The sequence below is a fragment of the Miscanthus floridulus genome, chromosome 4 (genome assembly GCF_019320115.1).
Source record: "Miscanthus floridulus cultivar M001 chromosome 4, ASM1932011v1, whole genome shotgun sequence".
Taxonomy (NCBI): domain Eukaryota; kingdom Viridiplantae; phylum Streptophyta; class Magnoliopsida; order Poales; family Poaceae; genus Miscanthus; species Miscanthus floridulus.
Genome location: NC_089583.1, coordinates 47,355,866 through 47,427,954, shown reverse-complemented (window position 1 = coordinate 47,427,954; position 72,089 = coordinate 47,355,866). Strand labels below are relative to the sequence as shown.

The following is a 72,089-nucleotide window of genomic DNA, read 5'->3' as shown; positions in this document are numbered from 1 at the left end:
TAATGCCAATTAGCGCGTGAACCTCCAAGTGAGTGAATCGCCACAACGAGGACTAGCTTGCCGGCAAGCAAGTGAACCTCGGTAAGAAATCATTGTGTCATCATTTGATTCCGAGATGATTGGTCTTCATTTGTATTCATTCTTCTGATTGATTGGTCCACTCCTCGACTCGACGGTATAACCATCTTGCTCACTCTCTTTACATTACCACAAACTAGTTATCAAGCTCTTTAGTGTAGCTAGTTATGAGAGCGTGTTAGTTTAGTTAGTGTGGCTCTTTAGTTAGCTTTTGACAGTACACTAACTTAGTGTAGTGACATAGTTATTGTGTGGATAGAAACTACATAAACTAGAATTGTGATAGGTGGCTTATATTTTTAGTAGGCTAGCGCAACACTCGCTTCACCTCATAATTGTCTAACCGGTTTGTTAAGTGTTGTTGTAGAATTTTTTAATAAGCTATTCACCCCCCCTCTAGCCATTAGGACCTTTCAGCGGCCACACCACAAACACGGTTGGTGTGATCTCGCAAGATTACAAGCCCCTCCGATGTACAACAATGGTGCGCGCAAGCACCGAGTGGTAAAAGGTGTGCAAACCTCACTAAACACTAGGCCTAAACCTAGAGCAAGCACATAAGCAGTGGTCTAATTAACCTAAGCACTTCGCAAAGCACCTACGCTAATCACCTAATGAATCACTAAGCACTATGCAAGTGGAGATCACTAAAATGGTGTATTAACACCCTTGGTATGTTTCCTTAGCTCCACCATTCTCAAATGGCCGGTTAGGGGTCTATTTATAAGCCCCATTGAGAAAGTAGCCGTTGGGGACAAAACCCACCTTTCTGCTACTGATCGGATGATGCTGTTGTCCTAACCGGACATGTCCAGTCGTTGAAAGCTCTAGTTTGGTTTTAGTTAATTGATGAAACCCTAAGTGCTAACCTAGTTTATCAAAGTGATTATGAGATAGGTAGCACTACTCCAAGTGGTGAAGTGAATGAAGATCATGACATGATGATGGTGTTGCCATGGTGATGGTCAAGTGCTTGGACTTGGAAAAGATGTAAAAGAGAAAAATGAAAGGCTCAAGACAAAGGTATATGTGGTAGGAGCTTTTTTGTTTTAGTGATCAAGACACTTAGAGAGTGTGATCACATTTAGGTTTGATAGCCATACTATCAAGAGGGGTGAAACTCGTATCAAAATACGGTTATCAAAGTGCCACAAGATGCTCTAACTCATTGCATATGCATTTAGGATCTAGTGAAGTGCTAACACCCTTGAAAATGTTTGTGAAAATATGCTAACACATGTGCACAAGGTGATACACTTGGTGGTTGGCATATTTGAGCAAGGGTGAAGAAGATAGAGTTGAAAAGGAGTTAGTCACGCTGGTCATAGAGTGACTGGACACATTCGGTATAGCGACCGGACGCATCCAGTCAAAGTAATGTGGCTCAGTACTGAATTATAGAGAGCGACTGGACATGTCCGGTGTGAATCAACGAGTGTCGGTGTTCAACGTAATAGTTGATCAGACGCTGGGAGCGTCTGGTCCAAAGTGACTGGACATGTCCGGTTGGCCCAGAGCGGCTCTAGGAGCTCTCTGGACTCGATTGGACGCTGCGTCTCCTACGTCCGGTCTAGAGTGACTGGACACGTCCGGTCGGCCCTAGGGGCCCTCTGGACTCGACCAGACGTTGTGGCTCCACGCTCGGTCGTTTCTAATAGTGCATCCGATCATAGGTGAGTGTGTTAGCAGCAATGGCTACTTCATTTTGTATTGGACACATGGCGGTCAGGTAGCGACTGAACACGTCTGGTATACACGACCGGTGCGTTCGGTGCACACGACCTACGTGTCTGGTCGATGTGCAGTCAGCCCAATAATTGAGCCAATGACTATTGTTTGGGGGTGTCTATAAATATTGTTTGGCCAGCTCAAGCTCACCCTCTTGCCCATTTGCATTGACATAGAAACCTTATGAGCTTAGCCAAAGCCCTCCTACTCATCTACATCATTGATTCAACATCTTTGTGAGATTGGGAGTGAATACAAGTGCATTGCTTGAGTGTTTGCATCTAGAGGCACTTGGTGTTCATGTTTCGCTGTGGGATTCGCTTGTTACTCTTGGTGGATGCCACCACCTAGACGTCTTGGAGCAGCGAGGATCATGAGCGGATGTTGGTGATTGTCTCCGGCTCTGATCATGGTTATTGTGAGGGGTTCTTGACCTTCCCCCGGTGGAGAACCAAAAGATACTCTAGTAAATTGCTCGTGGCTTGTGTGATCCTCATCTTATGTTGGTTGTGCAGCACCCTATTGAGGGTTTGGCGTGTGATGCTAATTAGCACGTGAACCTCCAAGTGAGTGAATCGCCACAACGAGGACTAGCTTGCCGGCAAGTAAGTGAACCTCGGTAAAAAATTATTGTGTCATCATTTGATTCCGAGGTGATTGGTCTTCTTTGGTGTTCATTCTTGTGATTGATTGGTTCATTCCTAGACACAGCGGTATAACCATCTTACTCTCTCTTTACATTACTGCAAACTAGTTCTCAAGCTTTTTAGTGTAGCTAGTTGTGAGAGCTTGTTAGTTTGGTTAGTGTAGCTCTTTAGTTAGCCATTGAGAGCACACTAACTTAGTGTAGTGACATAGCCTTTGTGTGGATAGAGACCATAGAAACTAGAATTGTGGTTGGTGGCTTGCAATTTTAGTAGGCTAGGGCAACACTTGCTTCGCCTCATAGTTGTCTAACCGGTTTGTTAAGTGTTGTTGTAGAAAATTTTAATAGGCTATTCACCCTCCCTCTAGCCATTAGGACATTTCAAGTGATTTTGGAGCCGAGGTCACCGTGATTTGAAGCTTAACATCCTTCGGTGTAAAAATAGCTCAAATCAACAACACCAAGAAACCACCCCAATTTGATGGCTCAAACTATCCCTATTGGAAGGCTAAGATGACAACTTATATCAAGTCAATCAATAGGAAGGTTTGGAAGATGGTAGAGACCAAGATTGAGATTGATGATGAAGAGGCTCCCACCGCCGCCGAAGAAATGCTACTCCAAAATAATAACATCACTCTTAGTGCCATACATGATGAGAGAACATTTTAGCAAATCAAGAATATTAAGAGAGCTCATGAGGCATGGAAGAAGTTGGAGGAATCATTTGAGGGCACTCAAGCCATGAAGGGTGCAAAGGCATACATTCTCAAAGAGAAGTTTGCAAGCTTCAAGATGAAGGAGGATGAGAGTGTGTCGGAGATGTTTCATAGGCATCAAGTGCTTGTCAATGATCTCAAAGCACTTGGAGAAGAGGTGAAGGACAAGGACTTCTCTCACAAGTTTTTGAGATGTTTACCTTCAAGATTTGGCACATTGGACACTATTCTAGTGAGGAGTGGTTTGGACACCATGACACCAAACTAAGTGTTGGGAGATATAATGACCGATGATACATATAAAGATGATAATGAGAAGGAGGAAAAGAAGGAGAAGAAAGATGAGAAGAAGGATGACAAGAAGAAGAGTGTGGCATTAAAGGCCACTTCATCCAAGGGCAAGGCAAAGCAAGAAACATCAAGTGAAGATGATACTTCATGGGATGATGATGATGATGAAAAGATGGCTCTCTTTGTCAAGAGATTTGGCAAGTTCATGGTGAAGAAAGGCTACCGTACTAGGAGAAAGAAATCTTCTTCCAAGAATAAGGAAGAGTCAAGAAGGTGCTTCAATTGTAGAAGCAAAGATCATCTTATTGCTCAATGCCCATACAATAGTGACAAAGATGATGACAAGAAGAACAAGAAGGACAAGAAGGAAAAGAAAGAGAAGGACAAGATGACCTTCAAGAAGAAGAAGGGTGGTTCATATGTGGTCACTTAGGATAGTGGTGCTTCCTCAAGCGATGATGATGATAGTGATGATGACAAGACCACCAAGAAGAAGGCACTTGAAAGCATTGCTATCAATGAGAAGCCTTCTCTCTTCGACACTCCATCATGCTTCATGGCTAAGGCCACTAAGGTACAAATTTGTGATGATGGAAGTGATGAGGAACATGATAATGAAAATGAAAATGAAAGTGATAGTGATGATGATGAACCAACTAAGGATGAACTATTTAACATGCTAGAAGATGCTAAAGAACACTTTGATATTAAGAGAAGGGAATGCAAAAGCTTGCATAAGGAACTAAAAGCCCTTAAGCAAGCCTTTGATGAGCTCAATGCATCTCATGAGAGGCTAGAGGAAGCCCATGAGAAGCTTGGTAAGGCTTACAAGAAGCTTGAAAAAGCTCATTCCTCTTTGCTTGATGAGCAAAATAAGAAGAAGCATGTTGAGACAAGTAATGTAGGCTTAACTTGTGATTTAATTGATGAATCATTATCTATGCCTATCATTGTTGCTCCTTGTTTACACCAAAATTTGGAGAAGAATATGAGAAACTCAAGGCTTCTAGAATTGTGTCGATCAAGGACTCAATTGCATGAAGGGTCAATATCAGCTGATGCACTGGAATCGACTCTCTTTGAATGATGTCAACAAATAATGATGATGGGCTACAGTTGGTGTCAGGAGATACAGATCAGACTCTACAAAAAGAGAAAGATTAGGGTCCAAGTTATCTTAAGTTAGGAATGCTTTCTTTTGTACCAAAGATTGTAATGAGTCATACTCGAGTAGAATTCATGTTTAGGCTCCAGGTATAAAATATTAGACCTCGGCTATTGTAAAGGACACAATCAATCAAATACACGTTACTTACTTTTTTGGCTCTGGCCACCCCTTAGGAGTAGGAGTAGAGTAGATCTCGATGAGTTCTTCAGTGAGCAGGGCTGCATCGGTCCAGCCGACCTCTGGCTTGTCTATAAGTACCATCATGGCTTATACTTCTGTTCATACGGCTGTATCGATCTGGTCAATCTCCACTGCGACTCTGGTATAAGCTAGTTATTGACTCTTGTCTAGTTCAAGTACGGCTACATCGATCCGGTCAACCTTCACTGCTCGAACTAGATTAAGGTCAAGTTGTCGGCTCTATCTAAGGGTGGTGTCCTTCGGATAGATTTATTAAGTTACCGATCTTGCTGATGTTTTCATTGTTATTAGTTTACAGCAACATCAATTCGCTCGGTCAAGATCGAATTAGATCGGCATCATATCCTTTAGATCCGTTGTTCGTTTGTTACAACACGATATTACCTACCTTGAACGACGATTTATGTTTCATTGGTTGTTTTACTTCGATCTTGATCGTGCATAGTACGCGGTTAAGGCATGCATAATCTTGAAGAGGTCTGCTGGCTAGTTGAATCTAGTTTATGGTTCACCATTATGGCTGTAACGATCCGGTCGATCCCCACTGATGGCACTGTAGATTGGAGGATGCTAGTTAGTAGATCTGTTCCTAATTAGGTGTGACCTTAGCTATTTGCTTGTGTGTTAATGCCTATGACATGTTTACATGATTCTGTTAAGCATGAGTAGATCTGTGTGCTTTAAGGGTTTGATTTGTTGTCTTTTTCATGGCTGCATCGATCCGGTCAAACCCCACTGTTAGGGATAATGGGTTGAGTTTGAGGAGTCCATAGGTTTGTTCGTGTGAAATAGTCGATTGTTCACACACCGTAGTCCTTTTCACCTGAATCGGCTAAGCCTTCATGTATAGCATGTCTTTCGAAAAGCCTATCGAAGTATGGATGTGTTTGCGGATTTTTCGGTTTTAGTTTGTTACTATCATCATAGCTGCTATCGATCTAGTCGAACCTCACTGTTGGTGGTAACAAGTTAGATTTAGAGCGTTTGTAGATCTGTTCGTTTCAGATAGTCGATTCATTCGTATGCTATATCTTTTCCTGATTAGATTCATCATCTTAATGGTTTACACTAGCAATATCTGTCTAGCTGATGATCTCATTTACATATACGTGTACTGTACTTGTCAATATGAAATTAATCACTACTCATAAGCATTACAGTCCGTAACAACCGATTTCTGTGCGGATCGGCTATTTAGTCGCTCTTACCATATGGCTGCTCCCGAAGCGGCACACTTGGAACTGTCTGGGCATAGACTGGCATATTCCACCTTAAATTACTGATAAACTTTCTCTCCTTGTCAATTGCAGGGTCAAATTGACTAGCACGTCTCAGGAGGAGTACGTAGGATCGACCATCCCTACATTGAAGCCAGGCGGATCTCTAGCTCCATCGAGTAGACCTTTTCGGCTTGCTCGTGCGCCCGGCACGATTGACATGTTTTCGTGCCAACACTCCCACTAACCCTTCTTGTAGCATTTCTACTTCCACCTCATCTAGTAGTGATGGCTTTACTTGTGATGCATCACTAATGGTTGAGAATAAGAACCTCAAGAAGGAGGTCAATGAGCTCACTCACACCTTGGCTAAGGCCTATGGTGGTGAGGACCGCTTGCTTGTATGCTTGGGTAGCCAAAGAGCTTCTCTCTATAAAGAAGGATTAGGCTATACCCCCAAGAAAGGCAATGCGGCCTTTACTCCTCATAAGACTAGTTTTGTGAAGAACAATTGTCGATTTTGCACTAGTTGCAAGCAAGTTGGTCATAAAGAGCATGAGTGCAAGAATAAGAGCAAAAATACTAATGTATCCTCCATTAAGCTTGATTCTTTCTATATGCTTACCAAGGGTGCAAATGGTGTAAATGCTAAATTTATTGGTAAACCATGGATGAGCTCAAAGAAGAAAGTCATTTGGGTGCCAAAGAGCTTGATCACTAACCTTCAAGGACCCAAGCAAGTTTGGGTACCTAAAAAGAATTAATCTTCTTTTGTAGGTCAATTACAAAGGCAGAGGAAGGCATTGTGTTCTTGATAGTGGGTATACTCAACACATGACCAGTGATGCAAGAATATTCAACTCAATCAACACCAATGGCAATGATGGTTATGATAGTATCACATTTGGTGACAATGGCAAAGGCAAGGTCAAAGGGCTTGGTAAGATTACAATATCCAATGACATGAGCATTTTCAATGTGTTGCTAGTAGAGAGCTTGAACTTCAATTTGCTATCAGTGGCTCAATTATGTGATCTTGGATTCAAATGTATATTTGGGGTAGATGATGTAGAGATCATAAGTGTAGATGTCTCTAACTTGATCTTCAAAGGCTTTAGATATGAGAATCTATACTTGGTTGATTTCAATGCTAGTGAAGCTCAACTATCTACATGTTTGTTCACTAAGTCTAGCATGGGTTGGTTATGGAATAGAAGGCTTGGTCATATTAGAATGAAACAATTGAATAGATTGGTTAGTATGACTTGATTAGAGGCTTGAAAGATGTGTTTGAGAATGATAAGTTTTGTAGCTCTTGTTAAGCCAGCAAACAAGTTGAAAACACCCATCCTAAGAAAAGCATGATGAGCACTAGTAAAGCATTTGAGTTATTGCACATGGATTTGTTTGGGCCAACTCAATACACTAGTATTCGTGGTAACAAATATGGCTTTGTGATAGTGGATAATTATACTAGATACACTTGGGTATTCTTTCTAGTGGACAAAAGTGATGTGTTTGCAACATTCAAATCAATCATTTGTTAAGGACATTCACAATGAGTTTGAAACAATCATCAAGAGAGTTAGAAGTGACAATGGTAGTGAGTTTAAGAACACTAGAATTGATGAGTTGTGTGATGAATTTAGAATTAGACATCAATTCTCGGCCAGTACACTCCACAATTAAATGGCCTTGTTGAGAGGAAGAATAGAACACTCTTTGATATGGTAAGGACTATGCTTAGTGAGTACAATGTAAGTCAATCTTTTTAGGCCAAAGCTATCAACACGACTTGCTATTGTAGCAATCGCCTCTATTTTCACCCATTGAAAGAGAAGACACCATATAAGTTCTTGAATGGTAGAAAGCCCAACATTGTATATTTTTTGGTCTTTGGTTGCAAATGTTATATCTTGAAGATAGGCACTAGATTGGGCAAGTTTGACAAGAAATGTGATGAAGGATTCCTACTTGGATACTCAATTACTAGCAAAGCATATAGAGTTTGAAATTTAGATAGTGGTACTCTTGAGGAAGTTCATGATGTTGAATTTGATGAAACCAAGGGTTCACAAGAAGAGAATGAGCACTTGGAAGATGTTAGAGGCATTCAACTTTTAAATGCCATGAAGAACATGAATGTTGGTGAATTGAGGCCTAGGCAAGTGAATGATGATGAAGATGATCAAGAGCAAGTGCTCTCTAACTCAAATGTCTAAGATGATACAAATCAAGCTAGTACAAGTGGTTCTCATGAAAATGAACAAAATCAAGTGGCTAGTGCATCATCTCAATCCAATGATCAAGCAAGTGCAAGCAATCAAATTCCAATACTCCAACCAACCAATATTGCAAGAGATCATTCATTGGACACTATCATTGGTGATATTTCAAGAGGTGTACAAACTAGATCAAGATTGGCTTTATTTTGTGAGCATTTCTCATTTGTGTCATCCATTGAACCAAAGAAGACAGATGAAGCATTGAAGGATGTTGATTGGGTGAATGCTATGCATGAGGAATTGAATAACTTTACAAGAAATCAAGTATGGAAATTAGTAGAGAGACCAAAGGGACATAATGTGATTGGAACCAAATGGGTTTTTAGAAACAAGCAAGATCAAGATGGGATAGTAGTAAGGAACAAAGCAAGATTAGTAGCACAAGGATATACACAAGTTGAAGGTCTTGACTTTGGAGAAACATATGCCCCGGTTGCTAGATTAGAAGCAATTAGAATCTTGCTAGCCTATGCTTGTGCCCGCAACATTAAGCTCTATCAAATGGATGTTAAGAGTGCATTTCTCAATGGTTACATCAATGAAGAAGTATATGTTGAGCAACCTCCCAGTTTTGAAGATGACAAGAAGCCCGACCATATGTATAAGTTGAAGAAGGCATTGTATGGCTTGAAGCAAGCAACTAGAGCATGGTATGAGAGATTGAGGGACTTTCTACTCTCTAAAGGGTTCATGATGGGCAAGGTTGACACCACTCTTTTGTAACACCCTCAGTGTTACACTGTTCAGTTTTGCTAAAACACTGCATGAGCATTAAACTTATGTGTAATTGTGTGTAATATAAGGTGTAAAGCAATATACGAAACTTGAAACGTTCGATTGAAATACGAAATGAATGTTACATTGCATGTCGTGTTGTATCACTTGGTGTTCTAAATAAATTTTTATTGAACGAAAAGGCTATAGAACGCATATGCGAAACTTTAATAAAGTTCATAGAACAAGTTTTGTAGGTGACGGTGAAATACACACGGTCGAGAACGAGAGTCACTAGCTAGCATAGTTGGTAGCTTGGAAATCGAAAGTGACGCGAATCCAAACGAATAACTTGGTCATTTCTTAAGTCGGAAAGTGTGTCGACAAAGCAAAGTTCGAGCATTTTTATAGGAGAATCGGGTTAAGTAGTGGCAATATGTTTTGGCTCAGTTTGATAGCCCTATGTACCCTCTTGAGTATAGAAAAACTGGTTTGGCTTTTGAATCATCGGGTTTGAGTTTTTGGGATGCTTAAAAAAGCATGCATGACATGGTTGCTGTGTCCAAGCGCGATCATCGTGCCGGCGCTCGGCGTCACCGCGCATGCCGCACCGTCGCGGCTGCCGTTGCCCCACCCTAGCCAACTACCCACGTGCCTGCCACTGCATTGGCTGTCCCTGCCACTGGCTCTGCGCTACCAGCCACGACCACCTGCTGCCGCGCCCAAGCCCACGGTTCACGCATGCACGCGCACGCCGCTACGGCAGGTCTAGCCGCTCAGCCACCACCACCGTAACCATGGGCCCGCTGTCCTGGTTAGTACGCTACCGCCACTGCACCGTGTCTCTGCCCACGTTGAGTCACATCACGTGCTATGGCAAGCCTGGCCGCTCTGCACCCGCCGTCGTGTCCTCCTATCGTCCTGCCGCCTTATGCTCGCCTATGCGGTGCCGTGAGAGCGTGGCCACGCTTGGCTCTACCCGCACGTCACCTTGCCACGCGTCGGATTGCCGCCTGCTCTTGCCATCACTTTGGCTCATCAACGCTGTGTTGTTGCCTCCCCTGGCCGGCGCCGTCCACTATGGCGCAGTACCATGCGGCCATCGGCTTGCAGGTTCTGGCATTGCGGCCAAGCGTCTTATGCATGTCCTGCTGCCCCCCATCGCCCATGCGCGCTTGTGCTTTGAGTTGACGGCCATGTCCTGTCAATACAGCGCCAAGCCTAACTTGCCTACCTTCCCTGTTCCTCTGTCGCCGGGCCGCACCGAGGCAAGCTCGCAGCGTCGGCCAAATCCATGAAATTGCGTGCACCTAAGGATGGAGTAGGGACCAAGCTACGTGTCGAACCCTGCCACTGCTGCTGCCATCCGAGGCCGAGCCTCAATTTGATGGTTCCATCGTCGTCGGTCATTTTAAGACTCCGCGGTAGTGCCTATCCAATTCACCTAGCCTAGTCCACCTCTATCCAATTTGTTGGCACTATACCTTCGCCCTGCTCCACTCTATCTAGTGCATACCCCATTTCGCCCTACAACTACCTACTCAGCGCTACCGCTGTAGTCGCGCCATTGCCTCCGTCGCGAGGCTTGCCATGCACGCGTGGCCAAGCTTGCTCAGTTAGTCTTCGAACAAGCCACCATGACCGGTAGGTTCGGGGTTAGTCGCGGTTGCTCATCCTTGAGCTTGTTCACGTTGTCTATGCCTTGGCTCATGGGAACATGTCTGCCGTCGCAGGGAGGAGTCCGCCGTTGGGGAGGGGGCTCGGGACAGCATCTCCGTTCACCGTATCGCCTCCCACTGCTTCGTGTTGACATCGAGGTGAGCATTGGCTCCTTAGATAGGGCTGTGAGGGTCTGGTGTGGCCAGCGTAGCCGGCCAGTGCCAGCGCCGCCACGTCGGTGGGCGCACGGGTGCAGGGGGACTCAGCCGGGGTAAAGAAGAAAAAGGGGAGGGTGCTAGATGTGAAGACAGTGACTCAACTAAATAGTGCCCGAGTAAGCTTTGTGAATAGAAAAGAAAATGGGGGTTCTTTAGCAAAAGCACTAGCCGCCCGTGGGCTCTGCCGTGGACCATGTAGCATGGGCCGTGTTCGCACACTGCTGCGTGGGCTGCGCCAGATGCTACGTGTGCGCACGGGCGGGACGCCGGAGTGGGCCAAGCTGTTCGCTCATGGGCCGCGCTGTGAAATTGATTTTCCAATTTTCTAGTGAATTACAAATGCTTATTCAATTTAGTTTTGAGCTGAACTTTGATAAACTGTAGTAAATCTTGTAGATGTCCAAAAATAGTGAAACCAAGTTTGTTAGGTTCACAAAAATACCATCTATCTGTTAATGTAGTTAGTTTATAGTTAGCTATGTTAATGATGGGTTTATAAATTCAAACTAGAGAGCTTAGTATTATGTAGATTAATATTTATAGGAATTTTTGTGGCAAATTGGTGATAGATATAGCTATGAGATTTTTACAGTAGGTTCATTAGATTATTATGTACTTGCTGTAAATTTTGTAGCCCTAGAGTAGTTTGATAAGTAGAATAGCTATTATCCTTGTTTTATCATATATAGAGTAAATCGGTATTAGGAGTAAGAATACCTTTAGTTGCTATGGTAAGGTATGTCATGCTTCATACTTGTCAGTGGTAACAGTAGGTGACTTAGTACCTTGGTCGGTAGCACTAGCTTAGTAGTTAGATAGATGTATTTTTATTTTAAGAGTTGTTGTTGCCGTATTACTAAGTATTGCATCATCATTTCATGCATGTAGATCATGAGTTGGTAGAGTTTGTGCCTGTAGACGAACAAGATTATGAGAAAGTCATGAGGAGTATGAGGAGGAGATCCTCATGCAGGAGGGAGCCCCGGAGCCTTTTGGTGCTAACTTTGCTGACCCACCGCCTGCCCAAGGCAAGCCCCGGTGCATAACCCTTATTTTTAATGATCACTGAATATATATGTGAGGTGCATTTAAGTTACAGGTATTTTATGGAAACTACATGCATAAATATATCTACCTATGAGTCCTACTAGTACATGTTGAGTAGTTGCTATGCTCGGGATTTCGGTAGCGCGAGTAACCTACCGTTACTCATAATAGGTGATAATTATGATCACTCATGATAAAATGGTGGAAAGGAAAAGTGATGACCGGGCAGGGATATGGTTTGGGTACTGATGGGTGTAAGAGGCTATGTCCTGCGACCAATAGGGCATAGCTTGGTTACACTTTTTCCCTATCTATATCAATTAAGGACCAGTCATTGCATAAGGCTCTAGGCAAGTCACATACTTATTATCCTGAGCACATACTTGGGTATGGGCGTAGGAAAGACTCGTTGCTCTCTGATCGTGGATCTAGCTTTTTTTGGACCGATTGATTGGAGACCGGGATGGTGGAGGTCCTTGCACCGCACTGAGTCCAGGACTTAGGAGTGGGGGCTTAGAGTCCAAGTTTGGACGGGGACCTGGACACCTAGGACAGGAGGGTGATGGGTTAGTCCTAAGCCTAGGCAAAATACCCGATACCCATTACCCGTACCCGAATTACCTGAATCCGAATTACCCGAACCTAAGGTACCTGATCCCAAATTCGGATAGCGATTTTTATTACCCGAAATTAGTTTGGGTAATTCGGGTAATATCCCCCGGTACCCAAACTACCCGAACTACCCAAAGATTTGTTTTGTCTTTGTATTCATCATGTGTTGTTAGCTGAACCATTTAACTTATCACTTTATTAGAATATAATTCTCTCTATTTGAATGAGTGACTGTAATATATTATTCTCTACAAATTGCTATTGAAATTCTATACAAATTGCTGCTGAAATTATGTATAGATCACTACTGAAATTTAGTGTAGTTTGTTGTTTTCTGTAAATTTGGGTATATCGGGTAATACCCGAACCCGAACCCGAATTATCGGGTACCCGAATTTGCGGATAGTGTTTTTTCGGGGGTAATATCGGGTAGCAATTTTTATTACCCGAATTTTAAATTACCCGAATTACCCGACCCGAAAAAATCGGGTAACCCGAACGCCCAGGCTTAGTTAGTCCTGCTTGTGCTTGGGGTACAAGCGGGGCATGTGTTTTTAGGGTACCAAGCTGGTGGCATTGATTCACGAATCGTCGGCGTTCCAATATGGGTTGTCTAAGGTTTAACATCGTAGTAAGAACTGAAAGATGGAAGGTGATGAAATGGAACTGATTGCTCAACTCTTGCTTGAAAGTAGAACAGGTGCTTACCAAGACTGGCTAGCTAATGAATTAATATGGCTATTAATAATAACATACATAAGGACTCACTATTAGTACTGCTTTCTACAAAAAGGAAACCAGCAAACCATAAAGCTTCTCATATCCCTTAGAGTCAGGGAATTATCCCCACTAGTCGAATAAGTCTTGCGAGTACATTGTGTACTCAGGGTTTATTTAACCCCTGTTGTAGGTAATGCATGAGGAGTACCATTGTGTGAAGGATTCTTTTGGTGGGCACAAAAGGAATCCTTGCGTACTATCGATAGCTGTTTTCTCAATGTTTACCTTCATTCCGTTGTTTATTATTCCGCACTCTGACATTTGGTAATGTAATAATATAATTTTTAAGAACTTTGGATGTATAAAATGGATCAGTATTGTAACTCATTCTTATTATTGGATCCTTGGGGAGAAATATGGATCTTTCAGGCTCTCCCTTAGGATGTGCCCGACGGATACCACCCGCTGTAGCTTGCTTTCGGGGTGCTTAGTGTCTGGTGGAAGACGAGCGCCTCTGTAAGTACATTATTTTGGGCGGTTCTGTCACATCTTTTCATCAAGAAGATTGGAAAAGATTTATTTGTATTGCAAATCTATATTGATGACATCATATTTGGATCAAACAATCAAGATTTTTGTGAAGAATTTGGAAAGATGATGGCTAATGAGTTTGAGATGTCCATGATTGAAGAGTTAAGTTACTTCCTTGGTCTTCAAATTAAGCAATTGAAGAATGGTACATTTATGAGTCAAGGCAAATACATCAAGGACATGATCAAAAAGTTTGGCATGAGTGATAGCAAAGCCATTAGTACACCAATAGAAACAAATGGCAACTTGAATAGTGATGCAAGTGGCAATATGGTGGACAAAAAATTGTATCGGTCTATGATTGGAAGCATACTCTATGTGAGTGCATCAAGACCAGATGTCATGTTTAGTGTATGCATGTGTGCAAGATTTCAAGCCTCACCAAGAGAAAGTCATTTGAAGGCTACAAAGAGAATATTGAGGTACTTGAAGCATACACAAAATATTGGTTTGTGGTATCCCAAAGGAGCGAAATTTGAGCTAGTTGGTTACTCTGACTCGAATTATGCGAGATGCAAGGTTGAAAGGAAGAGCACCTCGAGCACATATCAATTGTTGGGAAGATCACTTGTTTCATGGTCATCAAAGAAGCAAAATAGTGTTGCATTATCAACCGTCGAAGCCGAATACGCCGGTAGTTGTTGTGCACAAATACTTTGGACAAAGGCCACTTTGAGTGACTTTGGAATCAAGTTCAAGAAAGTGCCATTGCTATGTGACAATGAGAGAGCAATTAAGTTGACCAACAATCCGGTTCAACATGCAAGAACAAAGCACATTGATGTCCGCCACCATTTCATAAGAGATCACCAACAAAAAGAGGACATTTGCATTGAGAGTGTAGGCACCGAAGATCAACTTGCCGATATATTCACCAAGCCATTGGATGAGAAAAGGTTTTGCAAGCTAAGAAATAAGTTGAACATATTGGATTTCTCAAATATGTGTTGATGCAACCCCCACTCATATGACATGCCTCTCCTTCAAGCAATTCAAGGTAAAAGTTGATTGGCATGGCATACATCCTTGCTAAGGACATGTTTAGTGCATCTAGATATCTTTCACATTTAATAGGTTCATTCATAAAAATCAAATGAATTTGATGATTATATGGTACCAGTATTGCTTCTATGCTTATTTTTGTCTAGTGGTAGCATATGATATGTTTGTGGGCTTGTAAACCTAGTGTTTAATCTAGAAAATGAGCCCTAAGTGTTTTAACTCAACATGGTACAAGATAACCCTTATTTGAAGGTATAAAGAAGCTTGTCCTTGGATCAAACCGAGTTAAATGTCTTTGACAAGTATTCTAGATTGGACCAAATTTGGGAAAATGATCCTCATCCCATTGATTGACATTGATAATCCTAACCTATCTATAATTTAAGCCTTTGTGGTCATTGATGACAAAGGGGGAGAAAAACAAAGATATAAGTGATAGGGGGAGAAATAGTGTACAAAGATAGTAAAAAGACAACAAAGAGAGAGAATTTGACATAGAGGGAGAGATATGATAAAGGAAGGGGATCAATTAAAATTTTGAGCACACAAATAGGGGGAGCAAGCTCATGAATTTGTATGGTGCATTTGAATGTGCATTTCATATATTTGCTTGCATGGCACAAGTTTTAAATTTTAATATCCATGCTTGTGTGGTGTATGCTAGTTGTAGGTTTGAATGATGAAATTAAAAACTAGCATGCATAGGTTAAGTAACTAGACTTATGCTCACATCATGAAAACTAGACCCTTACTTCTAATGTTGATCTCACGGGGTATTCTAGTTCTTGTGTATAACTAGTTACTAATGGTGCTAAGGATGGTATATTGGTGCACTCCGATTGGTATCACGCTTCAAAGGTCCATTTTTATACCTTAGCATCATTTGGTAGACATTGTCTCCTATCTTTCCTATCTAAGCATATATGCAAGCTACAATCCAAACTCTTAGCACATATGTAGAGGGAGCAATTGCTACCATTTGGGGTTCATGAAACTTGTCCATATCATTTTACACATGGTAAATATGCTTGGGTAAGCAACATGAATTCAATTGAATTTCAATTCATATCTTTGTGAAAGGGTTGTCATCAATTACCAAAAAGGAGGAGATTGAAAGCTCTAGTTTGGTTTTGGTTAATTGATGAAACACTAAGTGCTAACCTAGTTTATCAAAGTGATTATGAGATAGGTAGCACTACTCTAAGTGGTGAAGCAAATGAAGATCATGACATGATGATGGTGTTGCCATGGTGATGGTCAAGTGCTTGGACTTGGAAAAGATGTAAAAGAGAAAAATGAAAGGCTCAAGGCAAAGGTATAAGTGGTAGGAGCTTTTTCGTTTTGGTGATCAAGACACTTAGAGAGTGTGATCACATTTAGGTTTGATAGCCATACTATCAAGAGGGGTGAAACTCGTATCGAAATACGGTTATCAAAGTGCCACTAGATGCTCTAACTCATTGCATATGCATTTAGGATCTAGTGGAGTGCTAACACCCTTGAAAATATTTATGAAAATATGCTAACACATGTGCACAAGGTGATACACTTGGTGGTTGGCACATTTGAGCAAGGGTGAAGAAGATAGAGTTGAAAAGGCATTAGTCGCACTGGTCACAGAGTGACCGGACACGTCCGATATAGCGACCGGACGCGTCTGGTCAAAGTAATGCGGCTCGGTACTAAATTACAAAGAGCGATCGGATGCGTCCGCTTGCCATGAATCAACGAGTGTCGATGTTCAGCATAACAGTTGATCGGACGCTGGGAGCGTCCGGTCGGCCCAAAGCGGCTCTAGCAGCTCTCTAGACTCGACCGGATGCTGCGTCTCCTGCGTCCGGTCTAGAGTGATCAGACACGTCCGGTCCACTCTAGGGGCTCTCTAGACTCGACCAGACGCTGTGGCTCCGCATCCGGTCATTTCTAACAGCACGTCCGGTCGTAGGTGAGTGTGTTAGCAGCAACGGCTACTTCATTTTGTATTGGACACATGGCAGTCAGGTAGCGACCGGACGCGTCCGGTCGCCAAACCGGACGCGTCCGGTATACACGACCGGTGCGTCCGGTGCACATGACCTACGCATCCGATCGATGCGCAATCAGCCCAATAATTGAGCCAATGGCTCTATTGTTTGAGGGTGTCTATAAATACCATTTGGCCGGCTCAAGCTCACCTGCTTAGCCATTTGCATTGTCATAGCAACCATGTGAGCTTAGCCAAAGCCCTCCCACTCATCTCCATCATTGATTCAACATCTTTGTGGGATTGGGAGTAAATCCAAGTGCATTGCTTGAGTGTTTGCATCTAGAGGCACTTGATGTTCGTGTTTTGCTATAGGATTCGCTTGTTACTCTTGGTGGTTGCCACCACCTAGATGGCTTGGAGCAGTGAGGATCGTCGAGCAGAGGTTGGTGATTGTCTCTGGCTTCGATCATGGTGATTATGAGGGGTTCTTGACCTTTCCCCAATGGAGAGCCAAAAGGTACTCTAGTAAATTGCCCGTGGCTTGTATGATCCTCATCTTGTGTTGGTTGTGTGGCACCCTATTGAGGGTTTGGCGTGTGATGTCAATTAGCACGTGAACCTCCAAGTGAGTGAATCATCACAACGAGGACTAGCTTGTCGGCAAGCAAGTGAACCTCGGTAAAAAATTATTATGTCATCATTTGATTCTGAGGTGATTGGTCTTCTTCGGTGTTCATTCTTATGATTTATTGGTTCATTCCTAGATACGGCGGTATAACCATCTTACTCTCTCTATTTACATTACCACAAACTAGTTGTCAAGCTTTTTAGTGTAGCTAGTTGTGAGAGCTTATTAGTTTAGTTAGTGTAGTTCTTTAGTTAGCCATTGAGAGCACACTAACTTAGTGTAGTGACATAGCCTTTGTGTGGATAGAGACTATAGAAACTAGAATTATGGTAGGTGGCTTGCAATTTTAGTAGGCTAGCACAACACTTGCTTCGCCTTATAGTTATCTAACCGGTTTGTTAAGTGTTGCTGTAGAAATTTTTAATAGGCTATTCACCCTCCCCTCTAGCCATTAGGACCTTTCAGTCGTCCCAACCATTGAAGCTAGCGCGTTGATCAAACTCGGCGCTGAGTCTAGTCACTATCGACCGGACACGTCTGGTCGCGCTGGCACTACTCTGAACCTTTCTAGACTCGATCGGACGCTGCAGTTCTTGTGTTCGATCGATCACCCTCCAGCGTTGAAAGGTCCTTGTGTGGTTTTGGTAATTGAGTGACAACCTAGGTGGACTAATTGTGTTTATGTGAGATACACAGGTGATTAGTCCACAGTTACATATGTATGAGCAACATATGCCATGAAGGTGAAAATGGCTTGGAGATGTTGCAAAGCTCACACATGTGATGATGAAGGAGCTCATTGCACATGGGGCATGACATTGAGTCATGTGATCAAGGTGGAGAAGATCAAGACAAGACTTGGCTTGATGGATCGGTTGCAAGCATGAAGGGCAAGTCGAAGGCTTTGGAGCGATGGACCGCGTGGCGGTGAAGCTTGAGCAAGACTTGGCGCCGATGGACGAAGGCAACAGTGAAAAGCAAGTGATGTCAAGATCGATGAACCAATATGATCACGTGATGATATGAAGTGGATCATATCATTGTTGATCATGTTGGTGCATGTGTTGCATCAACATTGGAGGAGATGGAATGGAATGCGCAAGACAAAGGTATAACCTAGGGCATTTCATTTCACCGGTCATAGGTGTGCAGAGAAGTTTATGACCGGGTTTAGGATAGATGGCCATACTATCAAGAGGGGCAAACTTGTTTGCATATCGATCATCTAGTGCCACTTGAGTGATCTAACTTTGCATCGTCGCTAGGATTGAGTGGCGTGGCAAGTTGAGTGTCTAATCCATTGAAAAATGATTGTGAAAATGCTAACACATATACACATGTGGTGTACACGTGGTGGTGTTGGCACATTTACAAAGGAGATGAAATTGGAGTTGATGTGGATCAACTCAGCGATGGAATGGAGGTGAGAAGGGTTTGGAACTCCACCGGCGGAGTGTCCGCCCTGTTCCGAAAAGAGAGGTCCCACAGAGTGGACCGGACTCTGGTCACGCAATGACCGGACGTTGGGTTGCAGCGTCCGGTCAGTGGTGGCAGGCAGCGTGCAGCGTCGGTCAATCGACTGGATGCTGGCTCTGAAAGTGACTGGACGCTGGAGGCAGCGTCCGGTCCTGTTGTCGGATGAAGCAGTGTCGCTGGAGAGTGACCGGATGCTGGGGCTATGTCCGATCATGACTGACCGGACACGTCCGGTCGGGGTCGGTACCTTACTGTAAACGACTAGACGCTGAGGGTCCAGTGTCCAGTCAGTTGAACCTACTACGTCCGATCTGAAGATGATCGTTGAGATCAGAAGAATGCCGTTGAACACAGGTGACACGTGGCTGTCATCGGGCGACCGGACGCTGAGGTCCAGCGTCTGGTCAACACGACCGGAGCGTCCGGTCGACCCGATTGTTACCCAGTGAAGGGGTAATGGCTAGTTTAGCCCTTGGGGCTATAAATAGAAGTGGCCTTTGGCCATGGCTGTTGCTGAGCACCTCGAGGGACTTTGTGTCTATGCTTGAGAGTGCTTAGGAGCCCTCCATCTCACACATACTTGATAGTGACCATCCGATTGTGTGAGTGAGCGATTCTAGTGTGATTGCATCGTGAGGTTGCATCGAGTGGCACTAGGTGATCGAGTTGCAAGCCAGTGGTGCTTGTTACTCTTGGAGGTTGCTACCTCCTAGACGGCTTGGTGGTGGTCTCCGTGGAAGCCCGCAAGAAGCTTGTGCGGAGCTCCGGAGAAGTGCTTTGTGAGGGGCACTTGTGCTCGTCCTGCGGGAGTCACGAAGAGCAACTTTAGTAAAGTGTGTCATTGAGCTACCCTCACCTTCGGGGTAGGTTCTTGCGGTGCTCGACGTGCGGGCTTGGCGGGTGATGCCAATTAGTCGCCGAACCACCAAGTGAGCAGTCGACACAACGGGGACTAGCGTGTTGGCAAACACGTGAACCTCGGGAGAAAAATCATCGTGTCAACCTTGTTCTTCCCGTTGGTTTGCATCCCCATTATACAAGCTTGCAATTACTTTTATACATTGTGCTTGTGTAGTTGCTCTTGTAATTAGTTAGCTTGTGTAGCTTGCTATTTACCTTCTTGCTTATGTAGCATAGAAGTAGCTCCCTTGCGTGACAAATTTGATTTATGTAACCTTGTTAGTCACATTGCTTAGTTTGTGTAGCTAAGTATTTGCGCTCACTAATTTGGCATTGGTTGCCTTGTTATTGCGCATTACTAGTGAGCTTAGTTGGCTTTGTGTGTTTGCTTACTAGCATGTATAGAAGCTCCCTTGTCGCTTAAAGTACTAGTGGCATAGGTTTGTGTGACCTTGCTCCTAGAATTGGTTAGGAGAGCTCTAGCTAGCCCGGCACCTTATTGCTTAATTAGTACCTTTGCAAGGTGCTAGTGAACATAGATAGAGGGGTGTAGTCTTGGCTCGACCGATAGTTTTAATTCCGCACTTGTTTCAGTTAGCCAACGTGATTAAGTTTTAGAAAGGACTATTCACCCCCTCTAGTCCGCCATCTCGACCTTACAAGCGTTCGGTCAGTGCTGAGCTATTATTGCAACAGTGAACAGTGTCATTGTCGTGTCCGATCACTTGAATCCTTAGCGTTCGGTCGCTGCTGCTGTTGCCAAGCATCTTAATCGGACGCGTCCGGTCGCTATAAGGACCACGTCCGGTCAGCTCTATGAAGCTCATTTCTTCGCGATCTTGCGTCCGGCTTGGTTCCTATCTTTGTGCTTAGACTTTGCTTGATATCTTGGGTCTTCTCTTTTGCTTCTAGGGTCTTGTTTATGGTGTTGATCGTGGGATCATCATGCCGCCTTCGTCCAAGTCACGTCTTGCACCGTATTGAACTATAAAATAATTACTTACAAATTCATTAGTCCAATTTGGTTGTGTTGGTCATCAAACACCAAAATCCAATGAAAATGGGCCTAGGGTCCATTTTCCCTACAATCTCCCTCTTTTTGGTGATTGATGACAACACGACCAAAACAAGCAAATAATAAAAATTTTAGAATTTAAAAACTATTTACTTGCTAGGATGCAATGCAAAGGGCAAGGTTATATGATGTTAAAAGATACCACATGTAAGCACATGTAAGCTAAAGATACCACAAGTAAGCTAATGCATATCACATGTAAACATCTTTGGAAACTTATCTTGCCCTTGTAAATATCCCCATGTGGTATTATTGATTTTAGTCTCCCCCTAACTCTATAATCCACTATCCTTTCTTTCTCAGACCATTACCACTTGTAAATTATTATCATTACCACTTGTAAATTATTATGATCAAGCTTGCTTCTGGTCCTACAAATTCTCCCCCTTTGAAATCAAACACCAAAAAAGAAGACATTAGTAGCACAAGGAAGGGTCAAACTTTGTGATCCTTTGTATGTGGAGTGAAATAGGTCACAAAATTTGACTCTCACATTACATAGACTAAGCTCCCCCTAAACATATGCATACATATGATGGAGAATGTAGGTTATGCATAATTTGCAAATTAATGCTCAAGGGAGTTTAATCTATATAATGCATGGAGAAAACATATAAATACCAAAGTGAAATCAATATGATGATATCGTTTTAGAAATACCACATGTGAAACCCAATTTGATTTATACCACTTGCAATAGGTGGTGGATATTTGAAGTATGATGCTTAACTCCGGGGACTCTATTTTCCTTGCAATGAGACTACTACACACATGATAAGCTTGAAAAGGTGTTAGTCTCAAAGTATCCAACTTGTAGAGTAACCTTTCCCTAAATTTATGCACACAAGTATGAAGTACTTGTAGGAGACATGTACATTGATTTTAGAATAAAAATATCACTTGAAAGATGACATCACATGAATGTGAGAATCATTTTCGAAAGTGATATTCGGGAGAAATTATCTACAATTTAGACTTTCGCACATATTAGATGAACAATTGTAAAACAAGCTATGTGTCGTGCTCCTAAACATTTTAAACCATGTAGGTTTGCTCCAAGGGTTAAGAATGAAACCGAGCAAGCCTACCATGAGATATACCTAGTGTATGCAAGACAAAAGATTAAACGCGCAAATACAAACCTAGGCATGAAAAGGAACTAGATGCTCATTGAAATTGCAAGAAATTAAATCTAGTTACCTAACATGAGAAGAGGAATTTGGGTCCATAGTATTCACTAACCCACTTGACAATTACCTTGTCCATAATGATACACCCCATGAAATGCACCCATATTTTGCCAAGTCTCCAAATTCCCCAAAAGTCCACCGGACTTCTCAGTTCTCTTTTGGGATCCAAACTTTTTTGGTGCTCTTCATGTTGAAAATAATCTCCATTGGCACCCAAATGTGTTTGGTCCCATTGTTGGCTTGCTTGTTCACCTTGATGGCCACTACCTTGTCATTCTTCTTCTTTAAGAGATAAGGTGTGGAGGCTTTCTTATCCACCTTGTTGATGTAGGTGTTGGAGAGCTTGCTTGTTTGCCTTTTGTTTTTCTCTTTCTTCTTTTCTCCTCCCTCATTCTTCACCTTGCACTCATGGGACTTGTGGCATACGTAGCAAACTATAGTTTGTCCTTCATCAAGCTTCTTCACTCCCTTGACGGTGTTATCTTGATGAAGTTGGGCTTGCTCCATCTTGCCTTTCACTTGAGTCAAGTCCTTGGTGAGGCGAGCCACTTCTTGCTTGAGTTGCTCATTCTCCATTGCGACCTCTTGTGTGCATGTTTCTACAATAACCTTCTCAACACAAACTTGGTTGCACAAGGATGAGTCTAAACGTAAATTATTATAAAAAGTAGAGGCATCATTTTTTAGGCATGTCAAAAATTGAACCTTTCCTTTTAGGTGCCTCGGTGGGGGATGTACCGACGGCTTCAAGATTAGCAACTGTATTAGTTAGCTCATCACAATGTTTGCACATGGTTTTCATTTTAGCGAGCAAACTTTTATAATCATCATGTGAGCTAGCTAACTTTTCTTTTAATTTTTTTATTTTTCTTTACAAGTTGCTCATCATTGATTGTGCAATTATTTGTGTTTGCACTAGTTTCAAGTTGCTCAATTTTAGTAGATAGCTCCATATTAAGATTGGCAAAAGTTTTATATTGTTCTAGCAAAGTAGCATAAGCTTGATGTGAGCTATCTCGTTTTTCTTTTAATTTTTCAAGCTTCTTTTGTTGACTAGTGTAAACTTTAGCAAAATTAAGATTTTGTTGCACAATTTCATCATAAGAAGGTAGCTCATCATCACTATCACTATTATTGTCACTATCACAAGGGATAGGCTTTTTGTTACCTCGTGCCATAAGGCACACACGAGAAGAGCTTGATGATGAGTGCTTGTAGCCTCGTCTCTTGTGATGGTCTTCTTCTTTACTTAAAGAATCATCCCATGACCTTATTGATGTGAAGGCTTTGTCCTTGTACGCCTTCTTCTTTGTCTTGGGTGTGGGCTTGTTTAGATAAACTTCCACAAAGTGCCCCAACTCACCGTATCCATAGCATCCTTTCTTTCTTTGCTCATTTCTTTGATTGGTGAAGATGAAATCTTGAATTTGGATGGGCACACCCTTGATATTGAGCCTTTGGATCATCTTCTCCACCTTGTTGATAAGTTTGATTGATTCTTCATCAAGGTCGGAGATGGAGGAGGAAGATTGATCATCATCATCATCATCATCATCATCATCTTCTTCTTCTTCTTCTTCTTCTTCTTCACTTGAGGAGCTTGAGCTTGAGCTTGTCTCAACTTGCTTGCCCTTCATCTTCTTTTTCTCACTATATGCAAGAGATTTGCCTTTGCTTCATGAAGATGCTTCTTCTTGACTCATCTTGCATGACATTTCAAATGCCACTATCTTGACAATGACTATGGCGGGGGTCATGGTGCTCAAGTCCTCCATGTTGTGAAGGATGGTGATGATGCTTGCATATTTCTTTTATGGTAGCATAGAGATGATCTTCCTCACGATGTCCGCATCATCTAGCTTCATTAATCCTATTGAATGGAGCTCATTAATAATTAGATTCAAACGTGAATACATATCACAAACAAGCTCATCATCATCCATTTTAAAAGAATTATAATTTTGTTTAGCTAGACAATGTTTTTACTCATGGACATTAGTTGTACCATCATGGAGCTCTTGGAGTTTCAACCAAATTTCATGTGTCGTATTTAAAGTGAACACAAGGTTAAACACATCCATGCTAAAAGATTTAAACAAATAATTTTTAGCTCTAGCATTAAAATAAATTTTTTTCTTCACTCTTTGTGGGTTTATTGGGATTCTTAATAAGTTTCATCCCACCATGAGTGATTCTCCAAACACCCAAATCTACTGCCTTAAGGTGACAAGCCATTCTAGCTTTATAGTAAGGGAAGTTAGTGCTGTCAAAGTGTGAAGGCCTAGAAGTATCCATCTCAACCACTCTAAATAATGACGGCTCAACAACGGTGAAGCCAAAGGTCCAAATTAAGCCAATATGCTCTGATACCAATTGAAAGGGGACCATGACGCCTAAGAGAGGAGTGAATTAGGCAGCCTAAAACTCTAACTCTAACTAAGGCCTTTTTTTCTATTCTTAGCAAAACCTATGCAAGAGATAAACTATCTAAATGTGCAACTACGGTATTGCTAGTGTGTTGCTATCTCTACCGCAAAAGAAGTTATACAAACAATGTAAATGTGAAAGCTAAAGAATAAGGTAGAGATATGCAAACTTCCGTCGACGACTCTGGTATTTTTACGAAGGTATCGAGAAGCGCACAAGCTTTCCCCTAGTCCTCGTTGGAGCCCCTCGCAAGGAATCCGTCACAAGAGCCAAGCTTCCGGTCAGGTAACTCCGTGGATAGCCCCAGGCCTTCCCCACACGCAAATGGGTCTCCGGTGTGCCTTCCGGCAAGCCTCTCTCGGACCATTCCCCACCGTCTTTACTATCAAGCTTCTGACCGAACCACCACGGGCCTTGTTCCCTTCGGTACACAGTGGCGGCCACATCACAAACGCAGTTGGTGTGATCTCGCAAGATTACAAGCCCCTCCGATGTACAACAATAGTGAGCGCAAGCACTGAGTGGTAAGAGGTGTGCAAACCTTACTAAACACTGGGTCTAAACCTAGAGCAAGCGCATAAGCCGTGGTCTAATCAACCTAAGCACTTCCAAAGCACCTACGCTAATCACCTAATGAACCACTAAACATTATGCAAGTGGAGATCACTAAAATGGTGTATTAACACCCTTGGTATGTTTCCTCAGCTCCACCATTCTCAAATGGTCGATTGGGGGTCTATTTATAAGCTCCACTAAGAAAGTAGCCGTTGGGGACGAAACCCACCTTTCTGCTACTGATCGAACGCTGCTGTCGTCTTGACCGGACGTGTCTGGTTGTCCCGACGGTTGAAGCTAGTGCGTTGATCGGACTCGGCGCTGAGTCCGGTCACTGTCGATTGGACGTGTCCGGTCGCGCTGGCGCCGCTTTGGAACCTTTCTAGACTCGACCAGACGTTGAAGTTCCTACGTCTGGTCGATCACCCTCAGTGTTCGGTCAGTGTTGAGCTATTGTCATGATAGTGAACATTGTCATCGTTGTGTCCGGTCACTGCTGCTAATGCCTACCGCTGTCGAGCATCTTGATCGGACGCATTCGGTCGCTATAAGGACCACGTCCGGTCACCTTTATGAAGCTCGTTTCCTCACGGTCTTGCGTCCGGCTTGGTTCCTATCTTTGTGCTTGGACTCTACTTGATATCTTGGGTCTTCTCTTATTCTTCTAGGGTCTTGCTTATGGTGTTGATCATGGGATCATCATGTCGCCTTCGTCCAAGTCATGTCTTGCGCCCTATTGATCTACAAAACAATTACTTGCAAATTCATTAGTCCAATTTGGTTGTGTTGGTCATCAAACACCAAAATCCAAAGTAAATGGGCCTAGGGTCCATTTTCCTTATAGCGGCGGAGTGGCTCATGCCCGGTCATGAGGTGTCGGCGCTGCCCGACAACTACGTCATGTCCTTTGCGCCTTTCCACGAGCACGGACTCGCGATTCCTCCTCCACTTGTTTTTCCTAGGATTGTTGCACCATTATCAGATTGAGCTGCAGCACATGAATCCCAATGGGATCTAGCACATCGCGGCCTTCATCGCGCTATGCGAAGGGTATCTAGGCATTGAGCCCCACTTCAAGTTGTGGAGGTATTTCTTCTTCGTCTCCCTACTCAAGAAAAGGGACAGAGCTAGGGACCTGCCCGTGCCGATGGGATGCGCGGGTATCCACCTCCGGGGGTAGCGATCCGCCGAGTACATGCCTTGTTAGCTATCGAGGTACAACAAGGGATGACACGCGCTTTGGTTCTATATGAAGAACAACGACGACGCCCCCTTGCCGGACTTCATCGGACACCTCATCGAAGAGGCGCCGCTGGTGTGGTCGTGGGGACCCCCGAAGAAGGAGAAGAGGATCCATGACCTCTTAGACGCCATCACATTCCTGAAGGACCATGGTCTCCGTGGAGCCAGCATCATCAGGGCGTATCACGCGAGGAGGGTGGCGCCGCTAATGGCGCATGCCCTCCCGCTGTATGGGATGACGCCCAGAGCGTAGCTCGATGAGACGGTGCTCGCCTAGGGGCCGCTCCATGACAGCGAGGTCGTGTAGCGCATCAAGGAGGTGACGGAGGAGTCCGATGACATGTTCCTGATCCCGGGACATCCCGTGATGCGGCCGAATGGGGGCTTCGTTGAACTATCGGTGGGCTCAGGCTTTTAGGCCTCTGTCGCGCCGCTGCCAGAGCACCCGACCATGAGGGCAGCGAACTACGTCGCAGCTGAGAAGAGGAAGAAGGAGAAGGACGACAAGAAGGCGAAGCGGCGGGCGAAGCTGAACCGAGGAAGGCGACGTCAAGGCTCGGAGGAGGAGGAAGAAGAAGGAGACGACTCTGGGTCGATCGTCTAATGGGATGAGCTAGGAGGGGATGAGGACCCATCTTTGTAGCGGGCGGGGCCTTTCCCGTGGCATGCTCGGGGGCAGGATGGGGAGGACATGCCCTCGGAGCAGGCAGAATCAAGTCGCCCCACTTCGTCTAGGCCTTCCTCGGTGCCCTAGAGTCGGCAGTAACCGGCCGCTCCGCTTTAACCAAACCCTTCGAGCAGAGGGAGGGCTCAAAGCGGCAACATGTCGATGAGGCGCAGCCGGGGTCGGACAGACCAACCCCAAAACGTCATCATTCGGTGGCGTCGAGGTGATTTAAAAACTTCTTCACCCCTTCGCTTTTAACGGATTTTGCCGTAGACTGATCATCATGTCTTTCGTAGTGTTGGCGGATACGGGACCCTCCTGAGGCTTGCGCGGAAGAAGAGCCGCGCCCTTCGGTAGACGCACCAGAAGTCGGCCAACGTCGCGCCGTAGGTGAGCGGGAGTGGTGCTGGGGTGGCCGTGGCATCGACCGGGGAGGCCCAGCCGATGGCCGTGTCCACGGGGGAGCAGACGAAAGGGGGTGTGTTCGGGGTGCCCGTGGCGGACGCGGCACGACCGGGTATGGCCGCGACGTCATAGGCAGAAACGGCGCAACCGGAGTCGTCGTCCACGCAGACGGCCGCGCCCGCGGCAGGGCGAATGGAAGAGGACGCACCCGAGGTGTCCTTGGCAGACGTGGCGATGGGGCAGGCTTCCATGTCCGTATCGCCCACCCCCTTTACCGTCGAAGGGGCCACTCCAGAGGAGTTGCTGTAGCAGGAGGGGTCAGCGTTGCTTGGGGTCGGCATGGATCCATCCCGGCCTCTAGTCCAAGTGGGCGGCGACCTACACGCGTGGGGAGGTCCTCAGGTCTGGTGGGCTGATCGGCGGCACCCGAGGGCGATGCTCTTCACCCTCGATGATGCCCCGGAGGAGAGGGAATGGGGGGGCATTCATACGGAGGTTGGGACCGTGGTTCGCGCCCTGACCACCACGCTGAGCTCGCTACGCGATGTGGTTACTCCGGTTGGTCAGGTACGATACATCTGTGTTTCTGACCTTCACTTCCACTTTTCGCGCCTCTAACCCGTAACCTCTCCGCAGTCCCTTATGGCTCGTAGCCGGGAGAAGTCCTTGTTCCTTCGTCGCGAGAAGGACATTTGGGACCGCCTCGCCGAGGAGACGCGGCTACGCGAGAAGTCCTTGTTCTTACGTTGTAATGGATCACACTGCTACCTGATCACATTTCCGTTACCACTGCCCCTTTTGAACTATAATCCCAAGTAGGTACTCCATCCATCCCAACATAAAAATAATATCATTCTCGCTTTTCTGAAGTGCCAAATGCCTTTAATTTTAACTAAATATATACAAAAAATATTAATATTTATAGTACATAATTAGTATCATCACATAGATCACTGAATCTATTTTTACAATAAACTTACTACCTCTATCCCTGAATAAATAGATTTCTATCAAGTTTAAGATAGATTAGTATAACAACGAAAAGAACATACTACTTTTTATTAATTGGAGTAGTTGCACACTGATCGGTGATTGTTCCAGTTGCACAGCAATTATAGCATTTACTGCACCGATCCAACCGTAGAAACAAGCCTGAATTGGTGGAAAAGTGTGAGAAGAGATAGGTGCAATAAAAATGAGGAGACTTCCGAGGAAAATAAATGAGCCAGTTGACCATTTAGTCTACTGGAGATTGATTTATTTGTAGATAATTTTTTATGCTAGAATTTATTTATTCAGGGATAGAGAGAGTATAGATATAAAAGTTACTAATATTTTCTATAAACCTAGTTAAATTTAATAAAGTTTGATCATCACAAATATTATAGTGACACTTATTTTAAGACAAGGAGAGTAAGCCATTGACACGTGGGCCCACTACCGGTCCTCGTCTTCTAGCTCGAGATCCCGTACCGTACTACCAGCCGACAAAGGGCAGTGTCTCTCTTGGGCTCGAATGGTTGAGAAACCCCGCGACAATGTAATATCCTTAGGGCATGTACGGCTGTATGTAAGTTCTTGAAATTTATAATACAGACGATTGAACAAATAACTCGTACAACCCACAGACAGCTGCTATCTATTTGGCTGTCTATAAATTTTTTAATGCTTGCATATAACCATGATCAATCATGAATATTATTTCTATATACCATTATGTTGCTAATTGATGAAATCTTTCAAGATAAACCATATATTATATATATAATGTAATATAATATATTTCATAAATCAAATATAACATACATCTTCTTCCCCAAAAATTTATGTCTAATTTTCTTTGTTTCCATAGCAAGAATCAGAATCAAGGGAGCATGAAAAATAGAATTGCAGAATGTGTGCGTTCAAGTGAATATTCAGTTTAGAGAATGTGTGCATTCAAGTGAACACCTGCTTAAAATAAGGCACTACCAGGCACAAACTATGCAACATGTGTCACCAGGCGACGTACACGATCAGGTAGAGTCGTCGTCGGCTAGCAACGATCCATGCAGTGGCCACTCAGCGGCCGATTATGCATAGGAGCACGAGCCACAGCCGGCGTCTCACCAGGCGACGCCAACCATCTCTCTCCTCGTTTAATCGCGAGCACATCGGCATATTTTGTTTAGCTCGAGGTATACAGACTGCAGAAGGTTGCCGTTGTACGTGCTCATCACGCGAAGCCAAACACCAGCTGAACCAATCTTTCATTCTCTCCGGCAGGACGCAGCAGCAGGCACATTTCTTTTCACAGAAACACACACCATCCTCATGCAGCAATGCGATCACCTGCACCCCATGTAATTGTAGGCGACCCGCCAAATGTTGAGTGCGTGATACACGTGATACAGAGAGTTCAGGTTGCTGATCCACACCGGAGCTCCTCAGCTGGCCTAGAGAATTTACCATCCGTCAAGGGATTTACATTGCATCCATATCTGACAAGGAAGCCGGTAACAACGAGGCATCAGCTAGGTGACGAGCTCGATGCTGAAATCCCAGAGCCTCTTGGCCAGCTCCATGTCCTTGGCCTTCACGCTTGGCTCGTACAGGTTACTGTCGCAGAAGTACTTCCCGGACACGCCCTTGACCTGCGGGTGGAGTGCCACATAGCATGTAGTTGCCGCACCCTGTTTAAGTTGAAAGCAAACCAATCGGAGCCCCAAATTGTTGTCCTGTTCGCTTGGCTTTGTGGGAGAAAAATATTATTCGTTGGCTGAAAAAGTATGGCTTATAAGAGAATACTAGACTGGCAGAATCATTCATCCAATCTACTATACTAGGCTGCACCGTGTAGCCAGGTGCACATGATTACATGATACGGGCAGCGCAGATATAACTTTAGCCTATTGCTGGTAAAATCTAGATTTGCAGTGCCTACCACAAATCCAGTCAACCTAGCACAGATCACAAGCATTAGTAAGCACTAGTGGGGTTGTAGTTGTACAGCAGATTGTTAAGTTGCACAGCGTGGCAAAGTGAAGGTCCCATGAAATTGTTATAAGAATGACCTCCAAGTGAAGTTTTGCGAGATGAGTACCCATAGCAACTTGAGGCATGTTGATAGTACTGTCAGATCATAATATGGATATACTACTTTTAAGATGTTCATGTACCTCTTCTAATTTAAGATAGGGTCTGTTTGATTCCTTGGCTATCCCCTAGCCAGGTTTGCTGGAGCCAGGGCCAGTTTGGTTGGCTGAATAAGCCTCTTAGCAGCCACCTAAGGGGACCTAGCCTGGCTACCAGAGAACGCAGAGGTTGATCGTTTTTGCGGAGCCAAGCCCGAGCCAGCATCCGACGCGAGTTCCGCAAATCCCTTCCTCCCGATCTCGTGCGTCCTCCCATCACCCGGCTCTAGCGGGCTGCGGGCAGGTCCCCTCGCCGTCCTCCACCGACAGCGGCACGCCGCGGAGGCGGTACCGCGGCGTGCGGCGGTGGCCATGGGGGAAGTGGGCGGGAAGATCCAGGACCCACACAAGGCGGCGCGCGTGTGGCTGGGCACGTTCGACACCGCGAAGGCTGCCGCCCGAGCCTACAATGAGCCGGCGTTGAGGTTCCGCGGTAGCCGCGGTAGGAGGACGAGCCGGCCGCGCCGCGATGCTTCTCCAGGAGCACGAACGAGCCAGGCCGCAGCAACCTCACTGCCTCCGGAAGGTTACCAGCGGAGGAGGATGACGGCGGGCAAGCCACGAGCGCGAACAAGCTCGTCGTGGACGGCCGCCGTGTGCTGTTGCCGTGCGGCTACCTGCTGCCGCTCCAGTGGCAGCGAGTTGAAATTCGGAGCTGGAACATGGCCTCAGATCTCGTCCCCCCCCCCTGCCGTTCCTAGTGTGTGCGTGTGTAATTTCAACAAGAAGAACTGCTCGTAAGTTGAAAATCGTGCTGTGGAATTTGGGTTTGATCGTGCTGCTGGCCCTCACGTCTTCCCTGTTCACGTGGGCACTTTGCTTAGGCTAACAATGTTAGTACACCTGAATTTGATGCCCATCACCTGTTCGAAGAAATTCCTTAAAGGGGGTAAACTTACCAATTTGGAGAAGAGGTGACTGTATCAAAACAAACCAGGCAACCAAACACAGTGTGGGGCTAACCAGGCCTATACAATACAGACAACCAAACAGCCCCATATTGGCTTGCTAGAACCAGGTTTAGCCTAGCCAGGCTACAACTAAGCGAGGAAACCAAACACACTCATAATGGTTGCCAGTTGTGCCAGATGCAATGTCGCAGATCTACACGGAAGCTTATTCTAATATGTCTCAATGCTACCACTATCTTGAAATGCAGGAAGCAGCAAGCAATATTGCTACTACCAGCAAACGATAGATTAGCAAAATGCAACATCAGGTCTAGTCTCAAATACCTAATAAACAACTAAAATGCGAAAAGACCCTGAAGATTTAAAATAAAAAATACCTGCTCAGCATTTTTCAGCAGAAAATTCAATGTAATCAGTGTCGACTGAAAAAGATGTAATCAGTGAAGCATAGCGGTTTCGAAAGGCAACAAATTCTATCAGGCTGTTACTGCAAACAAGTGACAAACATCATTCACATTCTCAATTGCTGATAATTTAAATTGTCTTGATTGCCGTCTTTCTTATGCATGTGTGGATCTAACCTTCAATGTTCCTCTTATGCCCTCCTAATTGCCATGGTTTGTTCATAAAAGTAAGAAGCATCGAATGACATAGTTCGGTAAGTTCTATTAAACTTGCCAAATATTTATGTTTCCCTTTTAGTTTATATAAGGCCAGGAGCAAAACGGTGGGTAAAGAATGCCAATTATACTTACCATCTAGGATACTGTGGTAGCGAAGAAGGTTCGTGATAATGGAGCCAGGATGAAGAGAATTTGCAGTTATGTTGACATTCTCTTCCTGTTAGAAAAAATATCGTATCATAGATGGACAGAAAAATAGTTATAGAACACCCTAATAAATTGGAGAGTGAATGGTAACTGTAAAGAGAACATAGAATCAGCAAAATCTGGAACATTACAATTCTTGTGATTGGATGATGACTGTTCCTTCAATTTGTTACACTAAGATTAACAATAAACACACTCAAATTTCCACGTCCAATTTGGAACAACACTCACTGCCCAAAGATCTTTATTTACCAAAAGTTACAATTTTCAAAATTCACATGCAGACATCTTTGAAACATAATGCAAGTGATGTTGGTCACAAGCGCAGGTATCCATGATGCAATGCGTACAAATGTACTATAACTATACATACACCATAAGATAAAAAAACGTGCATGAGTTAGACGGAACAAGAGATACCTGGAATCGCCTGGCAAGTTCATTAGCATGCAAGATGTTTGCAAGCTTTGACTGCCCATATGCTCCAAAGCTACTATACCTGCACAACACAAGATTGAACAAGTGGCTAGGTTTGCTTCGAAACAAAGTAGACTAGACCGTAGAACATAATAACTGCACAGCAATTACATACACCGACTCATCGTTGATATTGTCAAAACGGATGCCTTCCTGATATGCAAATCTGTGCCCCTCTGACGAAACATTGACAATTCTTCCTTCCACATTTGATTCACGAGAGGTCTTCTTCATGGTATCCAATAGAAGGTGTGTCAGCAGGAAATGCCCTGAAGATTATGAAATTAGAACTGCAGTTTAGTAAAATTGTGTCTAAACACCATGATGAATGAAAACTTTTGAGTGTTAGGTCAGGTAGAAAATTGCAGCAGTCTGTTGAGTTGAGTGCTAGACTTGCACGTGCTATACATTGCTATATGATTTGAAGTAGGGAAAATCCATACACACAACGGATTAGCCAAGCAGTCAAGTGTACTGAATGCGTACCAACATGATTAGTTGCAAACTGCATCTCAATTCCATCCTTTGAAAGCGCAAAAGGTATTGCCATTACTCCTGCATTGTTGCTGCCAGCAAAAGGGCCAAGTAATCAATTAAATGCCATGAGATATATTGAAGCAACACTTTGAACAAATATCAAGAGAACCAGTCCTGAATTAGCAGACCTATCAATATACCAAGTCAGGTTATTAGAACAGGCATAAGAAAAATCTCAAACACAAGAATCAAGAAAATTAAATAAATGCTACCTAAAACAAACTAGTATGCAATTAACATGCCCCTCCTCTAATTTCCAATGATGGACAGCAAAACATAGAGTGGTAAGCAAGGAGGGATTTGATAGCTTTCAGGCACATCTTACACAATGAAGCGCCCACTGCATGAATCACCCCTACTCCACCAAGACACCCATTTGTATCACATCCCAAGGAAATGTGGAAGATCATCCTAGCATTCACAATAATAACCATATCCAGTTTGGTCTATATACATGTACACTATATGTAGGCAGAACTTATTATGACACAGTATCCTGAAAGTACAGGCAGTAGTAATTGTTATCTGAAGGATGGAGGCTGATAGATGTTAATCTTATGATGTAAAAAAATTCGTGTTAGAATTGTATAAAACACATGGTTGTGCAGTAGACAGACTCAATTAATATCAACAGAATATACATACATGAGGATGTTGAGGGGGAGACCCCTGTCGATGAATTGGGACGCGAAGGCGCGGACCGAGGCCATGGACGAGAGGTCCAGCTCCATGACGTCGAGCTTGGCCTCCGGCGCCTGGGCGAGGACGGCGTCCTTGACGGCCTGGGCGGCGGGGAGGCTCCTGACGGCCATGACGACGTGGGCCCCGCGCAGCGCCAGCGTCCGCGCCGTCTCGGCGCCGATGCCGCTGGACGCCCCTGGATGGGATGGGATTGGATTGGATTACTAGTAAAGGTTAGAGAGAGGGGTTTTGGGATGGGATTGCTGTTGGAGAAGGAAGAAGTTGTTGGGGGAAGGAATAAGTACGGACCGGTGACGATGGCGGTGAGGCCGGCGGCGGAGATGCCCTGCGTGACTTGGTCGGCGGTGGAGCTCCAGGAGAAGCCGGAGGGGCCCCGGTGGCCCAGAAGCCACGAGGTCATCATCTTCGCTCTCTCCCTCTCTTCTCTCAGGAAATGGCAACTGGCGAGACTCAAGAGCCTGCCTGGCTGCCTAGCAGCAAATCAGCTAATCCCGCCGCCCTGGCGAAGCTACCCAGGAACCCCCGTGACCCCGTCCCCAACTCTGGTCTCTGGCGGTCTGGCCCCGCCGTCTTTGGGAGTACTGGAAGAAGTCTGGAACGGGAAGAGGGAGAGGATGGACCCGCCTGTAGCGCGTGCGTGTGCCGTGTTCTCATGTACACAAATAAATGCCATGTTAACTTTGCTGCACGATTAAAAATATTGTTGACTGATTTACTGTAAGGGAAAAAATATTATTTATTAATTAAAAAATATAATTTATAAGCTAAATAAATAGGGCGAGACCTTCTGGACACAAGCAGGACAGTAATTCTCAGAGACCTTCTAGACATCGTGACTGTGAGAGAGGTCGACCTGGACATTTGTCGTTTCTTTTCTCGTCGCCTCTTGATCAGATATTTATTTTTGGGTTGGATTGGACCAAACCGGGTGTTTATTTACACCACGTCCAAGCAGCTATTTTCAAGAGCATCTCCAAATATTTCTTTTCTATCCATATTTTTTTAGAAAAAATAAGAAAAACTCATCTGTATCACATCTCTCTCCTCCTCTTTTAGCACTTGGCATGTAAAAATACGCGCGATTGGGCGTCCGCGGATCCTCTCGCGACTTCAGGCTCGCGGTACTCGAGGTGCAGTACGCCGCGCCTCTTCTTCCCCAAGGGCGATAGGACGCCGGTGCCGCCGCTAGAGGACGCACGCTTTCCACCACCAACGACAAAAAAGAACAGGGGCACTGCTGCGCAGTGCGCACAGCATCCTAAACGAGCCGTACTATCGTATCCAATCTACGGAGCAGGGTAAGTTTTTTTTTTTTAATGTCTCTCCATCACATCAAATCTTTAGACACATGAAATATTAAATGTAGATAAAAAAATAACTAATTACACTATTTGATTGTAAATTACGAGACAAATCTTTTAAGCCTAGTTAGACCATGATTAAACAATAATTATCAAATATAAACGAAAATGCTGCAGTACCAAATACTTATTCGTAACCCCAATCTAAACCAGGCCTATTGGCACGCAGCCATGTTCATGCGGCGGTTGCAGCGTCCGGCCTCGTGCGCCTTGCGCTTCTTCTCGTCCGTCTCGCTCTCGTACCCACAACGGCCTTTGCACGTCCCCGAACGGCGGGCTCTGCACGTCTTCGTCAGCGTTGAGGTCGCCGGCGTCGGCCTCGGCGAACATCACGCCCTGAGCAGCGTGAGCTGCTCCTGCTTCGAGCTCGTGGGCGCGTGCATCAGACAATAACAATGATAAAAATGATGTGTTCCGACCTGAGCCCGTTCGTTTGGAGGAATTCTTGAGAAATCTACAAAAATCTAGAGGAATTTGAGAAAGAAAAATACTTTTTTCAGATAAAAAAAAAGCGAATCAAATCAGATTTAAAGGCACGCGAACGGATCGCTTGCGAGGCAGCCTGCAGGCTCCGACTACCGTGGCCGCCTGGGACGTCGTCGCCCAGCGAGGGCGCGGCCGGCCGGAAGGAGGCAGCCGGCTGCGAGTTGGCGGCAGCGGCAGGCAACGACCCGTGAAAGTCCTGCTAGAAAAAAAAACGAGTAAAAATTGACGTGTGACCTAAATTTGATTTGTTTAAAAGCCATTTATTGAAAACTCTGGAATATGTCTCCTTTTTTCCTCCCAATATCTTTTGAGGAGTTATAAAACTATACGATTTAGGGGGTGTTTGGTTCCATGGACTAAATTTTAGTCCATGTCACATCGGACGTTCGAATGCTATTTAGGAGAACTAAATATGAGTTAATTATAAAACTAATTACGTAGATGGAGACTAATTTACGAGACGAATTTATTAAGCCTAATTAATTCGCCATTAGCACATATTTACTGTAGCACCACATTGTCAAATCATGGGCTAATTAGGCTTAAAAATTCGTCTCGCAAATTAGCCATAATCTGTGTAATTAATTATTTTTTCGTCTATATTTAATACTTTATGCATGTGTCCAAACATCCGATGGGACAGGGACTAAAATTTTCCAATAGAAACCATACACCCCCTTAGAGAGGAAAAAATATGGTCTCTTAAAGATGCTCTAATACATGTTGGAAAATAATATGGGCATGTATTTCCCTTCTGTTTTAGATTTAAACTAGGCTTTCAAACAGCAGCATCTCTAATAGTTCCTAGAAAAATAATTGGTAAACCAATGAGTGATAAAAAACTAGGACCACATTTGTTGGAACTCTCCAATTATTTGAAATGAGGAAGTATATTTCTACCTAATGTGTGGTTTTCATAGGGCTAGTTATCGGGTTTTTGGTTTCTTCGGTTTTGTTTTTTCAGTGCATGAGAACTACAGTTTGAAAAACCAACACCGAGAAAACGATAACTCTAGTTTTTGGTTTCTTGGTTCGGTGGACGGTTTAGAGTCCCGGGGCCACCACCGCTAGGCTGTTGCTCGCTCCATGCCGCCATGGGCCTGCCACCACTGGTCTGTTGCAGCTGATGTGCCACTCACCGCCGATGCGCTATCCACGGTCGAGTGTTTTATTTTTTTCTAATCCCGATTTCCCAAATCGATTTTTGTGCATCCACGTGTGTCTAACCCCCGCGTGGGTTCGCTTATCGAAACCAGGAAATGTTCTAACATCGCATAGGATTTTATGTTCTTCAAACTGTCTTAACTTTCATTATATTTATAAAAATTATTAGCAATATTTATAAAATTATATTCAACGATTAATCTAATGATATTAATTATGCATTATAAATACTAATATTATCTTGTATATATTTAGACAAAGTTGAAAATGTTTGACTTCTAAAGAAGTGAGAATGACAATCTTTGTAGGATACATGCTCATCATCAATAATTCATATAGACAATTACTTAATTTCTTCTGACGTCTAGAATAGATAGCGAACGGTAGGGATGATACAGCACGAAACGATAAAAAATGAACGTGAATTACGTGAACTGCCAGCAGAAAGAATTGGGACAGTATGAAAACCGCAAGCACTACACGTACACATGCATTTTCATGCTTAACACACACTAACGAGTACAAAAGAATAGGAACTTGTGCGACCAAACCATGTTCAAATCACATCTTGTCTTACCAAAAACAGATCCCACCACACAAGCTATATCCCCTTCTAAAACTAGAACCCTCTGCTTCAATATAAAGTCAGCTGCAAAATGCACCCGCCATTTTACAATCATTCATGCCGCAACACAAACTTGACCTCCAAACTTTCGTAGCACCCTGCAGGCTAGGTAAGCACCACCTATGTTGTCGGGCTATGGGATCCGATGACAACTCAACCGGTGCTTCCATGCTGTTGCCCTCGACAGAATTTTTTTAGTCCGCCATTCCTTCACTTTTCAGGACACAAAACAAGTTTCACATGATCCGCGGCTATTGCTTCTTTCCACCCTGCAAAACACAACCAAGCTTCACTGCTGAGCTAAACAAGGAAGAACCACAATAAACTTTCCATTAAAAAGATATGAATAATTATTTACTCTAATGCAAATAAACATAATATGCCAAAATAATGCTGTCTACTTTTAGAATGGCATCAGTTAACTTGAGCACTAGTTTTCTTTTCCTCATAGACTCATGTAGAATAGATAGAGGTTTCCTGTGTTCGTTTTTAAAAAGAAAAGTAACGAAAAGAACTGCAAGGTCAAATTAATATAGTAAAATGAACTTTGTTATGTAGAGGAAAATTTATTGGCGGTTAGCAACACTTCAAGGGTGTTCAAATATAACAGCAGCAAGATGTTTACTTTGAGAAAGAAAGGCTGTCGCTTCTTTACTGGAAAACATGGTGCGTTGTAAATGTTCATCCACTACCAAATCTGCACTGCAGTAGGTTGAATAACTGATTTCATCTGTAGCAACACTGGAGTGAGAATGGTTCTCAGCTGCTGCCGTACTATTACTATCACTATGAGGAATGCCTTCATTTCTGTTACCCTCATGGGTAACAGGTTGCATCACCTTGACTGATGCATGTTTCACTGTCTTTGAACTGGGAGGGACTGGGTCATTCTTGGAACAAAAGTCCTGCAAGTGTTCACTACCATCTTCAATTGCAACACTTATAGATCCTATTAGCACACGAGAGTTTTTGCTAGGACCCATGCCATGTTCATCTACATCTAACTCATGTTTTTGGCACTGTTCTTCAATCTCAGATTGCAATTTCAATGCACAAGTTTTGTTTCTACTTGGCGCAGAACAGACATTTGGATCCTTGTAATTTGAAGGCCTCACAAAAGCTGGATGCTGTGAAGTAACTACAGGACCAGGTAGAATGCTATTTTCAGCAAGCCCCTCTGTTCTGCCTAAACGACGCCTTGAAACGTGTTGCCTTAATACAACACCTTTATCCATTTCAGGCCCCAAATCACAACTGATATCTTCTACCGATAGGTCCACATTAAAACCATTGTCAGTTTCTGAAGTAATTGGTGCTGGAAATTGAAGATACTGTGATTCTTCTTGCTCAAAACGGTCAAGATGAGAAATGGACTTGACACTTTGAATGGCAGTAGAACATGTCGCATCATCCATGATTTCGGGTGACTGAACTGTCACATCCTCATCCTTGAGGTTTTTTAACCTCTGTTCTTTCTGCCTAAGTTTCTTCATCCGCTTACTTTCCATCAGTTCGGCTTGCCTTCAAGATATAGAAGAAAACTTAAGTAAATTCCACCTCAAAATTGAGCAAAATGATGGTTTGCTAGCTTTTTGAATTTTATTGTGCACTCATAGTGGCTAACCTTTTCTGAGCAGCTTCCTCTTCCTCCTCCAGCAACTTCTGGCATCTTAATGCTTCAGCAGTCTTATCAGCACACCATGCTTCAACCTGTAGTTCGATTTGCAGTAGCAGAATAAATTGATCAAACTTATACATAAAAGGTAAATGCAAAATATCTTCTTTTTTTCACAACAGAAGTACTATCTTACCAGCTTTTGTTCAAGCATGTAACTAATACATGAAACAACATTTTTCAACTCAGTTGCAATTTTGTCTACCTCTCCGTCAAATAAAAACTTCTGTATATAAGCAGCTGTATTTGTGCAAAGAAATGTTTTCTCACTTGCTTCATCAAGCAAGCTAAATAGTTCATCCGATGACACAGGCAGATGCATTAAAGCCTTTGTTTGAATCAGATCCTGTAGAGAAGAAAGGGAACATATGATGCTGGGTTCTAAATGCACACCATAGGTCAGGAAAAGGTAATTTAAAAACCTTACCAGAAGCTCACTGCCAGCTCTGGCATATGCCATTGGCAACGAAGCATACCCTGGTTTACACATCCATGATGATAGTGCTGTTAAAATTGATGAACCAGTTACACCCTGAAAATGTATTTTTATATTCCCAGTTACTAATTTGAAAGGGAAACAGGTTTACATATGCCGCATGTTATCTGGGAATTAACAATCTGGTAGTACAATACTTACCTCTACAACAACACCTGTCAAGGACAAAATTGCGCTGGCATCATCCACAGTCAGCTAAAGAGAACAAAAACATTCCAAGCTATGAGCAATGTTTCGGCGCAGAATAAACCAAATTGTAATCTATAAAGGGATACTTAACTAAACAAGCTAATGCACTAATCTAGATATACTTCACGATGTAAGGATAAATGCACAAAAACTAGACCGAAAGTTGTAGAAATACATGCATATCCTTTTACATGAAATGTAACAAGGATACGACACGTACATTTTTCTTTAAAAACTTAATAACAAATCTATAACCTGTAAGCGAGTTACTTCAACTATTACATAATCGGCCTATTCGCTGGTTGGTTTCTGGGCTGGTTTGGACTGGCTGATGCTGGTTTATTGTGAGAGAAAAACACTGTTGGCTGGTTGGTTTGGGCTGGCTGAAACCAACAAGCGAACAGGCTGAATATGTGATCAAGCTTATAGTAAGTTCAGGAAATTGGCAAAGTAAGAAGCAATTTATTTAAGATAACTTACTTTATTCCAGAATGCAGCGAGAAGGCCTCTATTCTTGGAAAATTCCTGCAGAGCATGAACAAATATGTCATGCCAATGTATGGCAATGTGATGGAGGAGCAGTTTCATAGGAAAAAAATGACTGTGAAATAAGTGAAGTCCAGTATGACAACAGTCAACAAACACTGCTTTACCATCGATTATAATTGTATACCGCTAAGATGTTTAAACTAGTGTAACTGGAAAAAATTTAACACTACACAGGGACTGAAGGCTTTCAACCATTCAAGATACAAGTTAGTAAGCGATTTCATGATTACTATTAGGTTGTTGTGCTAAACTTTCTATAGATTATCAGACAGCTGAGGAGTCCTGGATATCCCAAATTTCATAAAAGTGAAAAGTCTCATTTTGAATGGTCAGACTATATCTGACGTGGCCTCATCATAGACGTCGGTAGCCAACTAGTGATGTGTCTCAAACTAACCAAAAAAAAGTTCTTTCACACAAATAGGTGAACCATCCAGTCTTTTTTTCCTTGAATTAGCAGGAGAGCCAGGCATCAGTATATTATAAGAAGAAAAGGTGGGAGTCTAAGAAGACTCATACAAGCCCATTAGGGCATGGTTCTTACAAGAGTACTTATCAGAAAAATAGAAACTACGACCAGCAACCATAAGAATCCATAGAAACTACAACTCGGCTTGACTTTCAGCACCATTAAAAAAAAGGGCATACCCAGTGCAGAGAGCTCCCGCTCTGTGCAGGGTCTGGGGAAGGGTGTTAGTGGCAAACCTTACCCTCGCCTGTGCAATGCGAGGAGACCGCGACTCGAACCCGGGACCTTCCGGTCACAGGCGGTAAGACTCTACCGCTTGCACCAGGCCCGCCCTTCCAGACTTTCAGCACCATCAGAAAAGGAAATGAATAACAATGAGAATTTTGACTTGGGAAGCAAGCTAATTATCCACGAAGAATACATTCTTCCAATTCACAACTTGATGACTCGTGTTAAAAGGATCATGCATTATAAAAGTAGAAAGACCTACGTCATCGCAAAAGCCAGGTACGTGGTGCTGAAGCAGTTTGGTGTGATGACCAAGGTCACAGGATCGACCGCTCGAGGCCGACCTCCTACCTTATTAATTAGAAGACTTGGAGTTCCCCCATACTTTCCCCATTTGGCTAACTACTATGGTAAGTCGGTACAGAATTGGAGGGAAAAGACAAAAGCACAAATCGCATACCCTATCTATCTTGAGGGTTCTACGATGAACACGTGTATGCCTCCGGAAGTTGATTGGGGAACAGAATTCTCTCGAACACTTGGTACACTTGTCCAACTGCACCTTAGGAGGCGAGAACAACGGCCACCCTGGAAGATCTGGAGATCCAAAAGGAAAAGAAGCATACATACAGGTTTAAATTGCTGACAAGGGAATTTCTTCTGCTTATCCAACAACACCTATTGGAGCTGCCTAGATATCACAACCGAAACGAAATACCAGTTTTCTGACGGGACATGGACATACATTTCTCAGTCTCACCATTTGCCTTTGCAGCAGCCTGCGCTAGCGCAGCAACAGCGTCCGGGATTTTGAGGGGATGGATTTGGCCGGACGTGGTGACGATATCCCTCGCGGTTTCTGCATTGTCCTTGCTTGAAACATGGTTGGATTTCCTGGACGCATTCATCTCCGACTGCAAACAGGGGCGCGGCAATTCTTGCAATCAGTCAAAGTTACAGTAGGCATCATGTATATACTTGTAACTGGACCAGATCCAAATTTACATTAGGCCATTAGGGTTGGGAGCGCTCGGTTTCGCACAGCGGGTAAGGATGAGAAGGGGGCGGGCGTACCTGGCGGGTGCTCGTCGCCGGCGAACACCTGCAGAAGGGCGGCGGCGCTCGCCCAGTCGTCGCCGCAAGGAAAGGAAGGCCGAAGGCGAAAGAAGAGAGAGATGAACGGGAGGGGAGAAACAAGAGGAGGTGGTGAACGCTGAACACGGACGCCGATCGTCGTCAGGCGTGCGTGCAGGGGGCTTTTGCATCCACCGTTGTTTCCCATCGGACGAGCGAATGAAGACGAGGGTTGTGCTCTCTCCCCTCTCTTTCGACAGACATCATTGGCCCACAAAATGTACTGTAGCACGTAGGAGAGCCCAGGTGCTCGACGAAATTCCTCGCCGCACGCCAGCACTTCCATCGATCTCCAGCGGCGGTTAATTGCATCTGCACCAGTCGGGTCACGTCGCTGGCGCTACGGAGAGGGTCATCTTTGCGTCGACTCCGACCTGGGCATTTGCGTCGACTCCAACCGTTTCTTGTAATAGATCTTGAACAGAACGTGCATAGTTCAGATTTTACATTACCGTCTACCAATATATATAATATTTCTAGCATGATCTCTGAACATAAGCAGGTGCAGATTTCCCAAAAATAACCGTGCGCCATCACTATCTTGGTTAACCAATTGCTGCTGCATCTAGCATGATCTCTGTCTGCTCCATCTCTTGTTTCTACTGTACTACTCCTGAATATTTATATTCTAGTAATGCACATCAATTCTTGGATTATGCTTATCTATATCTAATCACAAGAGAATTACTAGCTACCCCTACTTTGTTTTCATGGCATCTGCAGGCTGCAGCAGGATACATACTAGGAGGTGCATACTGTACATTAGTATTACAGTAAGTTCAGCTCGCATGGTCCATTTCCAGGATTTTACTAGTTGGGGTTGCCATAGCCCGTAGGATGTCGAGCGATCTCCACTCAGCATCGGACGTGATGGCCGGCCGCCGCTTCCTCTCCAGGCTGCAGCACCTCAGCGCCAGCTTGAGCAGCTTCTCGGCCTGCACCTCCGGCCAGGGCCCGGCGGACGCGTCCAGCACGCTGTGCACGGCGTCCATCTTCACGGCCTCGCGCGCCTGCTCCGCGATGTTGAGGTCCAGCAGCCCCGTGAGCATCTGCAGGATCACCATGCCGAACGCGTACACGTCCGACTCCGTGGTGAGCTCGCCGGTCATGAAGAACACGGGGTCCATGTACCCCGTCGTGCCCATCGGGTTCGTGCGGCGGCTGATGGTCTCCTCCTCCAGCGGCTTCACGTGCACCGCGCGTGCCGTCCCGAAGTCCCCGAGCCGGCTCGCGTTGCCGGCGTCCAGGAGGATGTTGGTCAGCTTCAGGTCGGCGTGGATGATGGCGTGGGGGCGCCTGGAGTGGAGGTACGCCAGCGCTGAGCGCAGCTCGGCGAGGATTCTGACGCGCTCCTTCCACAGGAGGCCCTTGGAGAGCCTGTCCATGAGCGTGCCGTTGGGGAGGTGCTCGTACACCAGGCCGCACGACTCCGGGCACACGCCAATCAGCCTCACGATGTGCGGGTGCTCCAATTTGCTCAGCACCACCACCTGCGGATCAGAATTATTCCCAGCACAAGTTTAATTACTTCCTGCGATTATGGTATGTCATTTGCGCCGTTAAAAAAACTTTGCTTCTTATTATTAACAATTTAACATAAGAATTACCCCTTGCTGATACTCTGAGAAACCTTGTCTACCACGAGGCTTCAGCAGCTTGATAGCCACTGACGTGCCACCTAGTTTTCCTTTGTAAACTGGGCCATAACCTCCTTCTCCTATGAAATTTCTTGAGTGGAAGTTCTCAGTCGTTTTTTTCAATTTGCGACATCAAGAATTGCTCAATGTTCTCTGGAATTTGCAGCTCTGGATATCTAGGTTCTGATAAACTCTTCCGCTTCAGTGAAGCAGCCATTTGTCTAGGTGAAAAGCTCCTCTCGCCGTGATTATGCTCCTCTCCTTGCAGCTGTTTCAGTTTCTTTTGCAGTCTTTCTATTTCCTCCTGACCAAACAAAATAAGAGGTGCTGAATACCCATACTTATATGATGCGCTAGGTGATTTTCTTTTCTTTTTATCGTCAGCATTGAGATTCAATACTTCAGTGCTATCAATCATGTGACATACATTTTATTCCATATAATTTCTATCACCTATTTCTCTGAACCTGTCACCTGATGTTTTCTTACCTATCACAAGTTGAAACCATCTGTATCTGTAGGTAACTAAGGCTTCTGAATCTGTGTTTAGAAGTAGTAGAATCTGATGAAGGTTGTATTGTTTAACTCTTACCATGATTTTTTCAGCCTTTTCAGTAATGTTTCTGAAACTCTGTATCTCATCAGATTGATCAGCATCCTCTTCAAAAAAGTTTTCCATCTCTTCGGAAGTGACTGATTCCTCTGTGCCTTGTTCAGTCAATGTTTCATCTTCCTGCACATTATGGTGGAAGCAATCAATCTATTGCACCGACACTGGTAGACACAAATTTTAAAGACTCCCAACCATAGAACTTAAATGTCGTTTGTTTCTAAAAGAAGAGATTTTGAATGCACATATCATAGAAATTTACCCTAAAGACATAACTGTCAGAAAGTATGTGTACCGTTACTAATTGATCAGAATCATTCATTTCAGTCGACTCCTCATCCATGATTTCGTCTACCTCAAATAGTACAGCAGAATTAGGACTAATTTTGAATTATGGCCACAGACTTGTTGGCAGAAATGGTTATTGTTTTCGTGAATGGCAATTCTTCACCGGAAATTTACTTACAAGATCACTTGGTGGTGTCACGTAGCCATCGGATTCCTCACCTAGCTCATGTATAGATGCTAAAATACCTGAGCTCCCTCCATATCCTATATTTTCACTGTGCTCCAGGTGATCATTGCTGTATTTAAATAATTGTATTCATCAAGTCATTTCCAAATTTGGTCCGGAGGTTAATGAAAGTAGGTCATCGGTAATTAACATAGTTGATCTCTAGTATACCTGGTGGAGATGTGTTTGCCGTTGAGTACCACCCAAACCTGACAGCACTGGTGAAGCACCACTTGCCTTGACATGTTCCTGTACAACTTAGTTTAGTTTTTTATTCTAGCATAGAGCATTAGTTTTATCTGTGTACAGGTTGTACATAGAGCAACATATCTGAAGAGATGCTTCCTTTCTTTTCTGAATGAGATGTTTGAGGTGTAGATTCAGTTCTAACCTTGAACCGATGATGATTCTCTTAATTTTGAGCTTCTTTATCAGGTTCACAACACCGGCAACAGTGTCATCATGTGTAAGGTAATGTGCGCTAACCTGCAGTAACACATACTTGTTTACAAGGCATGTTCCCTGACAAATAAATAGCTATCTTTATCCTTCGTTTTAGGAGCTAGTTGCAATATTAATTTCACTTTATGGTACTGCTAATGTAAATTAACATTGCAGACGGGATTCAAATAGTATATCAAAGAGGAATGTCTAATTGTCCTTTCCTTCTTGGCTCAGCTCACTTTTTTTTTAACAAACTCAGATCACTTTTTTAGTTGTTCTTGTTGTCTGCCTTTTCCTCTTTCCTCTCTCTTGGGCAGAGCTAAGCCTTCTTGGCCTTCATTTAGCCCTTCTTTTATTTCTCAGAAAGACCTGTTTTGCTTTTCTTTATATAAATAAATATGGGAAAATTGGTTTCATAGCATCGAACGATTACGACATTCAGAAAATACCATCGAAAGACATCCGTTACGTAAAATACCACCGAAAGAATGGACTATTACCTTTAAATAGCATTCCGTCACGGTGGCCGCTTTTGCCGTGAATTCCTCCGTTGAGGCACATTTGTTCCCCCATTTCAGAGAAACAGAGCACACAAGCCGGTGTACGGGCACAGCCCGATTTGCCCTGGAGAGGGCACAACGGCCGTGACTGACCAGCCGGCGGCCTTCGCAGTGGCCGGCCGCACCTATCGATGTTAGTGGCGTGGCCTGATATGGCTCATAGGAGTATGGCCCCGTGCCCGCGCGGCATGCAACACAGGAGACGGTGGCGACATGCAGCAATGGCGAACCCGGCGACTACAAGGTCGGCACGGGTACACGTCAGGTGCGTGGGGGTGCTAGAGGGGCTGTTCTGGGCATGGCTTGTGCGGGGTTGAGTAAGAGCGATGGGGCGGCTCACTATGCGGAAAAAACAAGCGTCTACGGCCGGCGTCGAGCAAGACGGAGGCGGCCCGCGAAGCAGGGCTGCCGGCGGAGTTTTGGCCGAAGGAGGTGCACGCGGTGGTGGTGGACGCGGCAGTGTAGCTGGCTTGGTGGAGGCGCCTCCGATTGGAGCTGTCCGCGGGAGTTCCCTACGTGGCGGCCATGGCGTGCAGTAGGAACAACGCACCTGGCGGCTGTAGGATCCAGCATCCCAGAGCGGATTTGCCCAGTTCAGGTGAGCCGCGGTCGAAAGAAGTTCGGACGGACGTGGTGGTACGCTCGGCCGAGGCGCTGGTGGTCTACACCCACGGGAACAGCGACGGCGGACCGAGAGCCGGCCATGGCGGCGGACAACAGTAGTTTTGGCGACATGGCCTGGCTCCGGCCCGGAGTTGTTTACTGTCATGCGCAGGGGTGAGAACATGCGGAGATGGTGGGGCACACGACTCGGCAGTGGTACGGTGGTGCCAACGGTGGGGAACGGTGGTGGTGAGAGCTGAGAGCAGATCGGCGGCTCCGAGCTTGGTGTCCAGGCACAGGCACAGGCCAGTGGACCAGGCATAGGCAGCCGTCGTCCCAGGTCCCAGCCATCGCGAGTACTCCTATATGCATGCACACAAACTCGATTGCTCTTGCATGCGCCGTGAGCTCATTGATAGATGATCCATGCACGTACTCACAGTCGCACACAGGGCACTGGTTTCCTGGCAGTGTCCATGGAGGTGAGGGCGTGAGGCAGTTGCGGCCGCCGCCGTGCGGACCCGGCGTGGCTGGGCCGTGCGAGGTAGCCACGCGGCGTAGGGCATGTGTGGCTGCCTATCAGCGTGTCCATGCCCAACCAGGCAGCTGGGTTGAGGAAGAAAGGTGTGTCGATGGAGGAATTCACGGCAACAGCAGCCACCGTGACAAAATGCCATTTGAAGGTAGTAGTTCGTTCTTTCGGTGGTATTTTACGTGGCGGACTTCTTTTGATGGTATTTTTCGAATGTCGTGATCTTTGGATGCTATGAAACCAATTTTCCCAATAAATATTTACCACATAGGGGTTTCCCCTACTGTTTTCGCTAAAAAAGGAGAGGAATATCTATGCTGTAAAGTTTTAGATCATTTCCTTTTCCCTTGCAGGAAGACTGAAGAAGGGCCACTGACATGCATATTTACTAGTATTAGCAGTTTAGCACCCAACTTAGCATGAAGCCTCTGAATATCTGATTACTTGAATTCTTTTACCATATAACCCCAAATACGCACTGCATAAGCTGATGAGGTCTATTAATCTGAACTCAAATATAGGGATAAATAGCATTACCTTTCTCGTCCGGCACAGATTTTTGTATTGTGATAACATATTGACCATTACTTTCATTTCTCTGTCTCTATGCATCTCCTTCTCCTTCTCATCAGCGAACTTGTATAACACTCTGCCACCCACTGCAGTTGATGGAAAGGAGAGAATGATTTTTAGTACAGCTAATGACAACAATAATCGCCTCTACCCTGCCAATGCTTATGGTCATCGAGCATAGCCATTAAATTGCTTGTATTATGCTTGTGCTCTTATACCCTGCTAGTGCTTATGATCATCATTGATTAGGCAATCCTTGTGCTCATGTGCTTGGAGTTTCTTAAGGTAAGATGGCTATCATTCATCTTCGTCTATCAATTAATAGTTTGTAATCCATTGTAGTGTTGGATTCGAGGGCCATATCACTTTGTATTCAGCATGACGGAAAAAAATCAAATGAATTAAAGACAAGTACATAGGTAACCCTTGGAGCTGTACAAAGGATTTGTCTGGAGGATTATAAAGATCTTACTGAAAGGCATCCACTTGGAGGGCCAATGAACATGGACAAGAACTATGGTGGCCCTGGGGAAATTGGCAGCAGCCCATAGTATGTTGGCTTTCTCCTTTTTTGAGTTCTTCCCAACTGCGATATGGACCTCTTCCTCATCCATGTTTCTCAGCTTGCTCCCTACATGTACTATCAGGAATCAAGCTAAGATTCTGCTATGGTTTTGCAATCTGCTTCAGTGGAGCACGCATGGCCAGAATAGCAGAATAGGGGAAAGTGTGGCGGTTACCTTTTTTGTGTCGCGCCACTTTACAACAACCCTATGGTAATTGTATTGGTATCAACATCGCCCTTGTGCCTTTTGCTGCTTATTATTCCTAGGAAGGTTAGCTCAGAGAGAGCTAAGTGGCAACAAGAGGCTGGAAGCGTAGCTTTGGATTTGGTCTACTTCTACTTATGGTGGTGTGCTGTGTACAGCATCATCCGGCACGTCAGGTCAGTATCAGACTACGGGCCCCAAGTGTATAATTCGATTAGAGAAGTCTCTCGCTTCAGTTTGGTAAGCATTTTCAGTAGCCAATTGAATCATTTTTCTTTTTAAAAAAGACCAGGGTCCAATGGTTTGTGGTATTCTGTTTCAGTAATCAATTCTCTGGAGTAATTTCACCATCGTTATCTATGATTTGCAATAAGAGAAGGTTTTTCTTAAGCTATGGAAGTTGGTAGGAAGCTAACATGGTGTTAGACTTTCAGTACGTAAGTCCTATGAATTCTGTCTAAAATTTCTACACCAATCCAAGAAGGTGCAGCCGATGCCTGTCCTCTCGGCAACTGACTTTTGATAGATGCTTGGTGTTGAGGTTTTCCCATTAGAATATCAGACGGCAATTATCGCAGTTTATCGCATCTCCTGGCCGGCAAGGCAGCCGTGTTTTCACAGCTTCAAAGCGGTTGCTTTCAAGCTGCCCAAGAAATATCCATAATATGTCCATTTGGCATGAGAGCTTTGGATTCTGGTGCGCCGGTGAATGGCGATTGGACAATTGGATCTTGTTCTTTCTTCTGCAGTGCCTGTCATAGCATTCATGCTGTCAAAGCTGTCAATATTCACGTCGAGACATCTGCTTCAAATTTATCAACATGGACTAAATAGCATATACCGGTATCATTCTTCGAGCTGGGTGACGTGAAGATTGAGGGCGAAACTTCTGTGCAGTGGTTAGGGCGTTGAACCGATGCACACTTGCAGAAGAGACGGCACTGCACATGAGATAGACAGAGATCGACGATAAGATAGATAGACGACTGGAATGCAAATGCAAGACACGCGCACGACGAATTGTTCAGGATTACTGGCTTCAGAGGATCCATCCCTCCCAGTTGCTTTCGCCAGTTCGCCACGCACAATTCCTTCTTGTAAGTTTCTTCTGAGCAGGTTGTTACTGGCAGCTTTGGTCAGTCATCTGCGACAGTGACATAGTGCCTTTTGGAATTTCCTGTGATTTGCACAGGGGTGAGACTTTGACAAACCTGGGCACTGGACACGCCTTTCAAACCAAGATCTTTTTGCCTATCTCAATGACGTTCATTCATCTAAAAGCAGTCAACGAAGCAAGCATGCAGCATTACTTATCTGTGGAAGGACATTATGATGATTTCATGATAACCTCAGGTACTTTTGAACCTTTTTCTTTTCTTTTCTTTTTTCTAACTTTCAGATCAGACAGTATATCGATGGATATTCTGAATAGCTAGAAGTTCTAATTTGCCCGACTTTATAATACTAATATTAATGGCTGTAAAATTTGACATTATGAATTTGGTAGTACAATCAGACAGGCATTTTCCTTCCATTTACCATCTGTAAAATGCCACCTGCCACATATTCAATATTCACACAAGCACTATGCACGCCCAGTTAACTATTACTCAAACTCACCACAAGGATTACAACTATGTAATGGTCAAAGCAGTTTTCATTCTGTAGAATCCTGACCGATATTAAGCATGCCGCTAATGAGTTGGCTCCTTGTTTATTACATTTTGTTTACATGTATAACTCAAAAAACAAGACCTGCGTATATGGCTCTATCCGTATCCTGTCTTTCTGGAAGGACACAGGAAAGTTTTTTTTTCTTCCTTGTACTAGTGCCTATAAACATGCTATAACACAGGAACATCTTCAGCATAACATAGTCTGGGCAATAATATCCTTCCTAAGGCCATGGTTGGAAAGGAGGTAGTCAAATTCAAATTCTCATGACGTAGTTTAGATATGAACTAAATCCTGAAAAATCTAAACTAAATCCTGAAAATTCCCACATCACCCTCATCCAAACACTTTATGTTCCCTGATAAGAAAGCAGACCTATTAATCTCCATTTGTCTGCAGCCACTCTTGAATTGCTGAGCGGAGAGCATGGTTAGGCAAAAGATCACGGTGGGATAGCTCAAGGTTTGTCATAGGTGATGTACGGTGGCCACTGTCCAGCCATTCCCTTATAGCCTCGGCTTCGTAGGTAAAACCATCTGCAGCAATTAGAGGGTCCCGCATGACATCCTGCAACACATAAATGCAAAGTTTAAACCAGGTGGAACAAGTTCATGCAAAAATCAACTGATTTGATCTAAATGACTATGGATAAGAAATGGGAAGGAAAAGGTTAAGAGGATTTTTTTTTTTAATTAAGAAGAAATAGGCACCCAAGGTTGCCTCTATGAGGACTTGTATTGGATGGTCTGAGCTATACATGGTCAGTCCTTTAAGAGGAATTTAAGGTTAGACAGACGTTTCACCTCAGATATGGAATCACATGAAAGAAATTACTCTTGGGCCATGTACAGCCTTATTTTCCATTCTTCTATATATACCACAGTAAGGAAGGAGAACATTTGCTAAGTAAGGAAGGAGAATATATTTCCTTCTATAAAATTTTTCTCATGTATGAGTTACCTGTACTATAGGACAGATGAAGTAGGATGGCACACCACCAAGGTCTTCTGATACTGACTTAAATGACAATGAACACAGCATTGTTGAAGCAGAGTTCAACATTGGTTCTAGTACAGTCCAAACCTCTGTTTGCAAATCAGGACGATGTTTCCTTCTTATTTCACAGCATCTCAAACCTACCTGAGCCAACTGCTCAGCATAAATGGCAGGCCACCCGCCAGCAGATGAATCTAGTATTGCTTGCAAACAACCCTTTTCCACTGCCTGTTGCACTTCTTTCAGTAGACCAAATCCTGATCTTCCAGTCAGAAGACGCAGGAGTATGATGCCAAAAGAATATACATCAGATAGGGGTGTCAGGTCACCAGAGATAAGGTATTCAGGATCAATATACACAAAAGAACCCTTTGGGTGGGTATAACGATATATAGTCGTTGTGGCCTTGAACTGATCAGATAATATTTGGCATACACCAAAGCCACTGAGTTTAGCTATATTGTTTCCATCGAGAAGAATGTTAGATGCTTTTAGATCACTGTGAACAATGCTATGAGGCTTATTAGAATGGAGGAAAATGAGTGCGGAGCAAATGTTAGAAGCAATACGGATCCGTAATTGCCAACTAAGAGGCTTGGAATTATCTTTGCAAGCCAGGCGATCATCCAAGCTTCCATTTGGCATGTACTCATAGACAAGAGCTTGAGCATCTTTGCATGCTCCTATAAGAGTAACAAGGTTTGGATGCCGCACCCTGCTAAGAATCTCCACCTGACAAGCAGAAGGAAGAAAGGCTTTTAACTGCCTGCAAGACAGTAATGTATTTAAACCAACAAATGCTAATTAATTTTATACTAAATAAAGTGACTAGAACTGAGAATTTAACCTCTTGATTGAACTGTGACTGTGTCTGTGTACTTTCAAGATTCAATTTCTTTATGGCTATGTTTGTGTGCCGAAGAAAGCCCTTGTATACACTTCCATATACACTTTCTCCAATCTTCATTGAGTGGTCAAAGTCATTAGTTGCTTCCTTAATTTCTGAGTAGGAAAACTCTGTTATGTGCATCGTCCCCTCTGCAGTTGCAGTAGATTCTCCTTTCTTTGCACGTAGTTTTTCTGCCTCTCTTAGCGCTTTGTCACGCTGCAACATCAATTCCTTGATGATACGGTCAGAATGGGCACCTCTCTTCTCCAGGACAATTCTTTGCTCACGTTCCCCTTGAAGTTTTAAGCAAAGCTCATCAGTCCTTATTGTGAGACTCTCAATCTCTTCCATTATTGTTGTCAACTTTTCTTCTAGTTCATTCTTTTGCTTCAATTCTCTCAAGTACAAAATTTCTGAGGCTTGTGCCTGTTGGGGAAAATAAATGTGAGATACAAAGAAATTTGCTCACTTCTGCAAGTTTCTTTTAAACAACTGCTATGTTTCTGACAGTGATTTGAAAGTTTGAATGCATGGTAAAAGGAATTTCTCTCACATAGTATTGTGCCCAATGCAAGTCACTTAAGTCTTCATAGATATATCAGCATGCAATGTAATGATAACTTAAAGTAAGATACTTACTTTCTGGAAAGCCTCATACAACTCTCTTTCCACTTCCTCAGCGTCTGCATTTTTCTTCATAAGCTTCTCGCCTTGCACTCTCTAACTCCTTGAGGAAATGCTGGAAATTCACTGCAGGAATCATAAGATTCCTTGATATTGTCCTGCAAGAGATCAATTTCACACATCACAATTTTATTGTAATATTAACTACTACTACATAACTAAGACGTTGCTTATGCATGAGAAGGTAAGCTTAGTGCTGTTAAGACACTTGCAATTCTAGAAATTAGATTTGAAAAAGAGTGATGGACTGCCAGCTCAAGTGGTATGATCTAAAGAAAGTAAGTGCATCTGTCAAAAAAGATTTTCTTCCACATATACAGGCTGTTTCAGGTGCTGGTTGCATCAATAACTGTTACATCATGGACCATAAGCTAGCAGTCATGCACGTTGATTATCATTTACTGAAATGCACCGAATCAAGTCTTATAAATTAATAAGAGTACCTTCTTTGTTTCTTGATCTTAAGTTTGACATAATTTCGGCACCATCATTACCTTGCCACTAATGTAGGATGGGTCTGAAGTAGTCCTTTCAATCTGCGGTTCCCTGATTGATTTGCATAGCCATGTGCTGGCAACACACCACATTTCTGACAAACTTACTGATTTTTCTACTGAATTATGTATGACCCCAGAGCTTTGTCTACATTCCTGCATCTCTTCATGGCTAAGTTGAACGGCTTTCCTAGAGTAGAGGAACAATGGAATTAAATTCATATCAAGGCATGCATGATTCAAGAAAGTACATTGATGTTTTTCCTCATTTTGCATATGCACATGGTCTGCAGCCTAGAAACTGCCACTGTAACTGTAAGCACAAAAGTAAAGTATATCCTCGGGTCACCAACCATACCTCCGGTAAACAAGTGTTCCTTTACAGATAAACCATATTTTGCACAATGGATCTGCCTGATGTTCTACAAATCGTGCTTTCCTGGACTTCAGAATCTTCATTTTCCTGAATTCTTGAGACCATGAGTTAGGTTTTAGTGAATCAATAGGGAACAACTTATTATTCAGAGTTGCAAATGTGTTGTAGGCTGTAGCCATAGAAATGCGTAGCTAGTTGTTTAGCTGAGACCATGAACTAACAAATCTCCAGGGAGCATGTATGAATCTTAAATCTATGGGTCATCACCAACATTCACCATGATTAGAAAGTATTTAAATGTAATTCTCGTGCACAGAGATTATACTAAGGTGTCAATACCACTGAGAAGTTTGCCACTTACTTTGTATAATGCTTATCAGCTGCTGCCCCCATAACAAGTTTAGTAACATGAAGCTCAGAAATGAGGTCCACTAGTCCCTGTGCGACATCATCTGATTCAACCACCAACTTTTCAGCATGTATCTGCCAGATGTACAGTGCAGTGAGTTAACATGTGGACTAGTATTTTGATATTCTGTGATATATAAATCATGCATAGGTACGATTGTGCTGCAAACGATTATTGTGCAGCTTTTCCATTTCTAGAATTGACAATTGCACAGAAGAAGTCAAGTGGCAGACCTTTTCTTGTGCACACAAGAGTAGGTACTGGTCCAAACTGTCACTGATTCTCTGTAGTTCCATCTCCTTGTGTGCAGCTAGCTCCTGCTCCCTAACCTGGGCAGCAGGAATCCTGGCACCCACTGCACACAACTTTGGAGCATAAACATCAAAAGCACGTGCATCCATATGCGTTTAATCAAAATTCTAATCAACATCTGGAAGATATAATCCTACTATATGCTGATTCAACAACAGAGCCAATGGTGCTGCAACCACAAACAAAGTTCCCATCTTTGAGTTAAATTGGGCTATATTGCAGTGCACACAGCAACAGAGTGGAACTCTAGAGCAAGTAAATTTTAGGGAATATTTGACATGAAGCTGTTAGGTCAGGTAAAGAAATCCATAATTTTGACTCCCCTCTTAATAGAGAATGTATAATGAAACTGTTAAATTGCAGGAATTGAGGTTGGAAGTTGGAACACAAAGGTTGTCCTGAGAAACACAGTCAACCATATCATCTCCTAATAAAAGAAAGACCTTTTCATCTGCGGTGGAGGCTAGAGAAGAGGAAGAGGACGATGAGAAACTTACGGAAGGGAAGGAACTTGGGAGGCGAGTAGACATGGAGCAGCACGAAGGCGCCTTGGGGGAACTTGTGCAGCGCCCAGAGCAGCGTGGCCCTGGACTCAGCCACCTCCCTCCCTACCGCTACGTACACCTTCTCGGCGGGGAACGACGGTTCCGGCGAATCATCGGCGTGCGGCGTGGGCGGCGAGGAGGAGCCGGCCGTGGCGGTAGCCATGTCCGCGTGCTGGCTTGCCGCCTTGGAATTTTCCCCGGCGTCTGTCGGGTCCTGCCTGCCGTTTCTGGTTTTGGGCCCCTTACCCTTTTATAATGGTTTCCGCCCGCCCAACACGCACAAAATTCATCATGCCGTCCTTTGAAATGTGCCATCTCTTTTCTGCTTTTATTTTTTATTTTTTTGCCAACCTTTTCCTGCTTTTCTTTGAAGAAATCAGCAGGGACATTCCTATATCATCTTTTCCCCTTTTCTCAATTCACCTGTTGTTGCGTAAAGGCAAGGATTACACAGCCGTTTCGGAGAGCTCCAGCTTCAGCTTCTTCGAAGAGAATCACTCCCAACCAGCCAGACATTCAAAATACCAACTGATTCAAGTGGGATCAGGAGAGAATCACTTTCCATTTACACTAATAGCTGGGAGCTTAAAAAAATTGCTTCACCTTGCTCTCTATTATAGTTTGGTGGGGATCAGTAGAGAATCAATTCTTATCAACTCATCACATTGTTTCTCATAGGAATCCAACAGAATCACTATATCGGAGAATTAAGGAACAGAGCTGAACAATCAGGAAGTGAGATTTTCAATATACCAACAAATGTACTAAAAGTATATTCAAATACGTATTATATTTATAATTAAACTAATTTGATATCATAAATGTAGCTATATTTTTCTGTAAACTTATTAGCTAAACTTAAAGAAGTTTGATTATGAAAACCAAACAACTTATAATATTTGAGCACGGAGCGAATATGTATTTCATTTTCTAAAAAAAAACTGTATGAATTAAACATGGTAAATTAATAAAGCATATAGGATACGTATCACATACCATCGTTCAACGTTTGATAATGCTAATTTGTTTGTGCAAACACAAACAAATTTTGAGGTCGTAAAAGAGTGTGGGAATTACATAATATAAAGCGGATTGCAACTAATACAAGGTTGTTGACATTTTAGCATGCTTATTAATTTCTCAACAGGGTAATAAATCGCATGGACTTGACTAGTTGTGCGTGCTAGCAGTAGAGTAAGTACACTAGCAGTAGCATACAACTGCACAAGGACGTAGAGTTGACATATGGAAACGCGTATATTTGCATTGTTGTTGACAAAAGGTTGTCACTTTCCTTCCCTTGATGACGACGTGCTCACTAATCACTATGCTTTAGCAATCGATACGATGTAGCTACTTTGCGCGTTAATACGATTTTCTAGACACGTAATTACATATGTCCAACACGCACTAATAGTAGTACTAAAGATAATATAGTACTCTCTTAGTTTCAGAAAGTTATATCATTTAGTTTTATCATCAATTCATCATAAGTTAAATATTTCATCTTTGCATATCAATTCACAAAAAAAAAAAATTATAGTTTAATTCACAGAAATTCTTATAGTTTAATAATATATGAGAAATTTTTCATAGTAAATATAAAATATTAATGTTATAATATCATACTATATGGATTTTCAAAGAATAAATGGTTAAAGATGGAAATTTTGCATTAGGACTCAGAACAAAGTTAAAATAATAATAATAATAGTAATATTATTCAGACGGACGAAGTATACTCACCGGAGGTCCGACGCTTTGATAAGTATAGGCAAAGCATCGGTTGTACCGTTGTTTCCAACAAAATATATTATTAAATCCAGTGTATGTTCACACTTCATCTGCTGAACTAATTGCTTACCTTGGCAGTCTAGGGCAACAACTGCCCTTGATCAACGGTACACTGGATTTAATAATATATTTTGTACACATGTAAGGAATTAGTCCGGTACATGTACATCTACATTCAATAAACAAATTGATCAAGGGCAGTTGTTGCTCAAAAATAAATTGATCAAGGGCAGTTCACACTTACGCAAAATAACTACTGCTTATGTCTCAAAACATGGGCATGTTTGTCACGATTCCAGCTCTGGTTATAGCTCCAGCAGCAGTAGCTTCGGTTGAAGAGCCGCAAGAGCTATACCAAAAGTCTGAAGAGTTGCTATTTTTTTAGGTATGAGAGAGGAGCCAAAGATGTTTTTATGTACGAAGAAGCTGTGATTTTTGGTTCCTTCCTCCAGCTACAATATTACAGCAGAAGTCAGTACCAAACAAACACTAAATCAACTCCTTGAGTTATCATAAGCTAGCCAAACTATTTTAAATTTAATTTATATAGAAGAATATCAATACCTATGATATTAAATAAGTACACTATGAAAATAATGACACTATTTCGTAAATATTGGTGCTCTTTTTATAAATCTATATAGTTAAGCTCAAGATAGTTTGACTTTGGATGACTCTAAAACTTGATTTATTTTGGAACAAAGAGAATACTTAATTTGAAAATTAGAGAAACTGGGCTGAATGTGTTTATGATGTATATTTTTAAATTATAACGACCCGAAATCCCAACCTTGATAAAACTTTTTGCTAAATCCTCGTAAACCCATATCTATTTCTTTCTCAAGGCAACCTAAAAGGCTTAAGCTTTTGACATGAACCTATCCAACACATCACCATCGTTGGATGTTTGGGTCCTAACCTTTTTTTTTTCATATCCCTCTCTATAAGGTTCTTCTCGTTGGCGTGCTCTACAATATTGATGTGACTGTATCTTCATCGGTGCTAAGATATAACCTATGCTACATATGGATAATAGTAACTTGGGTAAGCCTACATGCATGCGGGTACCAAGGTGATCTGCCATGACCATTATAAAAGCCACACCATTTTATCATGTGCAGTGCCCCATTCAAATCTATTCCCTTCACTTTATTATGTAAACATTGTGCCAGGATAAAAGGGCAAAAACAATGCACAATTAATTCCTCATCTTGTGATGAATCTTAAGGAGAACATCTACCATCATATCACTAGCGGAAATTAACAATCACATGTACAATAGACACCCACTATAATCAACAATGGGTACAATATGTGGTACAACCGCTCGAAATAACATGCTTTCAGAGGCACTCGTCTTCTACTAGACACTAAGCACCCCGAAAGTTAGCTACATCGAATAGTTCCGTCGAGCACACCCCAAAGAAGAACTCAAACACTCCACGTTTTTCATCCAGGATCCAATAATAAGAACGAGTTTACAATACTTAGTCAATTTCATACAATAAAAGTTCTCGGAAATAATTATTACAATACCAAGTTCAGAGTGCGGAATTTAAACAGTCGAATTAAAATAAATATCTAACAATAAGATACAAGGATCCATCTGTGCCCACCAAAAGAATCCTCCACACAACAACCACTCCTCAAGCTGCACCTGCAACAGGGGTAAATAAACCCTAAGTGCACAATATACTCGCAAAACTTACCCGACTAGTGGGAATAATTTCTCGACTCCAAATGATATGATAAGCTTTATGGTTTGCTGGATTTTCTTTTTGCGAAAAGCATTACTAGTAGTGAATCCTTATGTATGTGTTTTATTAGCAGTCATGATTAGTTCATTAGCTAACCATTCTATATAAGCACATGTTCTACTTTCAAGCAAGAGTTGAGCAATCAGATCCATTTCACCATCTTTCATCTTCCAGTTATTACTATAGGTACTAGATCATAGACAAGTCGTACCATATCCCATGGCGAATCGCGAACCAATGTATCCTAGCTAGGTACCCTGAAACACATGCCCCACCTGTACCCTAGGCACAAGCAAGACCAACTCACCACTCTCTTGTCAAGGGGTCTAGGTCCCTGTCCAAACTTGGACTCCAAGCCTCCACTCCTAAGTCTCGAACTCAGTGTGGTGCTTAGATCTCCACCATCCACGCCTCCAATCAGTCGGTCCGGAAAGAGCCGGAACCCACGATAATAGAGCAATGAGCATTTCCGCTTCCATAAGCAAGTATGTGCTCAGTATAATAAGTCTATGACCTGACTAGAATCCACAGCAACGGACGGTCCTTAACCGACACAGACAGGGAAAATAGTGTAACCAAGCTATGTCCCATTGGCCGCGAGACACAACCTATTACACCCACCAATACCCATACCATATCCCTGCTCGATCTCTATTTCATTTCATCATTTTATCATGAGAGTAATAATAATAATCACCTATTGTGAGTAATGGTAGGTTACTCATGCTACCGATAGCCTAAGCATAGCAGCTACTCGACCTATGCTAGTAGGACTCATAAATAGGTTTATCTATGCATGTAGTTCAATAAAAATCCTGTAACGTAAATGCACATCACATATATATATCTAGCGATTATTCAAAATAAGGGTTATGCATCGAGGCTTGTCTTGGACAGGCGGATTGTCAGCTATGTTAGTCAGTGACGACTCTGGGGCCTCCTCCTACACGAGGACCTCCTCCTCATACTCCTCGATTACCTCTTCGTAGCCCTGCTCTCCAGCGGTCACAAACTCCACCAACTCGTTCTCTACATGCATGCAATGATGATGCAACACTTAGTATTTTGTCAACAGCAACTCTTAAAATAAGAATACACATGCTAAGCTACTAAGCTAGTCATTATCCCTACCAAATAGATTTCAAGCTCACCCTACAAGTGCTTAATTTTTATAAACCAATATCATGCCATTATTCATTTAGCCTTAATGGATATTTAGCTACCATATTAAGTAGTCTATTCTAAAGCTACAAAAATTATAGTGAGTACATAATAATACAATAAAGCTACTATAAAAATTTTAGAGTTTTTGCTATCACCAACCTACCACAAAAATTCCTGCAATAATTAACTTAATAATATTGAGCACTCTCAAATGATTTAATAGCTTCTAGTATCAACATGTATATAGATGAACTAAATACACTAACAGATAGAGCACAATTTTAGTAACCTAACAAAATTTATTTCATAATTTTTGGATATCAACATTATTTTATATTAATTACCAAAGTTTAGCTCAGAATTAAAATGAAAAGCTATTTCTATTTTTCCATGAAAAAGGTAAACCGATTTTGGCCCAACGTGGCCCACGCGCGGAGGCGGCCGCGGCGGGGAGCCCCCACGCGCGTTGTCACTCTTACAAAAATGCCCTCGCGTTATCATACAATAGCGCGAACACTACATGTACTATTTCTATAAACAACGACTTTGCAACGGAGCCCTCGTATCTTTTCACCTTCGCACCGGAGAGGTCCCCGAGACGCCCCGCGCTCGTCGGCACGACGGGTGGTGGCACTAGGCGGTACACCGACCACTCGGGACCCTTGCAGACCTTGCTAGGGGACCGATGCTCACCTATGGGTCGACGCGCGATGATGGGCGGTGGTTACACGAGCCGAGATGCCGTAAAAGGACCTCTCCACGATGGTGGGCACCCTGCAGCAATGGCGACGGTGTTCATGTGAGCCACAGCAACAACAAGGCTGTAGCGGTAGTGGGTGAGCAATGATGACTCACTAGTGACCTTACCGAGATGCCAGCTTGGCCGGAGGCAACCCGAGTGAGGCTGGCCACGTGCGCGTTGTGAAGTGAACGGCATACCGTAAAGACACGGCCACGTCAGCAGCGAGGAGGTGGCACTAGAGCTGCGACTAGCGTGCGCACGACGAAGAGGGGTTCTAGGCGAGGCTAGTGGTGCGGTCAATTTGACACGAGGTGGCAAGGTTGGAGCTGGCCACGGTGAGGTGGGCTGGGCCTTAATGGCGTGGCAACGGGAGCAAAGCTCCAAAATTAGAGCTAAGCCTGGCCATAATCAAGGCGGGGTGGGGGCGGCTAGAGAGGGGACATGAAGGCGGAGATGCGGACATGAGAAATTGATGAGAGGTGCTCGCTCTCTGACTCATCGTGATCGTGACTCAACAGTGGTGGAAAAAGCAGAGAGAGAGAGAGAGAGAGAGAGAGAGAGAAAGAGAGATGGAGCGTGGCAGGTGGGCTCGGCTCGTCCTCGCCTTGGCGGGATGCGGCCAACCGGACCTAAGGCAGCGTCTGCACACCTGGTACACAACAATGCGATCTAACCACTTGCGCGCGCGTGGAGGCAGGTGGGGGAGCGGCATGCGTGGCTGCAACGCCATTAAGGCAAGGCGACGACGTGGGGTAGCTGGGACAACCCACGTGCATGCTAGGACAAGGCAAGTGGCAGCGCAGCACAGCATCACAGTGGCATCGGTAGTGGCAACACGAGGCAGGGCAGCAGTGCGGATAAGACGGTGAGGTGATGGCGCCGACAGCGACTCCGTCACGGTGCGGGCGGGCTAGCGGCAGCCGAGCCATAGCCAGGCTAGAGGTGACCATGGCTGGCCACGTGTGGCAGCGCATGTGCACGCGACCAACGTGGTGACGCCGAGTGCTCGAGTGTGGCGATCGTGGCCACGCGGCCAACCAGCCCAAAACAGTGTTGTGCATGAATTTTAAAGTGTCCATAAAAACTAAACTGTTGTTTCAGGACCTAAACCATCTCCACCATGCTCAAGATGGCACATGAGACTACCAAGTCGTGCTATAACACTATACCACCCTTTAACCCAATCTCTCACAATAAATTGCTAAACATAGCAATGTCTAGCTATTGGCAGACTTGGAAATTTCTAAGTTTTTGAACTAGATTTGTTTTCAAGTTTTGTTTCTAGACTATTAGAAATACTAGCTAGTAACAATATTTTTCTACAGCAAGTATTTCATTGTCATCTACAAAGTTTGCACTTCAAACTTTATTTAAGTATCACATACATGTTCTATAGTATTTTTGTTCAATAAAAATTGATTTTAAACCCTATTTGATATGCATGAACTATCAAATCAACTTTCGTTTCGCATTTTTGTTGATCGTTTTGAGTTATAAAAATTGATCTACACACTTTATCACATGCATTAACACATAAACATGATGCTCATGACATGTTTTAGCAAGTTGTTTAAGCGGTAACACCGAGGGTGTTACACAATAAGTCTTCTCTAGAACATCTATAAAATTACACCAGCATAAAAATGTTCACCAAGTTACAAACTTGGCATCAACACAATCACAACCCTCTAACAAGAGGAATAAAATAGCTAAACAGAGAAGTCATAGATTTTGACCCCCTCGGTAATCAGTTCATATCTCACAAATTACAGCTCTACCATGCACGAATTTTGGTAGTCATATAGATTCATGAGTCCCCTAACCTTTGACCAAATTGTAGCTCAATCCGACACCGTTTGATCACCCAAATAAATCATCTACCAAAATTGTTCTGTTCTAAAACTACAGTGACCCGAACTAACAAAACCAATCTCAAATCTGGTGCTCTACTCAACCAATCCTCAAACCAACTTGAAAGATCGAAGTACTCTAAGTAAGAAACGAGCTCACCAAGTTTGGTGCCAATCCAACCATGTTTTTCATTGGGGAGCGCGGCGCGAGCGGCCGCCGCGGGCCGATTTCGCATGCTAGGCCGACGGTAGAGCGTAGCAGCGTCGCTGGGACGGGTCGTGTCTCGCACGCGCTGGAGAGATGGGCCGTAGGCCGGTTTTCCCCAGGCCTGGCCTAATGAACAGTAAACATAGACTTTTGTTTTATTTATTTTCATAAGCGAATTTTGATGAATTTTGGTTAGTTTTTCATCTCTATTCAATGTTGAACCAACGGGATAAATTATTCAGAGAGTAGATGAGTACAATGAGATGCTTCTAAAAAGTAGATAACAATTTTTTTAAGTTTCCGCTGCAAAGTTTAATATTGATTATCTTCTAATTAAATTTAAACTAATGGAAAATTTTAATTTGAAGAATAGTTATATTTTGTAAATTATGATTATGTCTATTCTCTAATTAAATTGGAACCAACGGGAAAATTTAAATTAGAGGAGTAGTCCATTTTGTTTGAGTAAGATTATGGTATTGTCATTTTCTGATCAACGTTGATGATGACAATATTATAATGAATTTAAGTTTGAAGTTTAAATCTCTGATAAATCTAAGATCTACCATAGAACCGTTTGGCTACAGAACCAACTCTAGATCCATGTAAGGGTATTTTGTTTAGAATTGCCTGATTTGCCCTTGGGATAGAGGGCCCACGTGTCAGGGGGCTAGACGAAAAAAAAATCTTTTGTCTTCTTCACAGGGAGCTCGCGGCGGCTGGGGATGAGGCCGGTGGCCAAATCCTGGCCGAGAGAGGCAGGATGTAACACCCTCGGTGTTACGCCCTAAACAAATTACTAAAACATGTCATGAACATCATGTCTATGTGATAATGCATGTGATGGAATGAATAGATAAAGTTTTACAACCTAAAATGATCAGTAAAAAAATGTTAAATGAGAAGCTATTTCATAATTCATGTATATCAAGTCGGGTTTAAAACCATTTTTTATTGAACAAAAATGCTATAGAACATATACGTGGCACTTAAATAAAGTTTAGAATATGAACTTGGTAGATGACAATGAAATTCTTGCTGTTGAAAAATAACATTGCTAGCTAATATTTTTAATAGCCTAGAAATGCAATTTAGAATCAAGTTCAGCTCAAGAACTTAGAATATTTTCAAGTATGTTGATAGCTAGACAATGCTTTGTTTGATAATTTATTTTATGAAATCGAGTTAAGAAGTGGTGTCGTGTTTTAGCTTGGGTTGGTAGTCTCATATACCCTCTGGAGCATGGTGAAGATGATTTTGATTCTAGAGCAACCATTTAGTTTTTATAGGTGCTTTAAAATTCGTGCAAGATATGATTTCGGGCTAGTTCACTGGGTGAGCGCGGTCACCATGCCTCGGGTGCGTGACGTCGCCACGCCGGCTCGCTCTGCGCACATAAAAATAGCAAGTTTCTTGAAATAATTTTTCTTGTTCTGTTGCTCATAATTTTTCTTGTTCTAATCTAGTAGGTGGGGTTTGAACCCAGGCCTCATGTTAGAGCGAAGCATCCTAACCAACTAGACTACAACTGAGATATAGCATGTTTCTCGAAATAATTTTTCTTCTTCTATTGCTCATAAAAATGTAGCAAAAAAGATCCAGTGCTAGAGTTCGAACCCAGGCCTTTGAGCTAAGTCGCGCGTATCCTAACCAGCTGAACCGTAATGGCGCTGTTGCATGTTCCTCGAAACAATTATACTTGTTTTATTTCAAACGCCAAGATCTATAGGATAACAATTCGACGCCAAGATCTGCAGCGCCGAGCTCGGCGCTAAGATCTATGGCACCAAGACCTTGTTCACGTCAGCGCCAGGTCACCGCCATGTCCGACACCTCGCCATGACCTCGGCGCCATTGGCCATGGCACTGAGACTTGTTTCCTCGGCGTCAAAAGCCATGACGCCGAGGTCAGGGTACATAAACGAAAATCAAACCACCAGGGGTCTATTTGTGAATATTTTTCAAAAAAGGGTTGATAAATAAAAAATTTAGCCTTGCCTCCTTCTCCACCTTGCGCACGCCAGTGGAACCGCTACCGCATGGCTCAGCCGCATGTGGCCACATCTCCTCCACCATCCTCCACCCTAACCGTCACCTCGACTAGGTCCATGGTAGTCTACTGATGCTCCCTCGCTAGCCAGTTAGGTTCTTAGGTGCTCTTGTTCGTTAGGGCAGCTGTGCCACCGTCACGGACAGCCACGTGCCACCGCAGCTAGCTCCAGCGAGTCCCGCTGCCCCATGTTGTCGTTTAGCGTAGCCGCTTGGGTCAGGATGGTGACCGACCTGATAGGTGGGCCGATGCATGTCCCAAGTGGCCGGTGCGACCATTCCGTGTCGCCGTCTGCCACGTCGCCGTGCACTGAGCCACCGGGGGTGCACGCGTGTGAATTAGGGAAAGGTCGGGGGTTAAGTGAGAAGGTTTGAGAGAGGAGGAGATAGTGTTAGAACTTAGTTGTGATTTAGGAGAAGTGCGAGGCCTCTTTTGCAAAAGCGCCAATGCGCGCGGGACTCCCCGCCGTGGGCCGCATCGCGAGCGGGCCGGCCTCATGTGGACCGTGTGGGAGATTGGTTTTTCTTTTTCTAGGAATTAGTGAATGGTTTTCTAATTTAAATTCTGAGCTGATCTTTGGTAATTAACATAAAATCATGTAGGTGTCCAAAAGTTGTGAAATAAATTTTGTTAGATTCCTAAAATTATGGTCTATCTGTTGGTGTATTTAGTTCATGTTTATATGTGTTGACACTAGAAGCTATTAAATCATTTAAAAGTGCTTCATATTATTGAGTTAATCATTATAGGAATTTTTGTGGTAAATTGGTGATAGCTTTAGTCCTAAAATGTTTATGGTAGCTTCATTATATTATTATATGCTCATTGTAATTTTTGTGGCCTTAGAATAGACTAAGCATTGGGGTAGTTAAATGTTCTTTGTTTCAAAATACATTAAATCTTTAGTAAAAATAAAAATATACCCTTAATTTGCAAAGCTCAGTGTTTGTTAGTGAACCCAACATTTTGCTTGGTGAAGATAATAGTTAGCTTAGTATTTTAGTCATTAGAGCTAGCTTAGTAGCTTGATAGGTGATTCTGATTTTAAGAGTTGTTGTTGCCTAAATACTAAATAGCTGCATTACTATAATCGCATGCATATAGAGAACGAGTCAGCTGAGATTGTGACCACCGGCGAGCATGAGTTCGAGAAAATCATCGAGGAGTACGAGAAGGATATTCTCGTGCAGGAGGAGGTCCTGGAGCCACCACTGACTGACTCAGCTGACACCACGCCTGACCAAGGCAAGCCCCGATGCATAACCTCTATTTTAGAATTCACCGTATATATATGTGTTGTGCATTTACGTTACATGAATTTTGTGAAAACCACATGCATAGATATACCTATCCTAAGAGTCTTACTAGTACAGGTTCGAGTAGATGCTTTGCTTAGGTCATCGGTAGCGTGAGTAACCTGCCGTTACTCACAATAGGTAACTATTATAATTATTCTCATGATAAAATAATGAAAGGAAAAAATGGAGACTAGGCAAGGATATGGTATGGGTATTGGTGGGTGTAACAGGTTGTGTCCCATGACCAACAGGGCTTAGCTTGGTTATACTATTTTTCCTGTTCGTATCGATTGAGGATCGTCCATTGCTGTGGATGGTTGTCAGGTCACAGACTTATTATCCTGAGCACATACTTGCTTATGGGAGTGAAAATGCTCGTTATGCTCTTGTCATGGGTTCCAGCTCTTTTTGGATCGATTGATTAGAGGCGGGGAAAGGTGGAGGTCTAAGCACCATGTTGACCCGGGTCTCAAGTGTGGGGGCTTCAAGTCCACGTTTGGACGGGGGCCTGGACCCCTCGACAGGAGTGGAGTGGGTTGGTCTCGTTTGTGCCTGGGGTACAAGCGGGACGTGTGTTTCGGGGTACCTAGCTGTGATACATTGGTTCATGAATCGCTTTTCTGTGAGACAGTATGACTTGGCTATGGTCTAGCACCGTAGTAAGAACTAGAAGATGAAAGATGGTGAAATGGTTCTGATTGCTCAACCCATGCTTGAAAGTAGATCAGGTGCTTACCTATAATGGTTAGCTAATGAAATAATCATGACCACTAATAAAACTTGATCTTAAGAACGTACTATTAGTAATGCTTTTTCGCAAACAAAAAGAAAACAACAAACCATATAGCCTATCATACCCCTTGGAGTTGAGAAACTATTTCCACTAGTCGGATAAGTCTTGCGAGTATATTGTGTACTCAAGGTTTATTTTACCCCTGTTATAGGTGCAGCTTGAGGAGTTAGCTCTTGTGTGGAGGATTCTTCTAGTGGGCACAGATGGATCCGTGTATCATTTTTGCTAGATGATTATTATATTTCGCTGTTTCATTATCGCACTCTGAACTCTGGTATTGTAACAAATAATTTCCAAGACTCTATGTTGTAAGAAATGGATTAAGTCATGTAAGCTCATACTCATTATTGGATTATGGTGGTAAAATGTGGATTGTTTCGAGTTCTTTCTTGGGGTGGGTTCGATGAAACTATTCAGTTTAGCCACTTCTGGGTGCTTAGTGTCTAATGGAAGACAAGCGCCTCTGAAAGTGTGTTATTTCGGGCAGTTCTACCACAGGACCTGCGTAGCCACCCAGTGGCGAGCTAACGTGTTGGAGGCACGGTGGGGCTCGGGATGCGGAGCATGGGGTTGGCGGGGCAGGATGGGCGCTCTAGAATACGAGCTCATTAGGGGCGGGACGGGCGCGACAGAGCATGGGCTCGTAGGCGTGTGGCCTTAGCGATCTCTCCAACGGTGCACACGACCGGTGCTAGAGCTCATAGGCATGACAGCGGGGCTGGCGTGGCGTGGTGGTGGGGTGTGGCCACGCGTTGGGAGAGAAGGCACTCATGGCGGGGTAGGGCGCTCATGGCCTCGGTCGATATGGAAGGAGAAGAAATCACTATGGGAGGAAGGGGAAATAAATAGAAACGAACCGGTATGTTGTTTAATGAGTGGCAGTGGTGGGTAATTTTTCTCAACACCAATCTCAGTTTGGTGGAGCACCTCTGGAGGAGATCCACCAAAATAGCAAATCTAGACCTAGATTTCCCCTTTTGTTGAATCTAAATTTAGTGGAGCTGGACTGTTTGGCAAACTTTTGGGGGAGTAGAGCTATTTTTGCTGGATCTAAAGCTAGGTGAGATGTCCCAAACATGCCCATAAGATCGAGAAGAAGCTATTCACGTAGTTATAGTGATTCAGGCTTCCCCACATTCTCTACGTACTCAATCTACTACAATAGCTAGCAAATTATTTGAGACCCAGCTAGTGAGAAAGGAAGGAAGCTATGACCAAGTATTCGAGTTTCTTGCAAGCAAACCACTGATCGAGGAACCGCGTGGAAACTAGCCGGTCTATGCATTGCATGGCTTGCCTTTCGAGCCCATAGTTTTATAGGACATCGTCGTCTGGCCGGGATGTTTTGTCTGAATTTTTTACAATTTAGCCCTTTTTTGAAAGTTTCTCACAAATAGATCCCTAGCGGAAAGAATTCAGAAAATAGACCCTTAGCTCGGCGCCATTAATGCTGGCGCTGAGCTAACACGTCTCGGCACCAGCGTCCCTGGTGCCGAGGTCCTAGGCTTGGTGGATGACATAGCAGGGAGCTCGGTGCCAGTCACTCTAGCACCGAGCTCGGCCCCATAGATCTTGGCGCCGAGCTCGACGTCTACCTATGCCCCGTGCCTCTCTTCTTCTTCCTCTCTTGCCCGGGCAGAGCCGAGCCGAGGTTCATCGCCACCGCCGCCATCTGCGCTCGCGCTAGCGCCCACCGCCGCCGTCCGCACTCGGGCCAGTGCCCGCCGTCGCCACCTCCACTGGCCACCACCGCCCGCACCCATGCCACCGCCCTCGCCTACGCCACCGCCCTTGCCCGCGCTCGCGCCGCGCCACCGCTCGCGCCGCCACCGCCCCATCGCCGCGCCACCGCCCGCGCCATGCTAGAGGCTATGCCCACGCTGTGCCACCGTGCTCATGCCACCGCCGCCCCACCGCCACACCAGCTCCAGTGCCAGCGCCCATGTCGTGCCACCGTCATGCCCACGCCACCGTGCCCGCTGCCGCGCCACCGCCAACAGTAGATATAGGGGCAAATGCACTTCCAAATCCTTAGTCTAAAACATACTAAGTAAGCAACTCATGATCCGAGTACTAGTCCTCTACCACAACTCTGTTGCTATGGCTAGGCTCACCTGCGTTGCTCTGACCTGCCTATCGCCTGTAGTAAGCAGCCTCCGCTTCATCTACGGCCGCTGTGGCCTGAGTGAAGAACGTGTCATCATCCTCCTCCGCCTATAAGCTCGCCTCTGCTAGAGCTATGAGTTTGCTCAGTCTACTAGTGTTGTCCTCAGCCTCCTTCGCTTGCATGCCCGCCTCTGCTAGAGTGATGAGCTCGCTCAGTCTACCAGTGTCATCCTTAGCCTCCTGTGCCTACATGCCTGCCTCTACTAGAGCAATGAGCTCACTCAGTCTACCAGTGTTGTCCTCATCCTCGTCCCCCTCATCAGACAATACAATCGGTGATTGAACGGTGTGACCAGCTCATGATCTATGCTCATCTAACTTCTTCTCCTCATACCTTGCACGAGCCACCTCTGCGGCATGTTCCTTGCTGCAACCAATTCCTTCATGTGTAAAATGCAATCAGCTAGCAACGTGATTATATTACATTTAAAATCAGACAACAAAAAAAGGCTTTCAAGCACTCACTGGCACATAATATAGCAACATGCTCGTTCAAGACCTGCATCTGTACTCTTGTCTCCTCCCTTGCCTCATTCCTTGCCCTCTTCTCCTCTAACGTCATCCACCTCTCCAATCCTCATTTGTTAGGCCCAACATCGATCAGGTTACAAATACCGCGCTGCCTAGCAAACTCACGCATCTTTTCTTTGTGATGTTTAACGAATAGGTTGACGTAGTCAGGTCCATATCCCCTCTTCCATGCAATTAGTTGCCTCTTCTTCAGTTCATCCAAGAACTTAGCTTGACCATCATAACATTCCCACCTACATTTCCTAGTGTTCTGTTCTAAAGAAATATTATATCATATATGTCTTAGCAAAAGAAACAAAATACGATTTCATGTTTACCACAAAAATAACGAACCTCATCATACTCAATCATATAGCCGCAATAATGGCCTATTCCAAGCTCCGAAGGGACTAGGCCATAGTTGGATTTAACACCACATTCGCACATGACATGAGGTGCTTTGTGGATTACCCTTTCTTTCTTCTTTTCCTTAACCCTCCGTGGTTCTTCCGGCCATTGGTACTTAGGACCATACAACCATTTCTTGAAATGACACTTCGCCATTGAAAACACCTAAATAATGAGACATTAGTACATGAACACATATAACTCAAGATTTGAACACATACACTTTGCACTTACTTCATGCTTGTTTGGACACATAAACTTCAACGTATTCTCAAGGTTTATCATAGCTCGATCTCCGCAATCGCACAGAGGAGGTTCCTCGAGTCGTCTAACTGCGGCTAGGTGCTTCTCCTTAGCCGTCATTAGCGGAGGGTTAGGGGGGATGGAACCCACCGCTTGAAAGTGCTCACGTGGATGTCTCCCTCTGAACCAATCGTTGAAAAGGAGGTACCTAGGATCAAACTTGTCTGCACTGTCGATCCACTAAAAGAAAAAGCACCTCTCATGGTCCTATACAATGAGATTCCAATAAAATATTAGTAGCATACTTACACAAGTAAAAAAGATAGTGCAAACAATTTCTTACATTAAAACGACTACATGTGTAGAAGCAATGCGCCGCTGTGTCTGGATGTTTTGATTGAAAAACATGGGCCGGGAAATCACAGTCACAGTTAGGGACAGGGAGGTCAGGAGGGACGGGGGCATCTTTGCTAGACGCGTTGGGCTATAATTCTCGAGGACAACCCTGTTTTCGCTAAAACTCCTCCCGAAACATTTCTTGCATCTAACAAAACGGATGTAATTTAATAAACATAAATCAAAACATCACAAATAAATGTCAATGAGAACCATAACTACAATACAACCAATTTCGTTCTAAGAACCGAAAGCGGTTAACATTAAACCCTAAACCTAGGGTTTCCTATTTGATCGACAACAATGAACCAAAAGTGATGACGATTATTACGTTCAAAAATCCGACTAATATATACCAAATCGATGCGAAAAAAACTAGGAGGGGAGAGAGGATACCTTGCTCTCAAAGATCTACGGATTAAATCAAAGTTTTCAAGGTCCAATATGTCCATTCGTGAAGTGGGGAGAGAAAAAACCCGAGAGGGAGGAGAAAGAAGAGGAAGAACACTCGGACAGGAAGGTTGGGCTATTGTTAAATGGCAGGGAGCTCGGCGCCGCGCTAGTGACTCTGGCGCCGAGCTCCCTGCCATGTCATCCACCGAGCACAGGACCTCGGCGCCAGGGACGCTGGCGCAATGACGCCGAGCTAAAGGTTTATTTTCTGAATTCTTTCCGCTATGGGTCTATTTGTGAGAAACTAAAAAAAAGGCTAAATTATAAAAAATTTGGATGTTTTGTCGGATTGCCTTTGTTTCCGTTGAAGTCTACTGTATTCCTTCTGCCGGACCGAGAAAATGCATGGACAGAACATAACACATCTGAATGGCCGTGCAAGATCAAAACAGGCCACGCGAAATTTCCGTGCATTGCTACTCACGCCGCGCGCATATACAGACGCCCAGCATGCAGCAGGTCACGTCACACAGACACTGCAACCAGTGAGGCTATGGGACTATCTACCTAAACCCAAAATAAACGCTTCAGGATACTTTAGCGGAAAAAACAGCCTCCAACAGGATATGCATACCAAGGACACATTTTGCGTGGGAGTCGAGCCATGACCCAAATATACGTCGCATGCTCCGGCCAATGGGTCGCGCAAACTACTGTAGCCCACATCCTCCTCGGTCGCGCATGCATGCATGCCGTATGCCCGCATCTTCTTTTGAGTTCTCCGTTGGAACGACTAAAAATAGGTACAAGACCCTTTTAACACAACGCGACGCATTCCATGCAATGGGTCTCCTGTTTGGTTAAGTATTGTTGGAGATAGTCTGATGCCATGCATATTGCCAAGGACGACTTCCAACTAAATTCTCCAAATCGATCTTATCTTTTAATTAAAATGGAGTCACTTGTATTAGCACCTGAACCCCTCGCTACTACTGTACACATTATCACAGGCGGCCATTTTGGCTTTCCGGAGACCGGAGGCAGGCAAGGTGTCCGCCTCCGGCTCGGCATCATTATTAATCGTTCTTTCCGGAGGCGATCTAATGATGCAGGTTGTCGTTGGTTGAGTGTCTCTGTTAATAAATTAACGGTGGATCATTAATGAAGAGGCGGTTGCCTAACGATGCCCACCTCTGATAATAAGTTAGCCGAGGCCGTCAGCTTATAGCGGCTGCCTCTGATAATAGAGGATTAACGGAGGC

General features: G+C 43.9%; 2 protein-coding genes and 1 pseudogene across 2 annotated transcripts; all 3 read right to left on the bottom strand.

The window, feature by feature from the left end:
- Positions 1 to 28,463: 28,463 nt before the first annotated feature.
- LOC136548486 (uncharacterized) lies at positions 28,464 to 42,643 on the bottom strand. The gene is made up of 18 exons (XM_066539994.1): positions 42,374 to 42,643; positions 42,045 to 42,213; positions 41,760 to 41,896; positions 40,534 to 40,578; positions 40,006 to 40,059; positions 39,796 to 39,900; positions 39,505 to 39,714; positions 39,318 to 39,403; positions 38,319 to 39,214; positions 37,908 to 37,962; positions 35,662 to 35,872; positions 34,346 to 34,538; positions 34,001 to 34,232; positions 33,305 to 33,384; positions 32,934 to 33,087; positions 32,762 to 32,840; positions 32,267 to 32,351; positions 28,464 to 28,579 (listed from the first exon to the last, which is right to left on the bottom strand). The coding sequence occupies exons 2-18, from the start codon at positions 42,205 to 42,207 to the stop codon at positions 28,479 to 28,481; spliced, it is 2,886 nt and encodes a 961-aa protein (XP_066396091.1). The 5' UTR covers positions 42,208 to 42,213; positions 42,374 to 42,643; the 3' UTR covers positions 28,464 to 28,478.
- A 283-nt stretch (positions 42,644 to 42,926) lies between these two features.
- On the bottom strand, positions 42,927 to 48,783 carry LOC136549675 (U-box domain-containing protein 33-like; annotated as a pseudogene).
- A 1,591-nt stretch (positions 48,784 to 50,374) lies between these two features.
- On the bottom strand, positions 50,375 to 55,372 carry LOC136549674 (U-box domain-containing protein 33-like). The gene is given in 11 exon segments (XM_066541053.1): positions 50,375 to 50,917; positions 51,311 to 52,078; positions 52,194 to 52,661; positions 52,875 to 52,913; positions 52,915 to 52,993; positions 52,995 to 53,017; positions 53,414 to 53,603; positions 53,772 to 53,876; positions 54,151 to 54,272; positions 54,432 to 54,553; positions 55,008 to 55,372. Coding segments are annotated over 11 exon segments (2,316 nt in total). The 5' UTR covers positions 55,219 to 55,372; the 3' UTR covers positions 50,375 to 50,728.
- Positions 55,373 to 72,089: the final 16,717 nt, after the last annotated feature.

Bases quoted from the DNA above. Each gene is read 5' to 3' on its own strand.
- LOC136548486 (XM_066539994.1), bottom strand. From the start codon at position 42,207: ATGAATGCGTCCAGGAAATCCAACCATGTTTCAAGCAAGGACAATGCA. The intron at 39,901-40,005 runs GTAAGTATTGTA...ATACATTTTCAG, and splicing joins TGACAGGTGTTGTTGTAGAG to GGTGTAACTGGTTCATCAAT. The intron at 39,404-39,504 runs GTAAGATAGTAC...ATCGAACTACAG, and splicing joins ACATGCTTGAACAAAAGCTG to GTTGAAGCATGGTGTGCTGA.